The sequence below is a fragment of the Ascaphus truei genome, unplaced genomic scaffold, assembly GCF_040206685.1.
Source record: "Ascaphus truei isolate aAscTru1 unplaced genomic scaffold, aAscTru1.hap1 HAP1_SCAFFOLD_259, whole genome shotgun sequence".
NCBI lineage: Eukaryota > Metazoa > Chordata > Amphibia > Anura > Ascaphidae > Ascaphus > Ascaphus truei.
Window position 1 is genome coordinate 403,096 of NW_027455525.1, and position 69,602 is coordinate 472,697.

Sequence of the window (69,602 nt, forward strand, 5' to 3'; positions counted from 1 at the left end):
ACGATGCGCTGGGTGCTATTGTGCTGGGTGCTACGCTGCAGAGCAATGTGCTGGGTGTTGCACTGCAGAGCAATGTGCTGGGTGCTGCGCTGCAGAGCGATGTGCTGGGTGCTGCGCTGCAGAGCGATGTGCTGAGTGCTGTGCTGCAGAGCGATGCGCTGGGTGCTATACTGCAGAGCGATGTGCTGGGTGCTGCACTGATGAGCAATGCGCTGGGTGCTGCGCTGGAGAGCGATGCACTGGGTGCTGCGCTGCAGAGCGATGCGCTGGGTGCTGCAAAGTAATGTGCTGGGTGCTGTGCTGCAGAGCGATGTGCTGGGTGCTGCGCTGCAGAGCGATGCGCTGGGTGCTGCAGAGCGATGTGCTGGGTGCTGCGCTGCAGAGCGATGCGCTGGGTGCTATACTGCAGAGCGATGTGCTGGTGCTGCGCAGCAGAGCAATGCGCTTGTCGCTGGGCTGCAGAGCGATGCGCTGGGTGCTGCGCTGCAGAGCGATGTGCTGGGTGCTGCACTGCAGAGCGATGCGCTGGGTGCTGTGCTGCAGAGTGATGTGCTGGTGCTGCGCAGCAGAGCAATGCGCTTGTCGCTGGGTTGCAGAGCGATGCGCCGGGTGCTGCGCTGCAGAGCGATGCACTGGGTGCTGCGCTGCAGAGCGATGTGCTGGGTACTGCAAAGCGATGTGCTGGGTGCTGTGCTGCAGAGCGATGTGCTGGGTGCTGCGCTGCAGAGCGATGTGCTGGGTGCTGCAAAGCGATGTGCTGGGTGCTGTGCTGCAGAGCGATGTGCTGGGTGCTGCAAAGCGATGTGCGGGTGCAGAGCTGCAGAGCGATGCGCTGGGTGCTGCAGAGCGATGTGCTGGGTGCTGCGCTGCAGAGCGATGCGCTGGGTGCTATACTGCAGAGCGATGTGCTGGGGCTGCGCAGCAGAGCGATGCGCTTGTCGCTGGGCTGAAAAGCGATGAGCCGGGTACTGCGCTGCAGAGCGATGCGCTGGTTGCTGCGCTGTAGAGCGATGTGCTGGGTGCTATACTGCAGAGCGATGCACTGGGTGCTATACTGTAGAGCGATGCATTGGGTGCTGTGCTGCAGAGCGATGTGCTGGGTGCTACGCGGCAGAGCGATGTGCTGGTGCTGTGCTGCAGAGCGATATGCTGGGTGCTATGTGGCAGAGCGATGCGCTGGGTGCTATTGTGCTGGGTGCTGCGCTGCAGAGCAATGTGCTGAAAGTTGCGCTGCAGAGCAATGTGCTGGTTGCTGCACTGCAGAGCGATGTGCTGGTGCGGCGCTGCAGAGCGATGTGCTGGTTGCTGTGCTGCAGAGCGATGTGCTGGGTGCGGCGCTGCAGAGCGATGTGCTGAGTGCTGTGCTGCAGAGCGATGCGCTGGGTGCTGCGCTGCAGAGCGATGTGCTGGGTGCTGCAAAGCGATGTGTTGGGTGCTATGCTGCAGAGCGATGTGCTGGGTGCTGCGCTGCAGAGCGATGCGCTGAGTGCTGCAAAGCGATGTGCTGGGTGCTGCGCTGCAGAGCTATGCGCTGGTTGCTGCAGAGCGATGTGCTGGGTGCTGCGCTGCAGAGCGATGTGCTGGGTGCTATACTGCAGAGCGATGTGCTGGTGCTGCGCAGCAGAGTGATGCGCTTGTCGCTGGGCTGCAGAGCGATGCGCTGGGTGCTCTGCTGCAGAGCGATGCGCTGGGTGCTGCGCTGCAGAGCGATGTGCTGGGTGCTGTGCTGCAGAGCAATGTGCTGTGCTGCATAGTGATTTGATGTGCTGCAGAGCGATACAGAGCGATGCGCTGGTGCTGCGCAGCAGAGCGATGCGCTTGTCGCTGGGTTGCAGAGCGATGCACCGGGTACTGCGCTGCAGAGCGATGCGCTGGTTGCTGTGCTGCAGAGCGATGCGCTGGGTGCTGTGCTGCAGAGCGATGCGCTGGGTGCTATACTGCAGAGCGATGTGCTGGGTGCTGCACTGCAGAGCGATGTGCTAGATGCTGTGGTGAAGAGCGATGTGCTGGGTGCTGCGCACAGAGCGATGCGCTGGGTGCTGCAGAGCGATGCGATGGGTGCTGCACTGCAGAGCAATGTGCTGGGTGCTGCGCTGCAGAGCGATGTGCTAGATGCTGCGCTGCAGAGCGAGGCGCTGGGTGCTGCACTGCAGAGCGATGGGCTGGGTGCTGTGCAGCAGAGCGATGTGCTGGGTGCTGCGCTGCAGAGTTATGTGCTGGGTGCTGTGCTGCAGAGCGATATGCTGAGTGCTATGCGGCATAGCGATGCGCTGGGTGCTATTGTGCTGGGTGCTGCGCTGCAGAGCAATGTGCTGGGTGCTGCGCTGCAGAGCAATGTGCTGGGTGTTGTGCTGCAGAGCAATGTGCTGGGTGCTGCGCTGCAGAGCGATGTGCTGGGTGCTGCGCTGCAGAGCGGTGTGCTGGGTGATGTGCTGCAGAGCAATGTGCTTAGTGCTGTGCTGCAGAGCGATGTGCTGGGTGCTGTGATGCAGAGCGATGCGCTGGGTGCTATACTGCAGAGCGATGTGCTGGGTGATGCGCTGCAGAGCGATTCGATGGGTGCTATTGTGCTGGGTGCTGCGCTGCAGAGTAATGTGCTGGGTGTTGTGCTGCAGAGCAATGTGCTTAGTGCTGTGCTGCAGAGCGATGTGCTGGGTGATGCGCTGCAGAGCGATTCGATGGGTGCAGCGCTGCAGAGCGATGCGCTGGGTGCTGCAAAGTGATGTGATGGGTGCTGTGCTGCAGAGCGATGCGCTGGGTGCTGCAAAGCGATGTGCTGGGTGCTGCGCTGCAGAGTGATGCGCTGGTTGCTGCAGAGCGATGTGCTGGGTGCTGCGCTGCAGAGCGATGCGCCGGGTGTTAAACTGCAGAGCGATGTGCTGGTGCTGCGCAGCAGAGCGATGCGCTTGTCGCTGGGCTGCAGAGCGATGCGCTGGGTGCTGCGCTGCAGAGCGATGTGTTGTGCTGCATAGTGATTTGCTATGCTGCAGAGCGATGCAGAGCGATGCGCTGGTGCTGCGCAGCAGAGCGATGAGCTTGTCGCTGGGCTGCAGAGCGATGCGCTGGTTGCTGCGCTGCAGAGCGATGCACTGGGTGCTGTGCTGCAGAGCTATGCGCTGGGTGCTATACTGCAGAGCGATGTGCTGGGTGCTGCTCTGCAGAGTGATGTGCTAGATGCTGTGGTGCAGAGCGATGTGCTGGGTACTGTGCACAGAGCGATGCGCTGGGTGCTGCAGAGCGATGCGCTGGGTGCTGCAGAGCGATGCACTGGGTGCTGCACTGCAGAGCGATGTGCTGGGTGCTGCGCTGCAGAGCAATGTGCTGGGTGCTGCGCTGCAGAGCGATGCACTGGGTGCTACAAAGCGATGTGCTGGGTGCCATGCTGCAGAGCGATGTGCTGGGTGCTGTGCTGCAGAGCGATGTGCTGGGTGCTACGCTGCAAAGCGATGTGCTTGGTGCTGTGCTGCAGAGCGATGTGCTGGGTGCTGCGCTGCAGAGCGATGCGCTGGGTGCTGCGCTGCAGAGTTATGTGCTGGGTGCTGTGCTGCAGAGCGATATGCTGGGTGCTATGCGGCAGAACGATGCGCTGGGTGCTATTGTGCTGGGTGCTGCGCTGCAGAGCAATGTGCTGGGTGTTGCACTGCAGAGCAATGTGCTGGGTGCTGCGCTGCAGAGCGATGTGCTGGATGCTGCGCTGCAGAGCGATGTTTTGAGTGCTGTGCTGCAGAGCGATGCGCTGGGTGCTATACTGCAGAGCGATGTGCTGGGTGCTGCACTGATGAGCGATGCGCTGGGTGCTGCACTGCAGAGCGATGCACTGGGTGCTGCGCTGCAGAGCGATGCGCTGGGTGCTGCAAAGCGATGTACTGGGTGCTGTGCTGCAGAGCGATGTGCTGGGTGCTGCGCTGCAGAGCGATGTGCTGGGTGCTGCAGAGCGATGTGCTGGGTGCTGCGCTGCAGAGCGATGCGCTGGGTGCTATACTGCAGAGCGATGTGCTGGGTGCTGCACTGATGAGCGATGCGCTGGGTGCTGCGCTGCAGAGCGATGCACTGGGTGCTGCGCTGCAGAGCGATGCGCTGGGTGCTGCAAAGCGATGTACTGGGTGCTGTGCTGCAGAGCGATGTGCTGGGTGCTGCGCTGCAGAGCGATGTGCTGGGTGCTGCAGAGCGATGTGCTGGGTGCTGCGCTGCAGAGCGATGCGCTGGGTGCTATACTGCAGAGCGATGTGCTGGTGCTGCGATGCAGAGCAATGCGCTTGTCGCTGGGCTGCAGAGCGATGCGCTGGGTGCTGCGCTGCAGAGCGATGTGCTGGGTGCTGCGCTGCAGAGCGATGCGCTGGGTGCTGTGCTGCAGAGTGATGTGCTGGTGCTGCGCAGCAGAGCAATGCGCTTGTCGCTGGGTTGCAGAGCGATGCGCCGGGTGCTGCGCTGCAGAGCGATGCACTGGGTGCTGCGCTGCAGAGCGATGTGCTGGGTGCTGCAAAGCGATGTGCTGGGTGCTGTGCTGCAGAGCGATGTGCTGGGTGCTGCGCTGCAGAGCGATGTGCTGGGTGCTGCAAAGCGATGTGCTGGGTGCTGTGCTGCAGAGCGATGCGCTGGGTGCTGCGCTGCAGAGCGATGTGCTGGGTGCTGCAAAGCGATGTGCTGGGGCTGCGCAGCAGAGCGATGCGCTTGTCGCTGGGCTGAAAAGCGATGAGCCGGGTACTGCGCTGCAGAGCGATGCGCTGGTTGCTGCGCTGTAGAGCGATGTGCTGGGTGCTATACTGCAGAGCGATGCACTGGGTGCTATACTGCAGAGCGATGCATTGGGTGCTGTGCTGCAGAGCGATGTGCTGGGTGCTACGCTGCAGAGCGATGTGCTGGTGCTGTGCTGCAGAGCGATATGCTGGGTGCTATGTGGCAGAGCGATGCGCTGGGTGCTATTGTGCTGGGTGCTGCGCTGCAGAGCAATGTGCTGAAAGTTGCGCTGCAGAGCAATGTGCTGGGTGCTGCGCTGCAGAGCGATGTGCTGCTGCGGCGCTGCAGAGCGATGTGCTGAGTGCTGTGCTGCAGAGCGATGTGCTGGGTGCGGCGCTGCAGAGCGATGTGCTGAGTGCTGTGCTGCAGAGCGATGCGCTGGGTGCTGCGCTGCAGAGCGATGTGCTGGGTGCTGCAAAGCGATGTGCTGGGTGCTATGCTGCAGAGCGATGTGCTGGGTGCTGCGCTGCAGAGCGATGCGCTGAGTGCTGCAAAGCGATGTGCTGGGTGCTGCGCTGCAGAGCTATGCACTGGTTGCTGCAGAGCGATGTGCTGGGTGCTGCGCTGCAGAGCGATGTGCTGGGTGCTATACTGCAGAGCGATGTGCTGGTGCTGCGCAGCAGAGCGATGCGCTTGTCGCTGGGCTGCAGAGCGATGCGCTGGGTGCTCCGCTGCAGAGCGATGCGCTGGATGCTGCGCTGCAGAGTTATGTGCTGGGTGCTGTGCTGCAGAGCGATATGCTGGGTGCTATGCGGCAGAACGATGCGCTGGGTGCTATTGTGCTGGGTGCTGCGCTGCAGAGCAATGTGCTGGGTGTTGCACTGCAGAGCAATGTGCTGGGTGCTGCGCTGCAGAGCGATGTGCTGGGTGCTACGCTGCAAAGCGATGTGCTTGGTGCTGTGCTGCAGAGCGATGTGCTGGGTGCTGCGCTGCAGAGCGATGCGCTGGGTGCTGCGCTGCAGAGTTATGTGCTGGGTGCTGTGCTGCAGAGCGATATGCTGGGTGCTATGCGGCAGAACGATGCGCTGGGTGCTATTGTGCTGGGTGCTACGCTGCAGAGCAATGTGCTGGGTGTTGCACTGCAGAGCAATGTGCTGGGTGCTGCGCTGCAGAGCGATGTGCTGGGTGCTGCGCTGCAGAGCGATGTGCTGAGTGCTGTGCTGCAGAGCGATGCGCTGGGTGCTATACTGCAGAGCGATGTGCTGGGTGCTGCACTGATGAGCAATGCGCTGGGTGCTGCGCTGGAGAGCGATGCACTGGGTGCTGCGCTGCAGAGCGATGCGCTGGGTGCTGCAAAGTAATGTGCTGGGTGCTGTGCTGCAGAGCGATGTGCTGGGTGCTGCGCTGCAGAGCGATGCGCTGGGTGCTGCAGAGCGATGTGCTGGGTGCTGCGCTGCAGAGCGATGCGCTGGGTGCTATACTGCAGAGCGATGTGCTGGTGCTGCGCAGCAGAGCAATGCGCTTGTCGCTGGGCTGCAGAGCGATGCGCTGGGTGCTGCGCTGCAGAGCGATGTGCTGGGTGCTGCGCTGCAGAGCGATGCGCTGGGTGCTGTGCTGCAGAGTGATGTGCTGGTGCTGCGCAGCAGAGCAATGCGCTTGTCGCTGGGTTGCAGAGCGATGCGCCGGGTGCTGCGCTGCAGAGCGATGCACTGGGTGCTGCGCTGCAGAGCGATGTGCTGGGTACTGCAAAGCGATGTGCTGGGTGCTGTGCTGCAGAGCGATGTGCTGGGTGCTGCGCTGCAGAGCGATGTGCTGGGTGCTGCAAAGCGATGTGCTGGGTGCTGTGCTGCAGAGCGATGTGCTGGGTGCTGCAAAGCGATGTGCGGGTGCAGAGCTGCAGAGCGATGCGCTGGGTGCTGCAGAGCGATGTGCTGGGTGCTGCGCTGCAGAGCGATGCGCTGGGTGCTATACTGCAGAGCGATGTGCTGGGGCTGCGCAGCAGAGCGATGCGCTTGTCTCTGGGCTGAAAAGCGATGAGCCGGGTACTGCGCTGCAGAGCGATGCGCTGGTTGCTGCGCTGTAGAGCGATGTGCTGGGTGCTATACTGCAGAGCGATGCACTGGGTGCTATACTGCAGAGCGATGCATTGGGTGCTGTGCTGCAGAGCGATGTGCTGGGTGCTACGCGGCAGAGCGATGTGCTGGTGCTGTGCTGCAGAGCGATATGCTGGGTGCTATGTGGCAGAGCGATGCGCTGGGTGCTATTGTGCTGGGTGCTGCGCTGCAGAGCAATGTGCTGAAAGTTGCGCTGCAGAGCAATGTGCTGGGTGCTGCGCTGCAGAGCGATGTGCTGGTGCGGCGCTGCAGAGCGATGTGCTGAGTGCTGTGCTGCAGAGCGATGTGCTGGGTGCGGCGCTGCAGAGCGATGTGCTGAGTGCTGTGCTGCAGAGCGATGTGCTGGGTGCGGCGCTGCAGAGCGATGCGCTGGGTGCTGCGCTGCAGAGCGATGTGCTGGGTGCTGCAAAGCGATGTGCTGGGTGCTATGCTGCAGAGCGATGTGCTGGGTGCTGCGCTGCAGAGCGATGCGCTGAGTGCTGCAAAGCGATGTGCTGGGTGCTGCGCTGCAGAGCTATGCGCTGGTTGCTGCAGAGCGATGTGCTGGGTGCTGCGCTGCAGAGCGATGTGCTGGGTGCTATACTGCAGAGCGATGTGCTGGTGCTGCGCAGCAGAGTGATGCGCTTGTCGCTGGGCTGCAGAGTGATGCGCTGGGTGCTCCGCTGCAGAGCGATGCGCTGGGTGCTGCGCTGCAGAGCGATGTGCTGGGTGCTGTGCTGCAGAGCAATGTGCTGTGCTGCATAGTGATTTGATGTGCTGCAGAGCGATACAGAGCGATGCGCTGGTGCTGCGCAGCAGAGCGATGCGCTTGTCGCTGGGTTGCAGAGCGATGCACCGGGTACTGCGCTGCAGAGCGATGCGCTGGTTGCTGTGCTGCAGAGCGATGCGCTGGGTGCTGTGCTGCAGAGCGATGCGCTGGGTGCTATACTGCAGAGCGATGTGCTGGGTGCTGCACTGCAGAGCGATGTGCTAGATGCTGTGGTGAAGAGCGATGTGCTGGGTGCTGCGCACAGAGCGATGCGCTGGGTGCTGCAGAGCGATGCGATGGGTGCTGCACTGCAGAGCAATGTGCTGGGTGCTGCGCTGCAGAGCGATGTGCTAGATGCTGCGCTGCAGAGCGAGGCGCTGGGTGCTGCACTGCAGAGCGATGGGCTGGGTGCTGTGCAGCAGAGCGATGTGCTGGGTGCTGCGCTGCAGAGTTATGTGCTGGGTGCTGTGCTGCAGAGCGATATGCTGAGTGCTATGCGGCATAGCGATGCGCTGGGTGCTATTGTGCTGGGTGCTGCGCTGCAGAGCAATGTGCTGGGTGCTGCGCTGCAGAGCAATGTGCTGGGTGTTGTGCTGCAGAGCAATGTGCTGGGTGCTGCACTGCAGAGCGATGTGCTGGGTGCTGCGCTGCAGAGCGGTGTGCTGGGTGATGTGCTGCAGAGCAATGTGCTTAGTGCTGTGCTGCAGAGCGATGTGCTGGGTGCTGTGATGCAGAGCGATGCGCTGGGTGCTATACTGCAGAGCGATGTGCTGGGTGATGCGCTGCAGAGCGATTCGATGGGTGCTATTGTGCTGGGTGCTGCGCTGCAGAGTAATGTGCTGGGTGTTGTGCTGCAGAGCAATGTGCTTAGTGCAGTGCTGCAGAGCGATGTGCTGGGTGATGCGCTGCAGAGCGATTCGATGGGTGCAGCGCTGCAGAGCGATGCGCTGGGTGCTGCAAAGTGATGTGATGGGTGCTGTGCTGCAGAGCGATGCGCTGGGTGCTGCAAAGCGATGTGCTGGGTGCTGCGCTGCAGAGTGATGCGCTGGTTGCTGCAGAGCGATGTGCTGGGTGCTGCGCTGCAGAGCGATGCGCCGGGTGTTAAACTGCAGAGCGATGTGCTGGTGCTGCGCAGCAGAGCGATGCGCTTGTCGCTGGGCTGCAGAGCGATGCGCTGGGTGCTGCGCTGCAGAGCGATGTGTTGTGCTGCATAGTGATTTGCTATGCTGCAGAGCGATGCAGAGCGATGCGCTGGTGCTGCGCAGCAGAGCGATGAGCTTGTCGCTGGGCTGCAGAGCGATGCGCTGGTTGCTGCGCTGCAGAGCGATGCACTGGGTGCTGTGCTGCAGAGCTATGCGCTGGGTGCTATACTGAAAAGCGATGTGCTGGGTGCTGCTCTGCAGAGTGATGTGCTAGATGCTGTGGTGCAGAGCGATGTGCTGGGTACTGTGCACAGAGCGATGCGCTGGGTGCTGCAGAGCGATGCGCTGGGTGCTGCAGAGCGATGCGCTGGGTGCTGCACTGCAGAGCGATGTGCTGGGTGCTGCGCTGCAGAGCAATGTGCTGGGTGCTGCGCTGCAGAGCGATGCACTGGGTGCTACAAAGCGATGTGCTGGGTGCTGCGCTGCAGAGCGATGCGCGGGGTGCTGAAGAGGGATGTGCTGGGTGCTGCGCTGCAGAGCGAGGCGCTGGGTGCTATACTGCAGAGCGATGCACTGGGTGCTGTGCTGCAGTGCGATGTGATGGGTGCTATACTGCAGAGCGATGCGCTTGTCGCTGCGCTGCAGAGCAATGCGCTGGGTGCTGCGCTGCAGAGCGATGCGCTGGGTGCTGCGCTGCAGAGCAATGCGCTGGGTGTAATACTGCTGAGCGATGTGCTGTGCTGCAGAGCGATGCGCTGGGTGCTGCGCTGCAGAGCAATGCGCTGGGTGCTATAATGCAGAGCAATATGCTGTGCTGCAGAGCGATGCGCTGGGTTCTGCGCTGCAGAGCGATGCACTGGGTGCTGTTCTGCAGAGCGATGCACTGGGTGCTGTGCTGCAGAGCGATGCGCTGGGTGCTATGCTGCAGAGCGATGTGCTGTGCTGCAGAGCGATACGCTGGGTGCTGCGCTGCAGAGCAATGCGCTGGGTGCTATACTGCAGAGCGATGTGCTGTGCTGCAGAGCGATGCGCTGGGTGCTGCGCTGAAGAGCAATGTGCTTGTTGCTGCGCTGCAGAGCGATGTTCTAGGAGCTGTGCTGCAGAGGGATTTGCTGGGCGCTGCAGAGCGATGTGCTCGGTGCTGCTCTGCAGAGCGATGTGCTGCACTGCAGAGCGATGCGCTGGGTGCTGCGCTGCAGAGCAATGCGCTGGGTGCTATACTGCAGAGCGATGTGCTGTGCTGCAGAGCGATGCGCTGAGTGCTGCGCTGCAGAGCGATGCACTGGGTGCTGCGCTGCAGAGCAATGCGCTGGGTGCTATACTGCACAGCGATGTGCTGTGCTGCAGAGTGATGCGCTGGGTGCTGCGCTGCAGAGCAATGCGCTGGGTGCTATAATGCAGAGCAATATGCTGTGCTGCAGAGCGATGCGCTGGGTGCTGCGCTGAAGAGCAATGTTCTTGATGCTGTGCTGCAGAGCGATGTGCTAGATGCTGTGCTGCACAGGGATGCGCTGGGCGCTGCAGAGCGATGTGCTAGATGCTGTGCTGCAGAGCAATGTGCTGTGCTTCAGAGCGATGCGCTGGGTGCTGCGTTGCAGAGCTATATGCTTGTTGCTGCGTTGCAGAGTGATGTGCTAGGTGCAGTGCTGCAGAGCGATGCGCTGGGTGCTATACTGCAGAGCGATGTGCTGTGTGCTGCGCTGCAGAGCGAGGCGCTGGGTGCTATACTGCAGAGCGATGCACTGGGTGCTATACTGCAGAGCGATGCACTGGGTGCTGTGCTGCAGAGCGATGTGCTGGGTGTTGTGCTGCAGTGCGATGTGATGGGTGCTATACTGCAGAGCGATGCGCTTGTCGCTGCGCTGCAGAGCAATGCGCTGGGTGCTGCGCTGCAGAGCAATGCGCTGGGTGTAATACTGCTGAGCGATGTGCTGTGCTGCAGAGCGATGCGCTGGGTGCTGCGCTGCAGAGCAATGCGCTGGGTGCTATAATGCAGAGCAATATGCTGTGCTGCAGAGCGATGCGCTGGGTTCTGCGCTGCAGAGCGATGCACTGGGTGCTGTGCTGCAGAGCGATGCACTGGGTGCTGTGCTGCAGAGCGATGCGCTGGGTGCTATGCTGCAGAGCGATGTGCTGTGCTGCAGAGCGATACGCTGGGTGCTGCGCTGCAGAGCAATGCACTGGGTGCTATACTGCAGAGCGATGTGCTGTGCTGCAGAGCGATGCGCTGGGTGCTGCGCTGAAGAGCAATGTGCTTGTTGCTGCGCTGCAGAGCGATGTTCTAGGAGCTGTGCTGCAGAGGGATTTGCTGGGCGCTGCAGAGCGATGTGCTCGGTGCTGCTCTGCAGAGCGATGTGCTGCACTGCAGAGCGATGCGCTGGGTGCTGCGCTGCAGAGCAATGCGCTGGGTGCTATACTGCAGAGCGATGTGCTGTGCTGCAGAGCGATGCGCTGAGTGCTGCGCTGCAGAGCGATGCACTGGGTGCTGCGCTGCAGAGCAATGCGCTGGGTGCTATACTGCACAGCGATGTGCTGTGCTGCAGAGTGATGCGCTGGGTGCTGCGCTGCAGAGCAATGCGCTGGGTGCTATAATGCAGAGCAATATGCTGTGCTGCAGAGCGATGCGCTGGGTGATGCGCTGAAGAGCAATGTTCTTGATGCTGTGCTGCAGAGCGATGTGCTAGATGCTGTGCTGCACAGGGATGCGCTGGGCGCTGCAGAGCGATGTGCTAGATGCTGTGCTGCAGAGCAATGTGCTGTGCTTCAGAGCGATGCGCTGGGTGCTGCGTTGCAGAGCTATATGCTTGTTGCTGCGCTGCAGAGTGATGTGCTAGGTGCAGTGCTGCAGAGCGATGCGCTGGGTGCTATACTGCAGAGCGATGTGCTGTGTGCTGCGCTGCAGAGCGCTGGGTGCTGCGCTGCAGAGCGATGCGCTGGGTGCTGCGCTGCAGAGCGATGCACTGGGTGCTGTGCTGCAGAGCGATGCGCTGGGTGCTGCAAAGCGATGTACTGGGTGCTGTGCTGCAGAGCGATGTTCTGGGTGCTGCGCTGCAGAGCGATGCGCTGGGTGCTGCAAAGCGATGTGCTGGGTGCTGCGCTGCAGAGCGATGCGCTGGGTGCTGCAGAGCGATGTGCTGAGTGCTGCGCTGCAGAGCGATGCACTGGGTGCTATACTGCAGAGCGATGTGCTGGTGCTGCACAGCAGAGCGATGCGCTTGTCGCTGGGCTGCAGAGCGATGTGCTGGGTACTGCGCTGCAGAGCGATGCACTGGTTGCTGCGCTGCAGAGCGATGCGCTGGGTGCTGTGCTGCAGAGCGATGCGCTGGGTGCCATGCTGCAGAGCGATGTGCTGGGTGCTATACTGCAGAGCGATGCGCTGGGTGCTGTGCTGCAGAGCGATGTGCTGGGTGCTATGCTGCAGAGCGATGTGCTTGGTGCTGTGCTGCAGAGCGATGTGCTGGGTGCTGCGCACAGAGCGATGCGCTGGGTGCTATACTGCAGAGCGATGTGCTGGGGCTGCGCAGCAGAGCGATTCGCTTGTCGCTGGGCTGAAAAGCGATGAGCCGGGTACTGCGCTGCAGAGCGATGCTCTGTTTGCTGCGCTGTAGAGCGATGTGCTGGGTGCTATACTGCAGAGCGATGCACTGGGTGCTATACTGCAGAGCGATGCATTGTGTGCTGTGCTGCAGAGCGATGTGCTGGGTGCTACGCTCCAGAGCGATGTGCTGGTGCTGTGCTGCAGAGCGATATGCTGGGTGCTATGCGGCAGAGCGATGCGCTGGGTGCTAATGTGCTGGGTGCTGCGCTGCAGAGCATTGTGCTGGGTGTTGCGCTGCAGAGCAATGTGCTGGGTGCTGCGCTGCAGAGCGATGTGCTGGTGCGGCGCTGCAGAGCGATGTGCTGAGTGCTGTGCTGCAGAGCGATGTGCTGGGTGCTACGCTGCAGAGCGATGTGCTGGTGCTGTGCTGCAGAGCGATATGCTGGGTGCTATGCGGCAGAGCGATGCGCTGGGTGCTATTGTGCTGGGTGCTGCGCTGCAGAGCAATGTGCTGGGTGTTGCGCTGCAGAGCAATGTGCTGGGTTCTGCGCTGCAGAGCGATGTGCTGGTGCGGCGCTGCAGAGCGATGTGCTGAGTGCTGTGCTGCAGAGCGATGTGCTGGGTGCGGCGCTGCAGAGCGATGTGCTGAGTGCTGTGCTGCAGAGCGATGCGCTGGGTGCTGCGCTGCAGAGTGATGTGCTGGGTGCTGCAAAGCGATGTGCTGGGTGCTATGCTGCAGAGCGATGTGCTGGGTGCTGCGCTGCAGAGCGATGCGCTGAGTGCTGCAAAGCGATGTGCTGGGTGCTGCGCTGCAGAGCTATGCGCTGGTTGCTGCAGAGCGATGTGCTGGGTGCTGTGCTGCAGAGCGATGTGCTGGGTGCTATACTGCAGAGCGATGTGCTGGTGCTGCGCAGCAGAGCGATGCGCTTGTCGCTGGGCTGCAGAGCGATGCGCTGGGTGCTCCGCTGCAGAGCGATGCGCTGGGTGCTGCGCTGCAGAGCGATGCACTGGGTGCTGTGCTGCAGAGCAATGTGCTGTGCTGCATAGTGATTTGATGTGCTGCAGAGCGATACAGAGCGATGCGCTGGTGCTGCGCAGCAGAGCGATGCGCTTGTCGCTGGGTTGAAGAGCGATGAGCCGGGTACTGCGCTGCAGAGCGATGCGCTGGTTGCTGCGCTGCAGAGCGATGCGCTGGGTGCTGTGCTGCAGAGCGATGCGCTGGGTGCTGAAGAACGATGTGCTGGGTGCTGCGCTGCAGAGCGATGTGCTGGGTGCTGCGCTGCAGAGCGATGTGCTGCGCTGCAGAGCGATGTGCTGGGGGCTGCGCTGCAGAGCGATGCGCTGAGTGCTGTGCTGCAGAGCAATGCGCTGGGTGCTGCGCTGCAGAGCAATGCGCTGGGTGCTGTGCTGCAGAGCGATGCGCTGGGTGCTATACTGCAGAGCGATGTGCTGGGTGCTGCGCTGCAGAGCGATGTGCTAGATGCTGTGCTGCAGAGCGATGCGCTGGTTCTGCATAGCAATGTGCTGGGTGCTGTGCTGCAGAGCGATGCGCTGGGTGCTGCAGAGCGATGTGCTGGGTGCTGCGCTGCAGACCGATGTGCTGGGTGCTGCGCTGCAGAGTGATGTCCTTGCGCTGCAGAGCGATGTGCTGGGTGCTGCGCTGCAGAGCGATTCGCTAAGTGCTGTGCCGCAGAGCAATGCGCTGGGTGCTGCGCTGCAGAGCAATGCGCTGGGTGCTGTGCTGCAGAGCGATGCGCTGGGTGCTATACTGCAGAGAGATGTGCTGGGTGCTGCGCTGCAGAGCGATGTGCTAGATGCTGTGCTGCAGAGCGATGTGCTGGGTGCTGTGCTGCAGAGCGATGCGCTGGGTGCTATACTGCAGAGCGATGTGCTGGGTGCTGTGCTGCAGAGCGATGTGCTGGGTGCTGCGCTACAGAGCGATGTGCTGGGTGCTGTGCTGCAGAGCGATGTGCTGGGTGCTGCGCTGCAGAGCGATGCGCTGGGTGCTGCGCTGCAGAGCGATGTGCTGCAGAGCGATATGCTTAGCGCATGCGCTGCAGAGTGATGCGCTGGGTGCTGTGCTGCAGAGCGATATGCTGGGTGCTGTGCTGCAGAGCGATGTGCTTGGTGCTGTGCTGCAGAGCGATGTGCTGGGTGCTGCGCACAGAGCGATGCGCTGGGTGCTATACTGCAGAGCGATGTGCTGGGGCTGCGCAGCAGAGCGATTCGCTTGTCGCTGGGCTGAAAAGCGATGAGCCGGGTACTGCGCTGCAGAGCGATGCTCTGTTTGCTGCGCTGTAGAGCGATGTGCTGGGTGCTATACTGCAGAGCGATGCATTGGGTGCTATACTGCAGAGCGATGCATTGTGTGCTGTGCTGCAGAGCGATGTGCTGGGTGCTACGCTCCAGAGCGATGTGCTGGTGCTGTGCTGCAGAGCGATATGCTGGGTGCTATGCGGCAGAGCGATGCGCTGGGTGCTAATGTGCTGGGTGCTGCGCTGCAGAGCATTGTGCTGGGTGTTGCGCTGCAGAGCAATGTGCTGGGTGCTGCGCTGCAGAGCGATGTGCTGGTGCGGCGCTGCAGAGCGATGTGCTGAGTGCTGTGCTGCAGAGCGATGTGCTGGGTGCTACGCTGCAGAGCGATGTGCTGGTGCTGTGCTGCAGAGCGATATGCTGGGTGCTATGCGGCAGAGCGATGCGCTGGGTGCTATTGTGCTGGGTGCTGCGCTGCAGAGCAATGTGCTGGGTGTTGCGCTGCAGAGCAATGTGCTGGGTTCTGCGCTGCAGAGCGATGTGCTGGTGCGGCGCTGCAGAGCGATGTGCTGAGTGCTGTGCTGCAGAGCGATGTGCTGGGTGCGGCGCTGCAGAGCGATGTGCTGAGTGCTGTGCTGCAGAGCGATGCGCTGGGTGCTGCGCTGCAGAGTGATGTGCTGGGTGCTGCAAAGCGATGTGCTGGGTGCTATGCTGCAGAGCGATGTGCTGGGTGCTGCGCTGCAGAGCGATGCGCTGAGTGCTGCAAAGCGATGTGCTGGGTGCTGCGCTGCAGAGCTATGCGCTGGTTGCTGCAGAGCGATGTGCTGGGTGCTGTGCTGCAGAGCGATGTGCTGGGTGCTATACTGCAGAGCGATGTGCTGGTGCTGCGCAGCAGAGCGATGCGCTTGTCGCTGGGCTGCAGAGCGATGCGCTGGGTGCTCCGCTGCAGAGCGATGCGCTGGGTGCTGCGCTGCAGAGCGATGCACTGGGTGCTGTGCTGCAGAGCAATGTGCTGTGCTGCATAGTGATTTGATGTGCTGCAGAGCGATACAGAGCGATGCGCTGGTGCTGCGCAGCAGAGCGATGCGCTTGTCGCTGGGTTGAAGAGCGATGAGCCGGGTACTGCGCTGCAGAGCGATGCGCTGGTTGCTGCGCTGCAGAGCGATGCGCTGGGTGCTGTGCTGCAGAGCGATGCGCTGGGTGCTGAAGAACGATGTGCTGGGTGCTGCGCTGCAGAGCGATGTGCTGGGTGCTGCGCTGCAGAGCGATGTGCTGCGCTGCAGAGCGATGTGCTGGGGGCTGCGCTGCAGAGCGATGCGCTGAGTGCTGTGCTGCAGAGCAATGCGCTGGGTGCTGCGCTGCAGAGCAATGCGCTGGGTGCTGTGCTGCAGAGCGATGCGCTGGGTGCTATACTGCAGAGCGATGTGCTGGGTGCTGCGCTGCAGAGCGATGTGCTAGATGCTGTGCTGCAGAGCGATGCGCTGGTTCTGCATAGCAATGTGCTGGGTGCTGTGCTGCAGAGCGATGCGCTGGGTGCTGCAGAGCGATGTGCTGGGTGCTGCGCTGCAGACCGATGTGCTGGGTGCTGCGCTGCAGAGTGATGTCCTTGCGCTGCAGAGCGATGTGCTGGGTGCTGCGCTGCAGAGCGATTCGCTAAGTGCTGTGCCGCAGAGCAATGCGCTGGGTGCTGCGCTGCAGAGCAATGCGCTGGGTGCTGTGCTGCAGAGCGATGCGCTGGGTGCTATACTGCAGAGAGATGTGCTGGGTGCTGCGCTGCAGAGCGATGTGCTAGATGCTGTGCTGCAGAGCGATGTGCTGGGTGCTGTGCTGCAGAGCGATGCGCTGGGTGCTATACTGCAGAGCGATGTGCTGGGTGCTGTGCTGCAGAGCGATGTGCTGGGTGCTGCGCTACAGAGCGATGTGCTGGGTGCTGTGCTGCAGAGCGATGTGCTGGGTGCTGCGCTGCAGAGCGATGCGCTGGGTGCTGCGCTGCAGAGCGATGTGCTGCAGAGCGATATGCTTAGCGCATGCGCTGCAGAGTGATGCGCTGGGTGCTGTGCTGCAGAGCGATATGCTGGGTGCTGTGCTGCAGAGCGATGTGCTGGGTGCTGCGCTGCAGAGCGATGCGCCTGGTGCTGAGCTGCAGAGCGATGCGCTGGGTGCTGTGCTGCAGAGCAATGTGCTGGGTGCTGCGCTGCAGAGCGATGTGCTGGGTGCTGTGCTGCAGAGCGACGTGCTAGGTGCTGTGCTGCAGAGCGATGTGCTGCGCTGCAGAGCGATGTGCTGGATACTGTGCTGCAGAGCGATGTGCTGGGTGCTGTGCTGCAGAGTGATGTGCTGCACTGCAGAGCAATGCACTGGGTGCTGTGCTGTAGAGCAATGCGCTGGATGCTGTGCTGCAGAGCGATGCGCTGGGTGCTGTGCTGCAGAGCGATGCGCTGGGTGCTGTGCTGCAGAGCGATGAGCTGGGTGCTGCGCTGCAGAGTGATGCGCTGTGCTACAGAGCGATGCGCTGGGTGCTGTGCTGCAGAGCGATGTGCTGCGCTGCAGAGCGATGCGCTGGGTGCTGCGCTGTACAACGATGCGCTGGGTGCTGTGCTGCAGAGCGATGTGTTGCGTGCTGTTCTGCAGAGCAATGCGCTGGGTGCTGCGCTGCAGAGATATGTGCTGTGCTGCAGAGCGATGCGCTGGGTGCTGTGCTGCAGAGCGATGCGCTTGTCGCTGTGCTGAAGAGCGATGCGCTGGTGCTGCGCAGCAGAGCGATGAGCTTGTCGCTGGGCTGCAGAGCGATGCGCTGGTTGCTGCGCTGCAGAGCAATGCACTGGGTGCTGTGCTGCAGAGCTATGCGCTGGGTGCTATACTGCAGAGCGATGTGCTGGGTGCTGCTCTGCAGAGTGATGTGCTAGATGCTGTGGTGCAGAGCGATGTGCTGGGTACTGTGCACAGAGCGATGCGCTGGGTGCTGCAGAGCGATGCGCTGGGTGCTGCAGATCGATGCGCTGGGTGCTGCACTGCAGAGCGATGTGCTGGGTGCTGCGCTGCAGAGCAATGTGCTGGGTGCTGCGCTGCAGAGCGATGCACTGGGTGCTACAAAGCGATGTGCTGGGTGCTGCGCTGCAGAGCGATGCGCGGGGTGCTGAAGAGGGATGTGCTGGGTGCTGCGCTGCAGAGCGAGGCGCTGGGTGCTATACTGCAGAGCGATGCACTGGGTGCTGTGCTGCAGAGCGATGTGCTGGGTGTTGTGCTGCAGTGCGATGTGATGGGTGCTATACTGCAGAGCGATGCGCTTGTCGCTGCGCTGCAGAGCAATGCGCTGGGTGCTGCGCTGCAGAGCGATGCGCTGGGTGCTGCGCTGCAGAGCAATGCGGTGGGTGTAATACTGCTGAGCGATGTGCTGTGCTGCAGAGCGATGCGCTGGGTGCTGCGCTGCAGAGCAATGCGCTGGGTGCTATAATGCAGAGCAATATGCTGTGCTGCAGAGCGATGCGCTGGGTTCTGCGCTGCAGAGCGATGCACTGGGTGCTGTGCTGCAGAGCGATGCACTGGGTGCTGTGCTGCAGAGCGATGCGCTGGGTGCTATGCTGCAGAGCGATGTGCTGTGCTGCAGAGCGATACGCTGGGTGCTGCGCTGCAGAGCAATGCGCTGGGTGCTATACTGCAGAGTGATGTGCTGTGCTGCAGAGCGATGCGCTGTGCTGCAGAGCGATGTGCTGGGTGCTGCGCTGAAGAGCAATGTGCTTGTTGCTGCGCTGCAGAGCGATGTTCTAGGAGCTGTGCTGCAGAGGGATTTGCTGGGCGCTGCAGAGCGATGTGCTCGGTGCTGCTCTGCAGAGCAATGTGCTGCACTGCAGAGCGATGCGCTGGGTGCTGCGCTGCAGAGCAATGCGCTGGGTGCTATACTGCAGAGCGATGTGCTGTGCTGCAGAGCGATGCGCTGAGTGCTGCGCTGCAGAGCGATGCACTGGGTGCTGCGCTGCAGAGCAATGCGCTGGGTGCTATACTGCACAGCGATGTGCTGTGCTGCAGAGTGATGCGCTGGGTGCTGCGCTGCAGAGCAATGCGCTGGGTGCTATAATGCAGAGCAATATGCTGTGCTGCAGAGCGATGCGCTGGGTGCTGCGCTGAAGAGCAATGTTCTTGATGCTGTGCTGCAGAGCGATGTGCTAGATGCTGTGCTGCACAGGGATGCGCTGGGCGCTGCAGAGCGATGTGCTAGATGCTGTGCTGCAGAGCAATGTGCTGTGCTTCAGAGCGATGCGCTGGGTGCTGCGTTGCAGAGCTATATGCTTGTTGCTGCGCTGCAGAGTGATGTGCTAGGTGCAGTGCTGCAGAGCGATGCGCTGGGTGCTATACTGCAGAGCGATGTGCTGTGTGCTGCGCTGCAGAGCGCTGGGTGCTGCGCTGCAGAGCGATGCGCCGGGTGCTGCGCTGCAGAGCGATGCACTGGGTGCTGTGCTGCAGAGCGATGCGCTGGGTGCTGCAAAGCGATGTACTGGGTGCTGTGCTGCAGAGCGATGTTCTGGGTGCTGCGCTGCAGAGCGATGCGCTGGGTGCTGCAAAGCGATGTGCTGGGTGCTGCGCTGCAGAGCGATGCGCTGGGTGCTGCAGAGCGATGTGCTGAGTGCTGCGCTGCAGAGCGATGCACTGGGTGCTATACTGCAGAGCGATGTGCTGGTGCTGCACAGCAGAGCGATGCGCTTGTCGCTGGGCTGCAGAGCGATGTGCTGGGTACTGCGCTGCAGAGCGATGCGCTGGTTGCTGCGCTGCAGAGCGATGCGCTGGGTGCTGTGCTGCAGAGCGATGCGCTGGGTGCTATACTGCAGAGCGATGCGCTGGGTGCTATACTGCAGAGTGATGTGCTGGGTGCTGCGCTGCAGAGCGATGTGCTGGGTGCTGTGCTGCAGAGCGATGTGCTAGATGCTGTGGTGCAGAGCGATGTGCTGGGTGCTGCGCACAGAGCGATGCGCTGGGTGCTGCAGTGCGATGTGCTGGGTGCTGCACTGCAAAGCTATGTGCTGGGTGCTGCGCTGCAGAGCGATGCTCTGGGTGCTGCAAAACGATGTGCTGGGTGCTGTGCTGCAGAGCGATGTGCTGGGTGCTATACTGCAGAGCGATGCGCTGGGTGCCATGCTGCAGAGCGATGTGCTGGGTGCTATACTGCAGAGCGATGCGCTGGGTGCTGTGCTGCAGAGCGATGTGCTGGGTGCTATGCTGCAGAGCGATGTGCTTGGTGCTGTGCTGCAGAGCGATGTGCTGGGTGCTGCGCTGCAGAGCGATGCGCTGGGTGCTGCGCTGCAGAGTTATGTGCTGGGTGCTGTGCTGCAGAGCGATATGCTGGGTGCTATGCGGCAGAACGATGCGCTGGGTGCTATTGTGCTGGGTGCTGCGCTGCAGAGCAATGTGCTGGGTGTTGCACTGCAGAGCAATGTGCTGGGTGCTGCGCTGCAGAGCGTTGTGCTGGGTGCTGTGCTGCAGAGCGATGCGCTGGGTGCTATACTGCAGAGCGATGCGCTGGGTGCTGCAAAGCGATGTGCTGGGTGCTGTGCTGCAGATCGATGTGCTGGGTGCTGCGCTGCAGAGCAATGCGCTGGGTGCTGCAGAGCGATGTGCTGGGTGCTGCGCTGCAGAGCGATGCGCTGGGTGCTATACTGCAGAGCGATGTGCTGGGGCTGCGCAGCAGAGCGATTCGCTTGTCGCTGGGCTGAAAAGCGATGAGCCGGGTACTGCGCTGCAGAGCGATGCTCTGTTTGCTGCGCTGTAGAGCGATGTGCTGGGTGCTATACTGCAGAGCGATGCACTGGGTGCTATACTGCAGAGCGATGCATTGTGTGCTGTGCTGCAGAGCGATGTGCTGTGTGCTACGCTCCAGAGCGATGTGCTGGTGCTGTGCTGCAGAGCGATATGCTGGGTGCTATGCGGCAGAGCGATGCGCTGGGTGCTATTGTGCTGGGTGCTGCGCTGCAGAGCATTGTGCTGGGTGTTGCGCTGCAGAGCAATGTGCTGGGTGCTGCGCTGCAGAGCGATGTGCTGGTGCGGCACTGCAGAGCGATGTGCTGAGTGCTGTGCTGCAGAGCGATGTGCTGGGTGCTACGCTGCAGAGCGATGTGCTGGTGCTGTGCTGCAGAGCGATATGCTGGGTGCTATGCGGCAGAGCGATGCGCTGGGTGCTATTGTGCTGGGTGCTGCGCTGCAGAGCAATGTGCTGGGTGTTGCGCTGCAGAGCAATGTGCTGGGTTCTGCGCTGCAGAGCGATGTGCTGGTGCGGCGCTGCAGAGCGATGTGCTGAGTGCTGTGCTGCAGAGCGATGTGCTGGGTGCGGCGCTGCAGAGCGATGTGCTGAGTGCTGTGCTGCAGAGCGATGCGCTGGGTGCTGCGCTGCAGAGTGATGTGCTGGGTGCTGCAAAGCGATGTGCTGGGTGCTATGCTGCAGAGCGATGTGCTGGGTGCTGCGCTGCAGAGCGATGCGCTGAGTGCTGCAAAGCGATGTGCTGGGTGCTGCGCTGCAGAGCTATGCGCTGGTTGCTGCAGAGCGATGTGCTGGGTGCTGCGCTGCAGAGCGATGTGCTGGGTGCTATACTGCAGAGCGATGTGCTGGTGCTGCGCAGCAGAGCGATGCGCTTGTCGCTGGGCTGCAGAGCGATGCGCTGGGTGCTCCGCTGCAGAGCGATGCGCTGGGTGCTGCGCTGCAGAGCGATGCACTGGGTGCTGTGCTGCAGAGCAATGTGCTGTGCTGCATAGTGATTTGATGTGCTGCAGAGCGATACAGAGCGATGCGCTGGTGCTGCGCAGCAGAGCGATGCGCTTGTCGCTGGGTTGCAGAGCGATGAGCCGGGTACTGCGCTGCAGAGCGATGCACTGGTTGCTGCGCTGCAGAGCGATGCGCTGGGTGCTGTGCTGCAGAGCGATGCGCTGGGTGCTGCACTGCAGAGCGATGTGCTAGATGCTGTGGTGAAGAGCGATGTGCTGGGTACTGCGCACAGAGCGATGCGCTGGGTGCTGCAGAGCGATGCGATGGGTGCTGTGCTGCAGAGCAATGTGCTGGGTGCAGCGCTGTAGAGCGATGTGCTAGATGCTGCGCTGCAGAGCGAGGCGCTGGGTGCTGCACTGCAGAACGATGGGCTGGGTGCTGTGCAGCAGAGCGATGTGCTGGGTTCTGCGCCGCAGAGTTATGTGCTGGGTGCTGTGCTGCAGAGCGATATGCTGAGTGCTATGCGGCAGAGCGATGCGCTGGGTGCTATTGTGCTGGGTGCTGCGCTGTAGAGCAATGTGCTGGGTGCTGCGCTGCAGAGCAATGTGCTGGGTGTTGTGCTGCAGAGCAATGTGCTGGGTGCTGCGCTGCAGAGCGATGTGCTGGGTGCTGCGCTGCAGAGCGATGTGCTGAGTGCTGTGCTGCAGAGTGGTGCGCTGGGTGCTATACTGAAGAGCGATGTGCTGGGTGCTGCGCTGCAGAGCGATGCGCTGGGTGCTGCAGAGCGATGTGCTGGGTGCTGTGCTGCAGAGCGATGTGCTGGGTGCTGCGCTGCAGAGCGATACGCTGGGTGCTGCAAAGCGATGTGCTGGGTGCTGCGCTGCAGAGCGATGAGCTGGTTGCTGCAGAGCGATGTGCTGGGTGCTGCGCTGCAGAGCAATGGGCTGGTTGCTGCAGAGCGATGTGCTGGGTGCTGCGCTGCAGAGCGATGCGCTGGGTGCTATACTGCAGAGCGATGCGCTGGGTGCTGTGCTGCAGAGCGATGCGCTGGGTGCTATACTGCAGAGCGATGTGCTAGATGCTGTGGTGCAGAGCGATGTGCTGGGTGCTGTGCACTGAGCAATGCGCTGGGTGCTATACTGCACAGCGTTGTCCTGGGTGCTGCGCTGCAGAGCGATGTGCTAGATACTGTGGTGCAGAGCGATGTGCTGGGTGCTGTGCACAGAGCGATGCGCTGGGTGCTATACTGCAGAGGGATGTGCTGGGTGTTGCGCTGCAGAGCGATGTGCTAGATGCTGTGGTGCAGAGCGATGTGCTCGGTGCTGCGCACAGAGCAATGCGCTGGGTGCTATACTGCAGAGCGATGTGGTTGTTGCTGCACTGCAGAGCGATGTGCTGGGTGCTGCGCTGCAGAGCGATGCGCTGGGTGCTGCAAAACGATGTGCTGGGTGCTGTGCTGCAGAGCGATGCGCTGGGTGCTATACTGCAGAGCGATGCACTGGGTGCTATACTGCAGAGCGATGCGCTGGGTGCTGTGCTGCAGAGCGATGTGCTGGATGCTACGCTGCAGAGCGATGTGCTTGGTGCTGTGTTGCAGTGCGATGTGCTGGCTGCTGCGCTGCAGAGCGATGCGCTGGGTGCTGCGCTGCAGAGTTATGTGCTGGGTGATGTGCTGCAGAGCTATATGCTGGGTACTATGCGGCAGAGCGATGCACTGGGTGCTATTGTGCTGGGTGCTCTGCTGCAGAGTAATGTGCTGGGTGTTGCGCTGCAGAGCAATGTGCTGGGTGCTGCGCTGCAGAGCGATGTGCTGGGTGCTGTGATGCAGAGCGATGCGCTGGGTGCTATACTGCAGAGCGATGTGCTGGGTGATGCGCTGCAGAGCGATTCGATGGGTGCTGCGCTGCAGAGCGATGCGCTGGGTGCTGCGCTGCAGAGCGATGCGCTGGGTGCTGCAAAGTGATGTGCTGGGTGTTGTGCTGCAGAGCGATGTGCTGGGTGTTGTGCTGCAGAGCGATGTGCTGGGTGCTGCAAAGCGATGTGCTGGGTGCTGCGCTGCAGAGTGATGCGCTGGTTGCTGCAGAGCGATGTGCTGGGTGCTGCGCTGCAGAGCGATGCGCTGGGTGCTAAACTGCAGAGCGATGTGCTGGTGCTGCGCAGCAGAGCGATGCGCTTGTCGCTGGGCTGCAGAGCAATGCGCTGGGTGCTGCGCTGCAGAGCGATGTGTTGTGCTGCATAGTGATTTGCTGTGCTGCAGAGCGATGCAGAGCGATGCGCTGGTGCTGCGCAGCAGAGCGATGCGCTTGTCGCTGGGCTGCAGATCGATGTGCCGGGTACTGCGCTGCAGAGCGATGCGCTGGTTGCTGCGCTGCAGAGCGATGCACTGGGTGCTGTGCTGCAGAGCGATGTGCTGGGTGCTGTGATGCAGAGCGATGCTCTGGGTGCTATACTGCAGAGCGATGTGCTGGGTGCTGCTCTGCAGAGTGATGTGCTAGATGCTGTGGTGCAGAGCGATGTGCTGGGCACTGTGCACAGAGCGATGCTCTGGGTGCTGCAGAGCGATGCGCTGGGTGCTGCACTGCAGAGCGATGTGCTGGGTGCTGCGCTGCAGAGCGATGTGCTGGGTGCTGCGCTGCAGAGCGATGCACTGGGTGCTACAAAGCGATGTGCTGGGTGCTGCGCTGCAGAGCGATGCGCGGGGTGCTGAAGAGCGATGTGCTGGGTGCTGCGCTGCAGAGCGAGGCGCTGGGTGCTATACTGCAGAGCGATGCACTGGGTGCTGTGCTGCAGAGCGATGTGCTGGGTGCTGTGCTGCAGTGCGATGTGATGGGTGCTATACTGCAGAGCGATGCGCTTGTCGCTGCGCTGCAGAGCGATGCACTGGGTGCTGCGCTGCAGAGCGATGCGCTGGGTGCTGGGCTGCAGAGCAATGCGCTGGGTGTAATACTGCTGAGCGATGTGCTGTGCTGCAGAGCGATGCGCTGGGTGCTGCGCTGCAGAGCAATGCGCTGGGTGCTGCGCTGCAGAGCGATGCGCTGGGTGCTGCGCTGCAGAGCAATGCGCTGGGTGTAATACTGCTGAGCGATGTGCTGTGCTGCAGAGCGATGCGCTGGGTGCTGCGCTGCAGAGCAATGCGCTGGGTGCTATAATGCAGAGCAATATGCTGTGCTGCAGAGCGATGCGCTGGGTTCTGCGCTGCAGAGCGATGCACTGGGTGCTGTGCTGCAGAGCGATGCACTGGGTGCTGTGCTGCAGAGCGATGCGCTGGGTGCTATCCTGCAGAGCGATGTGCTGTGCTGCAGAGCGATACGCTGGGTGCTGCGCTGCAGAGCAATGCGCTGGGTGCTATACTGCAGAGCGATGTGCTGTGCTGCAGAGCGATGCGCTGGGTGCTGCGCTGAAGAGAAATGTGCTTGTTGCTGCGCTGCAGAGCGATGTTCTAGGAGCTTTGCTGCAGAGGGATTTGCTGGGCGCTGCAGAGCGATGTGCTGGGTGCTGCGCTGCAGAGCGATGTGCTGCACTGCAGAGCGATGCGCTGGGTGCTGCGCTGCAGAGCAATGCGCTGGGTGCTATACTGCAGAGCGATGTGCTGTGCTGCAGAGCGATGCGCTGAGTGCTGCGCTGCAGAGCGATGCACTGGGTGCTGCGCTGCAGAGCAATGCGCTGGGTGCTATACTGCACAGCGATGTGCTGTGCTGCAGAGTGATGCGCTGGGTGCTGCGCTGCAGAGCAATGCGCTGGGTGCTATAATGCAGAGCAATATGCTGTGCTGCAGAGCGATGCGCTGGGTGCTGCGCTGAAGAGCAATGTTCTTGGTGCTGTGCTGCAGAGCGATGTGCTAGATGCTGTGCTGCACAGGGATGCGCTGGGCGCTGCAGAGCGATGTGCTAGATGCTGTGCTGCAGAGCAATGTGCTGTGCTTCAGAGCGATGCGCTGGGTGCTGCGCTGCAGAGCTATATGCTTGTTGCTGCGCTGCAGAGTGATGTTCTAGGTGCAGTGCTGCAGAGGAATGTGCTGGGTGCTGCAGAGCGATGTGCTGGGTGCAGTGCTGCAGAGCGATGTGCTGCACTGCAGAGCGATGCGCTTGGTGCTGCGCTGCAGAGCAATGCGCTGGGTGCTATACTGCAGAGCGATGTGCTGTGCTGCAGAGCAATACGCTGGGTGCTGCGCTGCAGAGCTATGCGCTGGGTGCTATACAGCAGAGCGATGTGCTGTGCTGCAGAGCGATGCGCTGGGTGCTGCGCTGAAGAGCAATGTGCTTGTTGCTGTGCTGCAGAGGGATTTGCTGGGCGCTGCAGAGCGATGTGCTGGGTGCTGCGCTGCAGAACGATGTGCTGCACTGCAGAGCGATGCGCTGGGTGCTGCGCTGCAGAGCAATGCGCTTGGTGCTGTGCTGCAGAGCAATGTTCTTGGTGCTGTGCTGCAGAGCGATGTGCTAGATGCTGTGCTGCACAGGGATGTGCTGGGTGCTGCAGAGCAATGTGCTGGGTGCTGCGCTGCAGAGCGATGCGCTGGGTGCTGCAGAGCGATGCGCTGGGTGATGTGCTGCAGAGCGATGTGCTGGGTGCTGCGCTGCAGAGCGATGTGCTGGGTGCTATACTGCAGAGGGATGTGCTGGGTGTTGCGCTGCAGAGCGATGTGCTAGATGCTGTGGTGCAGAGCGATGTGCTCGGTGCTGCGCACAGAGCAATGCGCTGGGTGCTATACTGCAGAGCGATGTGGTGGGTGCTGCACTGCAGAGCGATGTGCTGGGTGCTGCGCTGCAGAGCGATGCGCTGGGTGCTGCAAAACGATGTGCTGGGTGCTGTGCTGCAGAGCGATGCGCTGGGTGCTATACTGCAGAGCGATGCACTGGGTGCTATACTGCAAAGCGATGCGCTGGGTGCTGTGCTGCAGAGCGATGTGCTGGATGCTACGCTGCAGAGCGATGTGCTTGGTGCTGTGTTGCAGTGCGATGTGCTGGGTGCTGCGCTGCAGAGCGATGCGCTGGGTGCTGCGCTGCAGAGTTATGTGCTGGGTGATGTGCTGCAGAGCGATATGCTGGGTGCTATGCGGCAGAGCGATGCACTGGGTGCTATTGTGCTGGGTGCTGTGCTGCAGAGTAATGTGCTGGGTGTTGCGCTGCAGAGCAATGTGCTGGGTGCTGCGCTGCAGAGCGATGTGCTGGGTGCTGTGATGCAGAGCAATGCGCTGGGTGCTGCGCTGCAGAGCAATGCGCTGGGTGTAATACTGCTGAGCGATGTGCTGTGCTGCAGAGCGATGCGCTGGGTGCTGCGCTGCAGAGCAATGCGCTGGGTGCTATAATGCAGAGCAATATGCTGTGCTGCAGAGCGATGCGCTGGGTTCTGCGCTGCAGAGCGATGCACTGGGTGCTGTGCTGCAGAGCGATGCACTGGGTGCTGCGCTGCAGAGCAATGCGCTGGGTGCTATACTGCACAGCGATGTGCTGTGCTGCAGAGTGATGCGCTGGGTGCTGCGCTGCAGAGCAATGCGCTGGGTGCTATACTGCAGAGCGATGTGCTGTGCTGCAGAGCGATGCGCTGAGTGCTGCGCTGCAGAGCGATGCACTGGGTGCTGCGCTGCAGAGCAATGCGCTGGGTGCTATACTGCACAGCGATGTGCTGTGCTGCAGAGTGATGCGCTGGGTGCTGCGCTGCAGAGCAATGCGCTGGGTGCTATAATGCAGAGCAATATGCTGTGCTGCAGAGCGATGCGCTGGGTGCTGCGCTGAAGAGCAATGTTCTTGGTGCTGTGCTGCAGAGCGATGTGCTAGATGCTGTGCTGCACAGGGATGCGCTGGGCGCTGCAGAGCGATGTGCTAGATGCTGTGCTGCAGAGCAATGTGCTGTGCTTCAGAGCGATGCGCTGGGTGCTGCGCTGCAGAGCTATATGCTTGTTGCTGCGCTGCAGAGTGATGTTCTAGGTGCAGTGCTGCAGAGGAATGTGCTGGGTGCTGCAGAGCGATGTGCTGGGTGCAGCGCTGCAGAGCGATGTGCTGCACTGCAGAGCGATGCGCTTGGTGCTGCGCTGCAGAGCAATGCGCTGGGTGCTATACTGCAGAGCGATGTGCTGTGCTGCAGAGCGATACGCTGGGTGCTGCGCTGCAGAGCTATGCGCTGGGTGCTATACAGCAGAGCGATGTGCTGTGCTGCAGAGCGATGCGCTGGGTGCTGCGCTGAAGAGCAATGTGCTTGTTGCTGTGCTGCAGAGGGATTTGCTGGGCGCTGCAGAGCGATGTGCTGGGTGCTGCGCTGCAGAACGATGTGCTGCACTGCAGAGCGATGCGCTGGGTGCTGCGCTGCAGAGCAATGCGCTTGGTGCTGTGCTGCAGAGCAATGTTCTTGGTGCTGTGCTGCAGAGCGATGTGCTAGATGCTGTGCTGCACAGGGATGTGCTGGGTGCTGCAGAGCAATGTGCTGGGTGCTGCGCTGCAGAGCGATGCGCTGGGTGCTGCAGAGCGATGCGCTGGGTGATGTGCTGCAGAGCGATGTGCTGGGTGCTGCGCTGCAGAGCGATGTGCTGGGTGCTATACTGCAGAGGGATGTGCTGGGTGTTGCGCTGCAGAGCGATGTGCTAGATGCTGTGGTGCAGAGCGATGCGCTGGGTGCTGCAAAACGATGTGCTGGGTGCTGTGCTGCAGAGCGATGCGCTGGGTGCTATACTGCAAAGCGATGCGCTGGGTGCTGTGCTGCAGAGCGATGTGCTGGATGCTACGCTGCAGAGCGATGTGCTTGGTGCTGTGTTGCAGTGCGATGTGCTGGGTGCTGCGCTGCAGAGCGATGCGCTGGGTGCTGCGCTGCAGAGTTATGTGCTGGGTGATGTGCTGCAGAGCGATATGCTGGGTGCTATGCGGCAGAGCGATGCACTGGGTGCTATTGTGCTGGGTGCTGTGCTGCAGAGTAATGTGCTGGGTGTTGCGCTGCAGAGCAATGTGCTGGGTGCTGCGCTGCAGAGCGATGTGCTGGGTGCTGTGATGCAGAGCAATGCGCTGGGTGCTATACTGCAGAGCGATGTGCTGGGTGATGCGCTGCAGAGCGATTCGATGGGTGCTGCGCTGCAGAGCGATGCGCTGGGTGCTGCGCTGCAGAGCGATGCGCTGGGTGCTGTGCTGCAGAGCAATGCGCTGGGTGCTATAATGCAGAGCAATATGCTGTGCTGCAGAGCGATGCGCTGGGTTCTGCGCTGCAGAGCGATGCACTGGGTGCTGTGCTGCAGAGCGATGCACTGGGTGCTGTGCTGCAGAGCGATGTGCTGTGCTGCAGAGCGATGCGCTGGGTGCTGCGCTGAAGAGCAATGTGCTTGTTGCTGCGCTGCAGAGCGATGTTCTAGGAGCTGTGCTGCAGAGGGATTTGCTGGGCGCTGCAGAGCGATGTGCTGGGTGCTGCGCTGCAGAGCGATGTGCTGCACTGCAGAGTGATGCGCTGGGTGCTGCGCTGCAGAGCAATGCGCTGGGTGCTATACTGCACAGCGATGTGCTGTGCTGCAGAGTGATGCGCTGGGTGCTGCGCTGCAGAGCAATGCGCTGGGTGCTATAATGCAGAGCAATATGCTGTGTTGCAGAGCGATGCGCTGGGTGCTGCGCTGAAGAGCAATGTTCTTGGTGCTGTGCTGCAGAGCGATGTGCTAGATGCTGTGCTGCACAGGGATGCGCTGGGCGCTGCAGAGCGATGTGCTAGATGCTGTGCTGCAGAGCAATGTGCTGTGCTTCAGAGCGATGCGCTGGGTGCTGCGCTGCAGAGCTATATGCTTGTTGCTGCGCTGCAGAGTGATGTGCTAGGTGCAGTGCTGCAGAGGAATGTGCTGGGTGCTGCAGAGCGATGTGCTGGGTGCAGCGCTGCAGAGCGATGTGCTGCACTGCAGAGCGAAGCGCTTGGTGCTGCGCTGCAGAGCAATGCGCTGGGTGCTATACTGCAGAGCAATATGCTGTGCTGCAGAGCGATACGCTGGGTGCTGCGCTGCAGAGCAATGCGCTGGGTGCTATACAGCAGAGCGATGTGCTGTGCTGCAGAGCGATGCGCTGGGTGCTGCGCTGAAGAGCAATGTGCTTGTTGCTGTGCTGCAGAGGGATTTGCTGGGCGCTGCAGAGCGATGTGCTGGGTGCTGCGCTGCAGAACGATGTGCTGCACTGCAGAGCGATGCGCTGGGTGCTGCGCTGCAGAGCAATGTGCTTGGTGCTGTGCTGTAGAGCAATGTTCTTGGTGCTGTGCTGCAGAGCGATGTGCTAGATGCTGTGCTGCACAGGGATGTGCTGGGTGCTGCAGAGCAATGCGCTGGGTGCTGCGCTGCAGAGCGATGCGCTGGGTGCTGCAGAGCGATGCGCTGGGTGATGTGCTGCAGAGCGATGTGCTGGGTGCTGCGCTGCAGAGCGATGTGCTGGGTGCTATACTGCAGAGGGATGTGCTGGGTGTTGCGCTGCAGAGCGATGTGCTAGATGCTGTGGTGCAGAGCGATGTGCTCGGTGCTGCGCACAGAGCAATGCGCTGGGTGCTATACTGCAGAGCGATGTGGTGGGTGCTGCGCTGCAGAGCGATGCGCTGGGTGCTGCGCTGCAGAGCAATGCGCTGGGTGTAATACTGCTGAGCGATGTGCTGTGCTGCAGAGCGATGCGCTGGGTGCTGCGCTGCAGAGCAATGCGCTGGGTGCTATAATGCAGAGCAATATGCTGTGCTGCAGAGCGATGCGCTGGGTTCTGCGCTGCAGAGCGATGCACTGGGTGCTGTGCTGCAGAGCGATGCACTGGGTGCTGTGCTGCAGAGCGATGCGCTGGGTGCTATCCTGCAGAGCGATGTGCTGTGCTGCAGAGCGATACGCTGGGTGCTGCGCTGCAGAGCAATGCGCTGGGTGCTATACTGCAGAGCGATGTGCTGTGCTGCAGAGCGATGCGCTGGGTGCTGCGCTGAAGAGAAATGTGCTTGTTGCTGCGCTGCAGAGCGATGTTCTAGGAGCTTTGCTGCAGAGGGATTTGCTGGGCGCTGCAGAGCGATGTGCTGGGTGCTGCGCTGCAGAGCGATGTGCTGCACTGCAGAGCGATGCGCTGGGTGCTGCGCTGCAGAGCAATGCGCTGGGTGCTATACTGCAGAGCGATGTGCTGTGCTGCAGAGCGATGCGCTGAGTGCTGCGCTGCAGAGCGATGCACTGGGTGCTGCGCTGCAGAGCAATGCGCTGGGTGCTATACTGCACAGCGATGTGCTGTGCTGCAGAGTGATGCGCTGGGTGCTGCGCTGCAGAGCAATGCGCTGGGTGCTATAATGCAGAGCAATATGCTGTGCTGCAGAGCGATGCGCTGGGTGCTGCGCTGAAGAGCAATGTTCTTGGTGCTGTGCTGCAGAGCGATGTGCTAGATGCTGTGCTGCAGAGCAATGTGCTGTGCTTCAGAGCGATGCGCTGGGTGCTGCGCTGCAGAGCTATATGCTTGTTGCTGCGCTGCAGAGTGATGTTCTAGGTGCAGTGCTGCAGAGGAATGTGCTGGGTGCTGCAGAGCGATGTGCTGGGTGCAGCGCTGCAGAGCGATGTGCTGCACTGCAGAGCGATGCGCTTGGTGCTGCGCTGCAGAGCAATGCGCTGGGTGCTATACTGCAGAGCGATGTGCTGTGCTGCAGAGCGATACGCTGGGTGCTGCGCTGCAGAGCTATGCGCTGGGTGCTATACAGCAGAGCGATGTGCTGTGCTGCAGAGCGATGCGCTGGGTGCTGCGCTGAAGAGCAATGTGCTTGTTGCTGTGCTGCAGAGGGATTTGCTGGGCGCTGCAGAGCGATGTGCTGGGTGCTGCGCTGCAGAACGATGTGCTGCACTGCAGAGCTATGCGCTGGGTGCTATACAGCAGAGCGATGTGCTGTGCTGCAGAGCGATGCGCTGGGTGCTGCGCTGAAGAGCAATGTGCTTGTTGCTGTGCTGCAGAGGGATTTGCTGGGCACTGCAGAGCGATGCGCTGGGTGCTGCGCTGCAGAGCAATGCGCTTGGTGCTGTGCTGCAGAGCAATGTTCTTGGTGCTGTGCTGCAGAGCGATGTGCTAGATGCTGTGCTGCACAGGGATGTGCTGGGTGCTGCAGAGCAATGTGCTGGGTGCTGCGCTGCAGAGCGATGCGCTGGGTGATGTGCTGCAGAGCGATGTGCTGGGTGCTGCGCTGCAGAGCGATGTGCTGGGTGCTATACTGCAGAGGGATGTGCTGGGTGTTGCGCTGCAGAGCGATGTGCTAGATGCTGTGGTGCAGAGCGATGTGCTCGGTGCTGCGCACAGAGCAATGCGCTGGGTGCTATACTGCAGAGCGATGTGGTGGGTGCTGCACTGCAGAGCGATGTGCTGGGTGCTGCAAAACGATGTGCTGGGTGCTGTGCTGCAGAGCGATGCGCTGGGTGCTATACTGCAGAGCGATGCACTGGGTGCTATACTGCAAAGCGATGCGCTGGGTGCTGTGCTGCAGAGCGATGTGCTGGATGCTACGCTGCAGAGCGATGTGCTTGGTGCTGTGTTGCAGTGCGATGTGCTGGGTGCTGCGCTGCAGAGCGATGCGCTGGGTGCTGTGTTGCAGTGCGATGTGCTGGGTGCTGCGCTGCAGAGTGATGCGCTGGGTGCTGTGCTGCAGAGTTATGTGCTGGGTGATGTGCTGCAGAGCGATATGCTGGGTGCTATGCGGCAGAGCGATGCACTGGGTGCTATTGTGCTGGGTGCTGTGCTGCAGAGTAATGTGCTGGGTGCTATACTGCAGAGCGATGTGCTGGGTGATGCGCTGCAGAGCGATTCGATGGGTGCTGCGCTGCAGAGCGATGCGCTGGGTGCTGCGCTGCAGAGCGATGCGCTGGGTGCTGCGCTGCAGAGCGATGCGCTGGGTGCTGCGCTGCAGAGCAATGCGGTGGGTGTAATACTGCTGAGCGATGTGCTGTGCTGCAGAGCGATGCGCTGGGTGCTGCGCTGCAGAGCAATGCGCTGGGTGCTATAATGCAGAGCAATATGCTGTGCTGCAGAGCGATGCGCTGGGTTCTGCGCTGCAGAGCGATGCACTGGGTGCTGTGCTGCAGAGCGATGCACTGGGTGCTGTGCTGCAGAGCGATGCGCTGAGTGCTATCCTGCAGAGCGATGTGCTGTGCTGCAGAGCGATGCGCTGGGTGCTGCGCTGAAGAGCAATGTGCTTGTTGCTGCGCTGCAGAGCGATGTTCTAGGAACTGTGCTGCAGAGGGATTTGCTGGGCGCTGCAGAGCGATGTGCTGGGTGCTGCGCTGCAGAGCGATGTGCTGCACTGCAGAGCGATGCGCTGGGTGCTGCGCTGCAGAGCAATGCGCTGGGTGCTATACTGCAGAGCGATGTGCTGTGCTGCAGAGCGATGCGCTGAGTGCTGCGCTGCAGAGCGATGCACTGGGTGCTGCGCTGCAGAGCAATGCGCTGGGTGCTATACTGCACAGCGATGTGCTGTGCTGCAGAGTGATGCGCTGGGTGCTGCGCTGCAGAGCAATGCGCTGAGTGCTATAATGCAGAGCAATATGCTGTGCTGCAGAGCGATGCGCTGGGTGCTGCGCTGAAGAGCAATGTTCTTGGTGCTGTGCTGCAGAGCGATGTGCTAGATGCTGTGCTGCACAGGGATGCGCTGGGCGCTGCAGAGCGATGTGCTAGATGCTGTGCTGCAGAGCAATGTGCTGTGCTTCAGAGCGATGCGCTGGGTGCTGCGCTGCAGAGCTATATGCTTGTTGCTGCGCTGCAGAGTGATGTGCTAGGTGCAGTGCTGCAGAGGAATGTGCTGGGTGCTGCAGAGCGATGTGCTGGGTGCAGCACTGCAGAGCGATGTGCTGCACTGCAGAGCGATGCGCTTGGTGCTGCGCTGCAGAGCAATGCGCTGGGTGCTATACTGCAGAGCGATATGCTGTGCTGCAGAGCGATACGCTGGGTGCTGCGCTGCAGAGCAATGCGCTGGGTGCTATACAGCAGAGCGATGTGCTGTGCTGCAGAGCGATGCGCTGGGTGCTGCGCTGAAGAGCAATGTGCTTGTTGCTGTGCTGCAGAGGGATTTGCTGGGCGCTGCAGAGCGATGTGCTGGGTGCTGCGCTGCAGAACGATGTGCTGCACTGCAGAGCGATGCGCTGGGTGCTGCGCTGCAGAGCAATGCGCTTGGTGCTGTGCTGCAGAGCAATGTTCTTGGTGCTGTGCTGCAGAGCGATGTGCTAGATGCTGTGCTGCACAGGGATGTGCTGGGTGCTGCAGAGCAATGTGCTGGGTGCTGCGCTGCAGAGCGATGCGCTGGGTGCTGCAGAGCGATGCGCTGGGTGATGTGCTGCAGAGCGATGTGCTGGGTGCTGCGCTGCAGAGCGATGTGCTGGGTGCTATACTGCAGAGGGATGTGCTGGGTGTTGCGCTGCAGAGCGATGTGCTAGATGCTGTGGTGCAGAACGATGTGCTCGGTGCTGCGCACAGAGCAATGCGCTGGGTGCTATACTGCAGAGCGATGTGGTGGGTGCTGCACTGCAGAGCGATGTGCTGGGTGCTGCGCTGCAGAGCGATGCGCTGGGTGCTGCAAAACGATGTGCTGGGTGCTGTGCTGCAGAGCGATGCGCTGGGTGCTATACTGCAGAGCGATGCACTGGGTGCTATACTGCAGAGCGATGCGCTGGGTGCTGCACTGCAGAGCGATGCGCTGGGTGCTGCGCTGCAGAGCAATGCGCTGGGTGCTATACTGCAGAGCGATGTGCTGTGCTGCAGAGCGATGCGCTGAGTGCTGCGCTGCAGAGCGATGCACTGGGTGCTGCGCTGCAGAGCAATGCGCTGGGTGCTATACTGCACAGCGATGTGCTGTGCTGCAGAGTGATGCGCTGGGTGCTGCGCTGCAGAGCAATGCGCTGGGTGCTATAATGCAGAGCAATATGCTGTGCTGCAGAGCGATGCGCTGGGTGCTGCGCTGAAGAGCAATGTTCTTGGTGCTGTGCTGCAGAGCGATGTGCTAGATGCTGTGCTGCAGAGCAATGTGCTGTGCTTCAGAGCGATGCGCTGGGTGCTGCGCTGCAGAGCTATATGCTTGTTGCTGCGCTGCAGAGTGATGTTCTAGGTGCAGTGCTGCAGAGGAATGTGCTGGGTGCTGCAGAGCGATGTGCTGGGTGCAGCGCTGCAGAGCGATGTGCTGCACTGCAGAGCGATGCGCTTGGTGCTGCGCTGCAGAGCAATGCGCTGGGTGCTATACTGCAGAGCGATGTGCTGTGCTGCAGAGCGATACGCTGGGTGCTGCGCTGCAGAGCTATGCGCTGGGTGCTATACAGCAGAGCGATGTGCTGTGCTGCAGAGCGATGCGCTGGGTGCTGCGCTGAAGAGCAATGTGCTTGTTGCTGCGCTGCAGAGCGATGTTCTAGGAACTGTGCTGCAGAGGGATTTGCTGGGCGCTGCAGAGCGATGTGCTGGGTGCTGCGCTGCAGAGCGATGTGCTGCACTGCAGAGCGATGCGCTGGGTGCTGCGCTGCAGAGCAATGCGCTGGGTGCTATACTGCAGAGCGATGTGCTGTGCTGCAGAGCGATGCGCTGAGTGCTGCGCTGCAGAGCGATGCACTGGGTGCTGCGCTGCAGAGCAATGCGCTGGGTGCTATACTGCACAGCGATGTGCTGTGCTGCAGAGTGATGCGCTGGGTGCTGCGCTGCAGAGCAATGCGCTGAGTGCTATAATGCAGAGCAATATGCTGTGCTGCAGAGCGATGCGCTGGGTGCTGCGCTGAAGAGCAATGTTCTTGGTGCTGTGCTGCAGAGCGATGTGCTAGATGCTGTGCTGCACAGGGATGCGCTGGGCGCTGCAGAGCGATGTGCTAGATGCTGTGCTGCAGAGCAATGTGCTGTGCTTCAGAGCGATGCGCTGGGTGCTGCGCTGCAGAGCTATATGCTTGTTGCTGCGCTGCAGAGTGATGTGCTAGGTGCAGTGCTGCAGAGGAATGTGCTGGGTGCTGCAGAGCGATGTGCTGGGTGCAGCACTGCAGAGCGATGTGCTGCACTGCAGAGCGATGCGCTTGGTGCTGCGCTGCAGAGCAATGCGCTGGGTGCTATACTGCAGAGCGATATGCTGTGCTGCAGAGCGATACGCTGGGTGCTGCGCTGCAGAGCAATGCGCTGGGTGCTATACAGCAGAGCGATGTGCTGTGCTGCAGAGCGATGCGCTGGGTGCTGCGCTGAAGAGCAATGTGCTTGTTGCTGTGCTGCAGAGGGATTTGCTGGGCGCTGCAGAGCGATGTGCTGGGTGCTGCGCTGCAGAACGATGTGCTGCACTGCAGAGCGATGCGCTGGGTGCTGCGCTGCAGAGCAATGCGCTTGGTGCTGTGCTGCAGAGCAATGTTCTTGGTGCTGTGCTGCAGAGCGATGTGCTAGATGCTGTGCTGCACAGGGATGTGCTGGGTGCTGCAGAGCAATGTGCTGGGTGCTGCGCTGCAGAGCGATGCGCTGGGTGCTGCAGAGCGATGCGCTGGGTGATGTGCTGCAGAGCGATGTGCTGGGTGCTGCGCTGCAGAGCGATGTGCTGGGTGCTATACTGCAGAGGGATGTGCTGGGTGTTGCGCTGCAGAGCGATGTGCTAGATGCTGTGGTGCAGAACGATGTGCTCGGTGCTGCGCACAGAGCAATGCGCTGGGTGCTATACTGCAGAGCGATGTGGTGGGTGCTGCACTGCAGAGCGATGTGCTGGGTGCTGCGCTGCAGAGCGATGCGCTGGGTGCTGCAAAACGATGTGCTGGGTGCTGTGCTGCAGAGCGATGCGCTGGGTGCTATACTGCAGAGCGATGCACTGGGTGCTATACTGCAGAGCGATGCGCTGGGTGCTGCACTGCAGAGCGATGCGCTGGGTGCTGCGCTGCAGAGCAATGCGCTGGGTGCTATACTGCAGAGCGATGTGCTGTGCTGCAGAGCGATGCGCTGAGTGCTGCGCTGCAGAGCGATGCACTGGGTGCTGCGCTGCAGAGCAATGCGCTGGGTGCTATACTGCACAGCGATGTGCTGTGCTGCAGAGTGATGCGCTGGGTGCTGCGCTGCAGAGCAATGCGCTGGGTGCTATAATGCAGAGCAATATGCTGTGCTGCAGAGCGATGCGCTGGGTGCTGCGCTGAAGAGCAATGTTCTTGGTGCTGTGCTGCAGAGCGATGTGCTAGATGCTGTGCTGCAGAGCAATGTGCTGTGCTTCAGAGCGATGCGCTGGGTGCTGCGCTGCAGAGCTATATGCTTGTTGCTGCGCTGCAGAGTGATGTTCTAGGTGCAGTGCTGCAGAGGAATGTGCTGGGTGCTGCAGAGCGATGTGCTGGGTGCAGCGCTGCAGAGCGATGTGCTGCACTGCAGAGCGATGCGCTTGGTGCTGCGCTGCAGAGCAATGCGCTGGGTGCTATACTGCAGAGCGATGTGCTGTGCTGCAGAGCGATACGCTGGGTGCTGCGCTGCAGAGCTATGCGCTGGGTGCTATACAGCAGAGCGATGTGCTGTGCTGCAGAGCGATGCGCTGGGTGCTGCGCTGAAGAGCAATGTGCTTGTTGCTGTGCTGCAGAGGGATTTGCTGGGCACTGCAGAGCGATGCGCTGGGTGCTGCGCTGCAGAGCAATGCGCTTGGTGCTGTGCTGCAGAGCAATGTTCTTGGTGCTGTGCTGCAGAGCGATGTGCTAGATGCTGTGCTGCACAGGGATGTGCTGGGTGCTGCAGAGCAATGTGCTGGGTGCTGCGCTGCAGAGCGATGCGCTGGGTGATGTGCTGCAGAGCGATGTGCTGGGTGCTGCGCTGCAGAGCGATGTGCTGGGTGCTATACTGCAGAGGGATGTGCTGGGTGTTGCGCTGCAGAGCGATGTGCTAGATGCTGTGGTGCAGAGCGATGTGCTCGGTGCTGCGCACAGAGCAATGCGCTGGGTGCTATACTGCAGAGCGATGTGGTGGGTGCTGCACTGCAGAGCGATGTGCTGGGTGCTGCAAAACGATGTGCTGGGTGCTGTGCTGCAGAGCGATGCGCTGGGTGCTATACTGCAGAGCGATGCACTGGGTGCTATACTGCAAAGCGATGCGCTGGGTGCTGTGCTGCAGAGCGATGTGCTGGATGCTACGCTGCAGAGCGATGTGCTTGGTGCTGTGTTGCAGTGCGATGTGCTGGGTGCTGCGCTGCAGAGCGATGCGCTGGGTGCTGTGTTGCAGTGCGATGTGCTGGGTGCTGCGCTGCAGAGCGATGCGCTGGGTGCTGTGCTGCAGAGTTATGTGCTGGGTGATGTGCTGCAGAGCGATATGCTGGGTGCTATGCGGCAGAGCGATGCACTGGGTGCTATTGTGCTGGGTGCTGTGCTGCAGAGTAATGTGCTGGGTGCTATACTGCAGAGCGATGTGCTGGGTGATGCGCTGCAGAGCGATTCGATGGGTGCTGCGCTGCAGAGCGATGCGCTGGGTGCTGCGCTGCAGAGCGATGCGCTGGGTGCTGCGCTGCAGAGCAATGCGGTGGGTGTAATACTGCTGAGCGATGTGCTGTGCTGCAGAGCGATGCGCTGGGTGCTGCGCTGCAGAGCAATGCGCTGGGTGCTATAATGCAGAGCAATATGCTGTGCTGCAGAGCGATGCGCTGGGTTCTGCGCTGCAGAGCGATGCACTGGGTGCTGTGCTGCAGAGCGATGCACTGGGTGCTGTGCTGCAGAGCGATGCGCTGAGTGCTATCCTGCAGAGCGATGTGCTGTGCTGCAGAGCGATGCGCTGGGTGCTGCGCTGAAGAGCAATGTGCTTGTTGCTGCGCTGCAGAGCGATGTTCTAGGAACTGTGCTGCAGAGGGATTTGCTGGGCGCTGCAGAGCGATGTGCTGGGTGCTGCGCTGCAGAGCGATGTGCTGCACTGCAGAGCGATGCGCTGGGTGCTGCGCTGCAGAGCAATGCGCTGGGTGCTATACTGCAGAGCGATGTGCTGTGCTGCAGAGCGATGCGCTGAGTGCTGCGCTGCAGAGCGATGCACTGGGTGCTGCGCTGCAGAGCAATGCGCTGGGTGCTATACTGCACAGCGATGTGCTGTGCTGCAGAGTGATGCGCTGGGTGCTGCGCTGCAGAGCAATGCGCTGAGTGCTATAATGCAGAGCAATATGCTGTGCTGCAGAGCGATGCGCTGGGTGCTGCGCTGAAGAGCAATGTTCTTGGTGCTGTGCTGCAGAGCGATGTGCTAGATGCTGTGCTGCACAGGGATGCGCTGGGCGCTGCAGAGCGATGTGCTAGATGCTGTGCTGCAGAGCAATGTGCTGTGCTTCAGAGCGATGCGCTGGGTGCTGCGCTGCAGAGCTATATGCTTGTTGCTGCGCTGCAGAGTGATGTGCTAGGTGCAGTGCTGCAGAGGAATGTGCTGGGTGCTGCAGAGCGATGTGCTGGGTGCAGCACTGCAGAGCGATGTGCTGCACTGCAGAGCGATGCGCTTGGTGCTGCGCTGCAGAGCAATGCGCTGGGTGCTATACTGCAGAGCGATATGCTGTGCTGCAGAGCGATACGCTGGGTGCTGCGCTGCAGAGCAATGCGCTGGGTGCTATACAGCAGAGCGATGTGCTGTGCTGCAGAGCGATGCGCTGGGTGCTGCGCTGAAGAGCAATGTGCTTGTTGCTGTGCTGCAGAGGGATTTGCTGGGCGCTGCAGAGCGATGTGCTGGGTGCTGCGCTGCAGAACGATGTGCTGCACTGCAGAGCGATGCGCTGGGTGCTGCGCTGCAGAGCAATGCGCTTGGTGCTGTGCTGCAGAGCAATGTTCTTGGTGCTGTGCTGCAGAGCGATGTGCTAGATGCTGTGCTGCACAGGGATGTGCTGGGTGCTGCAGAGCAATGTGCTGGGTGCTGCGCTGCAGAGCGATGCGCTGGGTGCTGCAGAGCGATGCGCTGGGTGATGTGCTACAGAGCGATGTGCTGGGTGCTGCGCTGCAGAGCGATGTGCTGGGTGCTATACTGCAGAGGGATGTGCTGGGTGTTGCGCTGCAGAGCGATGTGCTAGATGCTGTGGTGCAGAACGATGTGCTCGGTGCTGCGCACAGAGCAATGCGCTGGGTGCTATACTGCAGAGCGATGTGGTGGGTGCTGCACTGCAGAGCGATGTGCTGGGTGCTGCGCTGCAGAGCGATGCGCTGGGTGCTGCAAAACGATGTGCTGGGTGCTGTGCTGCAGAGCGATGCGCTGGGTGCTATACTGCAGAGCGATGCACTGGGTGCTATACTGCAGAGCGATGCGCTGGGTGCTGTGCTGCAGAGCGATGTGCTGGATGCTACGCTGCAGAGCGATGTGCTTGGTGCTGTGTTGCAGTGCGATGTGCTGGGTGCTGCGCTGCAGAGCGATGCGCTGGGTGCTGCGCTGCAGAGTTATGTGCTGGGTGATGTGCTGCAGAGCGATATGCTGGGTGCTATGCGGCAGAGCGATGCACTGGGTGCTATTGTGCTGGGTGCTGTGCTGCAGAGTAATGTGCTGGGTGTTGCGCTGCAGAGCAATGTGCTGGGTGCTGCGCTGCAGAGCGATGTGCTGGGTGCTGTGATGCAGAGCGATGCGCTGGGTGCTATACTGCAGAGCGATGTGCTGGGTGATGCGCTGCAGAGCGATTCGATGGGTGCTGCGCTGCAGAGCGATGCGCTGGGTGCTGCGCTGCAGAGCGATGCGCTGGGTGCTGCAAAGTGATGTGCTGGGTGTTGTGCTGCAGAGCGATGCGCTGGGTGCTGCAAAGCGATGTGCTGGGTGCTGCGCTGCAGAGTGATGCGCTGGTTGCTGCAGAGCGATGTGCTGGGTGCTGCGCTGCAGAGCGATGCGCTAGTGCTAAACTGCAGAGCGATGTACTGGTGCTGCGCAGCAGAGCGATGCGCTTGTCGCTGGGCTGCAGAGCAATGCGCTGGGTGCTGCGCTGCAGAGCGATGTGTTGTGCTGCATAGTGATTTGCTGTGCTGCTGAGCGATGCAGAGCGATGCGCTGGTGCTGCGCAGCAGAGCGATGCGCTTGTCGCTGGGCTGAAGATCGATGTGCCGGGTACTGCGCTGCAGAGCGATGCGTTGGTTGCTGCGCTGCAGAGCGATGCTCTGGGTGCTGTGCTGCAGAGCGATGTGCTGGGTGCTGCTCTGCAGAGTGATGTGCTAAATGCTGTGGTGCAGAGCGATGTGCTGGGTACTGTGCACAGAGCGATGCGCTGGGTGCTGCAGAGTGATGCGCTGGGTGCTGCACTGCAGAGCGATGTGCTGGGTGCTGCGCTGCAGAGCGATGTGCTGGGTGCTGCGCTGCAGAGCGATGCACTGGGTGCTACAAAGCGATGTGCTGGGTTCTGCGCTGCAGAGCGATGCGCGGGGTGCTGAAGAGCGATGTGCTGGGTGCTGCGCTGCAGAGCGAGGCTCTGGGTGCTATACTGCAGAGCGATGCGCTGGGTGCTGTGCTGCAGAGCGATGTGCTGGATGCTACGCTGCAGAGCGATGTGCTTGGTGCTGTGTTGCAGTGCGATGTGCTGGGTGCTGCGCTGCAGAGCGATGCGCTGGGTGCTGCGCTGCAGAGTTATGTGCTGGGTGATGTGCTGCAGAGCGATATGCTGGGTGCTATGCGGCAGAGCGATGCACTGGGTGCTATTGTGCTGGGTGCTGTGATGCAGAGTAATGTGCTGGGTGTTGCGCTGCAGAGCAATGTGCTGGGTGCTGCGCTGCAGAGCGATGTGCTGGGTGCTGTGATGCAGAGCGATGCGCTGGGTGCTATACTGCAGAGCGATGTGCTGGGTGATGCGCTGCAGAGCGATTCGATGGGTGCTGCGCTGCAGAGCGATGCGCTGGGTGCTGCGCTGCAGAGCGATGCGCTGGGTGCTGCAAAGTGATGTGCTGGGTGTTGTGTTGCAGAGCGATGCGCTGGGTGCTGCAAAGCGATGTGCTGGGTGCTGCGCTGCAGAGTGATGCGCTGGTTGCTATACTGCAGAGCGATGTGCTGGGTGATGCGCTGCAGAGCGATTCGATGGGTACTGCGCTGCAGAGCGATGCGCTGGGTGCTGCGCTGCAGAGCGATGTGCTGGGTGCTGTGATGCAGAGCGATGCGCTGGGTGCTATACTGCAGAGCGATGTGCTGGGTGATGCGCTGCGGAGCGATTCGATGGGTGCTGCGCTGCAGAGCGATGCGCTGGGTGCTGCGCTGCAGAGCGATGCGCTGGGTGCTGCAAAGTGATGTGCTGGGTGTTGTGCTGCAGAGCGATGCGCTGGGTGCTGCAAAGCGATGTGCTGGGTGCTGCGCTGCAGAGCGATGCGCTTGTCGCTGGGCTGCAGATCGATGTGCCGGGTACTGCGCTGCAGAGCGATGAGCTGGTTGCTGCGCTGCAGAGCGATGCACTGGGTGCTGTGCTGCAGAGCTATGTGCTGGGTGCTGCTCTGCAGAGTGATGTGCTAGATGCTGTAGTGCAGAGCGATGTGCTGGGTACTGTGCACAGAGCGATGCGCTGGGTGCTGCAGAGAGATGCGCTGGGTGCTGCACTGCAGAGCGATGTGCTGGGTGCTGCGCTGCAGAGCGATGTGCTGGGTGCTGCGCTGCAAAGCGATGCACTGGGTGCTACAAAGCGATGTGCTGGGTGCTGCGCTGCAGAGCGATGCGCGGGGTGCTGAAGAGCGATGTGCTGGGTGCTGCGCTGCAGAGCGAGGCGCTGGGTGCTATACTGCAGAGTGATGCACTGGGTGCTGTGCTGCAGAGCGATGTGCTGGGTGCTGTGCTGCAGTGCGATGTGATGGGTGCTATACTGCAGAGCGATGCGCTTGTCGCTGCGCTGCAGAGCGATGCACTGGGTGCTGCGCTGCAGAGCGATGCGCTGGGTGCTGCGCTGCAGAGCAATGCGCTGGGTGTAATACTGCTGAGCGATGTGCTGTGCTGCAGAGCGATGCGCTGGGTGCTGCGCTGCAGAGCAATGCGCTGGGTGCTGCGCTGCAGAGCGATGCGCTGGGTGCTGCGCTGCAGAGCAATGCGCTGGGTGTAATTCTGCTGAGCGATGTGCTGTGCTGCAGAACGATGCGCTGGGTGCTGCGCTGCAGAGCAATGCGCTGGGTGCTATAATGCAGAGCAATATGCTGTGCTGCAGAGCGATGCGCTGGGTTCTGCGCTGCAGAGCGATGCACTGGGTGCTGTGCTGCAGAGCGATGCACTGGGTGCTGTGCTGCAGAGCGATGCGCTGGGTGCTATCCTGCAGAGCGATGTGCTGTGCTGCAGAGCGATACGCTGGGTGCTGCGCTGCAGAGCAATGCGCTGGGTGCTATACTGCAGAGCGATGTGCTGTGCTGCAGAGCGATGTGCTGGGTGCTGCGCTGAAGAGCAATGTGCTTGTTGCTGCGCTGCAGAGCGATGTTCTAGGAGCTGTGCTGCAGAGGGATTTGCTGGGCACTGCAGAGCGATGTGCTGGGTGCTGCGCTGCAGAGTGATGTGCTGCACTGCAGAGCGATGCGCTGGGTGCTGCGCTGCAGAGCAATGCGCTGGGTGCTATACTGCAGAGCGATGTGCTGTGCTGCAGAGCGATGCGCTGAGTGCTGCGCTGCAGAGCGATGCACTGGGTGCTGCGCTGCAGAGCAATGCGCTGGGTGCTATACTGCACAGCGATGTGCTGTGCTGCAGAGTGATGCGCTGGGTGTTGCGCTGCAGAGCAATGCGCTGGGTGCTATAATGCAGAGCAATATGCTGTGCTGCAGAGCGATGCGCTGGGTGCTGCGCTGAAGAGCAATGTTCTTGGTGCTGTGCTGCAGAGCGATGTGCTAGATGCTGTGCTGCACAGGGATGCGCTGGGCGCTGCAGAGCGATGTGCTAGATGCTGTGCTGCAGAGCAATGTGCTGTGCATCAGAGCGATGCGCTGGGTGCTGCGCTGCAGAGCTATATGCTTGTTGCTGCGCTGCAGAGTGATGTGCTAGGTGCAGTGCTGCAGAGGAATGTGCTGGGTGCTGCAGAGCGATGTGCTGGGTGCAGCGCTGCAGAGCGATGTGCTGCACTGCAGAGCAATGCGCTTGGTGCTGCGCTGCAGAGCAATGCGCTGGGTGCTATACTGCAGAGCGATGTGCTGTGCTGCAGAGCGATACGCTGGGTGCTGCGCTGGGTGCTATACAGCAGAGCGATGTGCTGTGCTGCAGAGCGATGCGCTGGGTGCTGCGCTGAAGAGCAATGTGCTTGTTGCTGTGCTGCAGAGGGATTTGCTGGGCGCTGCAGAGCGATGTGCTGGGTGCTGCGCTGCAGAACGATGTGCTGCACTGCAGAGCGATGCGCTGGGTGCTGCGCTGCAGAGCAATGCGCTTGGTGCTGTGCTGCAGAGCAATGTTCTTGGTGCTGTGCTGCAGAGCGATGTGCTAGATGCTGTGCTGCACAGGGATGTGCTGGGTGCTGCAGAGCAATGTGCTGGGTGCTGCGCTGCAGAGCGATGCGCTGGGTGCTGCAGAGCGATGCGCAGGGTGATGTGCTGCAGAGCGATGTGCTGGGTGCTGCGCTGCAGAGCGATGTGCTGGGTGCTGTGCTGCAGAGCGATGCGCGGGGTGCTGCACTGCAGAGCGATGTGCTGGGTGCTGCACTGCAGAGCGATCCGCTGGGTGCTGTGCTTTAGAGCGATGCGCTGGGTGCTGTGCTGCAGAGCGATTTGCTGGGGTCTGCACTGCAGAGCGATGCGCTGGGTGCTGCGCTCCAGAGCGATGTGCTTGGTACTGTGCTGCAGAGCGATGTGCTAGATGCTGCGGTGCAGAGCGATGTGCTGGGTGCTGCGCTGCAGAGCGATGCACTGGGTGCTGCAGAGCAATGTGCTGGGTGCTGCACTGCAGAGCGATGCGCTGGGTGCTGTGCTGCAGAACGATGCACTGGGTTCTGTGCTGCAGAGCGATGTGCTGGGTGCTGCAGAGCAATACGCTGGGTGCTGCGCTGCAGAGTGATGCGCTGGGTTCTGCAGAGCGATGCGCTGGTTGATGTGCTGCAGAATGATGTGCTGGGTGCTGCGCTGCAGAGTGATGTGCTGGGTGCTGCAGAGCATTGTGCTGGGTTCTGTGCTGCAGAGCGATGTGCTGGGTGCTGCGCTACAGAGCGATGTGCTGGGTGCTGTGCTGCAGAGCGATGTGCTGGGTGCTGCGCTGCAGAGCGATGCGCTGGGTGCTGTGCTGCAGAGCGATGTGCTGGGTGCTGTGCTGCAGAGCGATGCGCTGGGTGCTGCAGAGTGATGCGCTGGCTGCTGCACTGCAGAGCGATGTGCTGGGTGCTGCGCTGCAGAGCGATGTGCTGGGTGCTGCGCTGCAGAGCGATGCACTGGGTGCTACAAAGCGATGTGCTGGGTTCTGCGCTGCAGAGCGATGCGCGGGGTGCTGAAGAGCGATGTGCTGGGTGCTGCGCTGCAGAGCGAGGCTCTGGGTGCTATACTGCAGAGCGATGCGCTGGGTGCTGTGCTGCAGAGCGATGTGCTGGATGCTACGCTGCAGAGCGATGTGCTTGGTGCTGTGTTGCAGTGCGATGTGCTGGGTGCTGCGCTGCAGAGCGATGCGCTGGGTGCTGCGCTGCAGAGTTATGTGCTGGGTGATGTGCTGCAGAGCGATATGCTGGGTGCTATGCGGCAGAGCGATGCACTGGGTGCTATTGTGCTGGGTGCTGTGCTGCAGAGTAATGTGCTGGGTGTTGCGCTGCAGAGCAATGTGCTGGGTGCTGCGCTGCAGAGCAATGTGCTGGGTGCTGTGATGCAGAGCGATGCGCTGGGTGCTATACTGCAGAGCGATGTGCTGGGTGATGCGCTGCAGAGCGATTCGATGGGTGCTGCGCTGCAGAGCGATGCGCTGGGTGCTGCGCTGCAGAGCGATGCGCTGGGTGCTGCAAAGTGATGTGCTGGGTGTTGTGTTGCAGAGCGATGCGCTGGGTGCTGCAAAGCGATGTGCTGGGTGCTGCGCTGCAGAGTGATGCGCTGGTTGCTATACTGCAGAGCGATGTGCTGGGTGATGCGCTGCAGAGCGATTCGATGGGTGCTGCGCTGCAGAGCGATGCGCTGGGTGCTGCGCTGCAGAGCGATGTGCTGGGTGCTGTGATGCAGAGCGATGCGCTGGGTGCTATACTGCAGAGCGATGTGCTGGGTGATGCGCTGCGGAGCGATTCGATGGGTGCTGCGCTGCAGAGCGATGCGCTGGGTGCTGCGCTGCAGAGCGATGCGCTGGGTGCTGCAAAGTGATGTGCTGGGTGTTGTGCTGCAGAGCGATGCGCTGGGTGCTGCAAAGCGATGTGCTGGGTGCTGCGCTGCAGAGCGATGCGCTTGTCGCTGGGCTGCAGATCGATGTGCCGGGTACTGCGCTGCAGAGCGATGAGCTGGTTGCTGCGCTGCAGAGCGATGCACTGGGTGCTGTGCTGCAGAGCTATGTGCTGGGTGCTGCTCTGCAGAGTGATGTGCTAGATGCTGTGGTGCAGAGCGATGTGCTTGGTACTGTGCACAGAGCGATGCGCTGGGTGCTGCAGAGAGATGCGCTGGGTGCTGCACTGCAGAGCGATGTGCTGGGTGCTGCGCTGCAGAGCGATGTGCTGGGTGCTGCGCTGCAGAGCGATGCACTGGGTGCTACAAAGCGATGTGCTGGGTGCTGCGCTGCAGAGCGATGCGCGGGGTGCTGAAGAGCGATGTGCTGGGTGCTGCGCTGCAGAGCGATGTGCTGGGTGCTGCACTGCAGAGCGATCCGCTGGGTGCTGTGCTTTAGAGCGATGCGCTGGGTGCTGTGCTGCAGAGCGATTTGCTGGGGTCTGCACTGCAGAGCGATGCGCTGGGTGCTGCGCTCCAGAGCGATGTGCTTGGTACTGTGCTGCAGAGCGATGTGCTAGATGCTGCGGTGCAGAGCGATGTGCTGGGTGCTGCGCTGCAGAGCGATGCACTGGGTGCTGCAGAGCAATGTGCTGGGTGCTGCACTGCAGAGCGATGCGCTGGGTGCTGTGCTGCAGAACGATGCACTGGGTTCTGTGCTGCAGAGCGATGTGCTGGGTGCTGCAGAGCAATACGCTGGGTGCTGCGCTGCAGAGTGATGCGCTGGGTTCTGCAGAGCGATGCGCTGGTTGATGTGCTGCAGAATGATGTGCTGGGTGCTGCGCTGCAGAGTGATGTGCTGGGTGCTGCAGAGCATTGTGCTGGGTTCTGTGCTGCAGAGCGATGTGCTGGGTGCTGCGCTACAGAGCGATGTGCTGGGTGCTGTGCTGCAGAGCGATGTGCTGGGTGCTGCGCTGCAGAGCGATGCGCTGGGTGCTGTGCTGCAGAGCGATGTGCTGGGTGCTGTGCTGCAGAGCGATGCGCTGGGTGCTGCAGAGTGATGCGCTGGCTGCTGCACTGCAGAGCGATGTGCTGGGTGCTGCGCTGCAGAGCGATGTGCTGGGTGCTGCGCTGCAGAGCGATGCACTGGGTGCTACAAAGCGATGTGCTGGGTTCTGCGCTGCAGAGCGATGCGCGGGGTGCTGAAGAGCGATGTGCTGGGTGCTGCGCTGCAGAGCGAGGCTCTGGGTGCTATACTGCAGAGCGATGCGCTGGGTGCTGTGCTGCAGAGCGATGTGCTGGATGCTACGCTGCAGAGCGATGTGCTTGGTGCTGTGTTGCAGTGCGATGTGCTGGGTGCTGCGCTGCAGAGCGATGCGCTGGGTGCTGCGCTGCAGAGTTATGTGCTGGGTGATGTGCTGCAGAGCGATATGCTGGGTGCTATGCGGCAGAGCGATGCACTGGGTGCTATTGTGCTGGGTGCTGTGCTGCAGAGTAATGTGCTGGGTGTTGCGCTGCAGAGCAATGTGCTGGGTGCTGCGCTGCAGAGCGATGTGCTGGGTGCTGTGATGCAGAGCGATGCGCTGGGTGCTATACTGCAGAGCGATGTGCTGGGTGATGCGCTGCAGAGCGATTCGATGGGTGCTGCGCTGCAGAGCGATGCGCTGGGTGCTGCGCTGCAGAGCGATGCGCTGGGTGCTGCAAAGTGATGTGCTGGGTGTTGTGTTGCAGAGCGATGCGCTGGGTGCTGCAAAGCGATGTGCTGGGTGCTGCGCTGCAGAGTGATGCGCTGGTTGCTATACTGCAGAGCGATGTGCTGGGTGATGCGCTGCAGAGCGATTCGATGGGTGCTGCGCTGCAGAGCGATGCGCTGGGTGCTGCGCTGCAGAGCGATGTGCTGGGTGCTGTGATGCAGAGCGATGCGCTGGGTGCTATACTGCAGAGCGATGTGCTGGGTGATGCGCTGCGGAGCGATTCGATGGGTGCTGCGCTGCAGAGCGATGCGCTGGGTGCTGCGCTGCAGAGCGATGCGCTGGGTGCTGCAAAGTGATGTGCTGGGTGTTGTGCTGCAGAGCGATGCGCTGGGTGCTGCAAAGCGATGTGCTGGGTGCTGCGCTGCAGAGCGATGCGCTTGTCGCTGGGCTGCAGATCGATGTGCCGGGTACTGCGCTGCAGAGCGATGAGCTGGTTGCTGCGCTGCAGAGCGATGCACTGGGTGCTGTGCTGCAGAGCTATGTGCTGGGTGCTGCTCTGCAGAGTGATGTGCTAGATGCTGTGGTGCAGAGCGATGTGCTGGGTACTGTGCACAGAGCGATGCGCTGGGTGCTGCAGAGAGATGCGCTGGGTGCTGCACTGCAGAGCGATGTGCTGGGTGCTGCGCTGCAGAGCGATGTGCTGGGTGCTGCGCTGCAGAGCGATGCACTGGGTGCTACAAAGCGATGTGCTGGGTGCTGCGCTGCAGAGCGATGCGCGGGGTGCTGAAGAGCGATGTGCTGGGTGCTGCGCTGCAGAGCGAGGCGCTGGGTGCTATACTGCAGAGTGATGCACTGGGTGCTGTGCTGCAGAGCGATGTGCTGGGTGCTGTGCTGCAGTGCGATGTGATGGGTGCTATACTGCAGAGCGATGCGCTTGTCGCTGCGCTGCAGAGCGATGCACTGGGTGCTGCGCTGCAGAGCGATGCGCTGGGTGCTGCGCTGCAGAGCAATGCGCTGGGTGTAATACTGCTGAGCGATGTGCTGTGCTGCAGAGCGATGCGCTGGGTGCTGCGCTGCAGAGCAATGCGCTGGGTGCTGCGCTGCAGAGCGATGCGCTGGGTGCTGCGCTGCAGAGCAATGCGCTGGGTGTAATTCTGCTGAGCGATGTGCTGTGCTGCAGAACGATGCGCTGGGTGCTGCGCTGCAGAGCAATGCGCTGGGTGCTATAATGCAGAGCAATATGCTGTGCTGCAGAGCGATGCGCTGGGTTCTGCGCTGCAGAGCGATGCACTGGGTGCTGTGCTGCAGAGCGATGCACTGGGTGCTGTGCTGCAGAGCGATGCGCTGGGTGCTATCCTGCAGAGCGATGTGCTGTGCTGCAGAGCGATACGCTGGGTGCTGCGCTGCAGAGCAATGCGCTGGGTGCTATACTGCAGAGCGATGTGCTGTGCTGCAGAGCGATGTGCTGGGTGCTGCGCTGAAGAGCAATGTGCTTGTTGCTGCGCTGCAGAGCGATGTTCTAGGAGCTGTGCTGCAGAGGGATTTGCTGGGCACTGCAGAGCGATGTGCTGGGTGCTGCGCTGCAGAGTGATGTGCTGCACTGCAGAGCGATGCGCTGGGTGCTGCGCTGCAGAGCAATGCGCTGGGTGCTATACTGCAGAGCGATGTGCTGTGCTGCAGAGCGATGCGCTGAGTGCTGCGCTGCAGAGCGATGCACTGGGTGCTGCGCTGCAGAGCAATGCGCTGGGTGCTATACTGCACAGCGATGTGCTGTGCTGCAGAGTGATGCGCTGGGTGTTGCGCTGCAGAGCAATGCGCTGGGTGCTATAATGCAGAGCAATATGCTGTGCTGCAGAGCGATGCGCTGGGTGCTGCGCTGAAGAGCAATGTTCTTGGTGCTGTGCTGCAGAGCGATGTGCTAGATGCTGTGCTGCACAGGGATGCGCTGGGCGCTGCAGAGCGATGTGCTAGATGCTGTGCTGCAGAGCAATGTGCTGTGCATCAGAGTGATGTGCTAGGTGCAGTGCTGCAGAGGAATGTGCTGGGTGCTGCAGAGCGATGTGCTGGGTGCAGCGCTGCAGAGCGATGTGCTGCACTGCAGAGCAATGCGCTTGGTGCTGCGCTGCAGAGCAATGCGCTGGGTGCTATACTGCAGAGCGATGTGCTGTGCTGCAGAGCGATACGCTGGGTGCTGCGCTGGGTGCTATACAGCAGAGCGATGTGCTGTGCTGCAGAGCGATGCGCTGGGTGCTGTGCTGCAGAGCGATGCGCAGGGTGATGTGCTGCAGAGCGATGCGCTGGGTGCTGCGCTCCAGAGCGATGTGCTTGGTACTGTGCTGCAGAGCGATGTGCTAGATGCTGCGGTGCAGAGCGATGTGCTGGGTGCTGCGCTGCAGAGCGATGCACTGGGTGCTGCAGAGCAATGTGCTGGGTGCTGCACTGCAGAGCGATGCGCTGGGTGCTGTGCTGCAGAACGATGCACTGGGTTCTGTGCTGCAGAGCGATGTGCTGGGTGCTGCAGAGCAATACGCTGGGTGCTGCGCTGCAGAGTGATGCGCTGGGTTCTGCAGAGCGATGCGCTGGTTGATGTGCTGCAGAATGATGTGCTGGGTGCTGCGCTGCAGAGTGATGTGCTGGGTGCTGCAGAGCATTGTGCTGGGTTCTGTGCTGCAGAGCGATGTGCTGGGTGCTGTGCTGCAGAGCGATGCGCTGGGTGCTGCAGAGTGATGCGCTGGCTGCTGCACTGCAGAGCGATGTGCTGGGTGCTGCGCTGCAGAGCGATGTGCTGGGTGCTGCGCTGCAGAGCGATGCACTGGGTGCTACAAAGCGATGTGCTGGGTTCTGCGCTGCAGAGCGATGCGCGGGGTGCTGAAGAGCGATGTGCTGGGTGCTGCGCTGCAGAGCGAGGCTCTGGGTGCTATACTGCAGAGCGATGCGCTGGGTGCTGTGCTGCAGAGCGATGTGCTGGATGCTACGCTGCAGAGCGATGTGCTTGGTGCTGTGTTGCAGTGCGATGTGCTGGGTGCTGCGCTGCAGAGCGATGCGCTGGGTGCTGCGCTGCAGAGTTATGTGCTGGGTGATGTGCTGCAGAGCGATATGCTGGGTGCTATGCGGCAGAGCGATGCACTGGGTGCTATTGTGCTGGGTGCTGTGCTGCAGAGTAATGTGCTGGGTGCTGCGCTACAGAGCGATGTGCTGGGTGCTGTGCTGCAGAGCGATGTGCTGGGTGCTGTGCTACAGAGCGATGTGCTGGGTGCTGTGCTGCAGAGCGATGTGCTGGGTGCTGCGCTGCAGAGCGATGCGCTGGGTGCTGTGCTGCAGAGCGATGTGCTGGGTGCTGTGCTGCAGAGCGATGTGATGGGTGCTATACTGCAGATCGATGCGCTTGTCGCTGCGCTGCAGAGCGATGCGCTGGGTGCTGCGCTGCAGAGCGATGTGCTGGGTGCTGCCCTGCAGAGCTATGCACTGGGTGCTGTGCTGCAGAGCGATGCACTGGGTGCTGTGCTGCAAAGCGATGCACTGGGTGCTGTGCTGCAGAGCGATGCACTGGGTGCTGTGCTGCAGAGCGATGCGCTGGGTGCTGTGCTGCAGAGCAATGTGCTGCACTGTAGTGCGATGCGCTGGGTGCTGCGCTGCAGAGCAATGCACTGGGTGCTATACTGCAGAGTGATGTGCTGTGCTGCAGAGCGATGCGCTGGGTGCTGCGCTGCAGAGCGATGCGCTGGGTGTTGCCGAGCAATGGGCTGGGTGCTGCGCTGCAGAGTGATGTGCTGGGTGCTGCAGAACGATGTGCTGGGTGCTGCGCTGCAGAGCAATGTGCTGGGTGCTGTGCTGCAGAGCAATGCGCTGGGTGCTGCGCTGCAGAGTGATCCACTGGGTGCTGTGCTGCAGAGCAATCCGCTGGGTGCTGTGCTGCAGAGCGATACGCTGGGTGCTGTGCTGCACAGCGATATGCTAGATGCTGCGCTGCAGAGCGATGCGCTGGGTGCTGCAGAGCGATGAGCTGGGTGGTGCGCTGCAGAGCGATGCGCTGGGTGCTGCAGAGCGATGCGCTGGGTGATTTGCTGCAGAACGATGCACTTGGTTCTGTGCTGCAGAGCGATGTGCTGGGTGCTGCACTGCAGAGCGATGCGCTGGGTGCTGCGCTTCAGAACGATGCACTGGGTACTGTGCTGAAGAGCGATGTGCTGGGTGCTGCACTGCAGAGCGATGTGCTGGGTGCTATACTGCAGAGCGATGCGCTGGGTGCTGTGCTGCAGAGCGATGTGCTGGGTGCTGTGCTGCAGAGCAATGCGCTGGGTGCTATACTGCAGAGCGATGTGCTGTGCTGCAGAGCGATGCGCTGGGTGCTGTGCTGAAGAGCAATGTGCTTGTTGCTGCGCTGCAGAACGATGTGCTAGGTGCTGTGCTGCAGAGGGATGTGCTGGGCGCTGCAGAGCGATGTGCTCGGTGCTGTGCTGCAGAGCGATGTGCTGCACTGCAGAGCGATGCGCTTGGTGCTGCGCTGCAGAGCAATGCGCTGGGTGCTATACTGCAGAGCGATGTGCTGTGCTGCAGAGCGATGCGCTGGGTGCTGCGCTGCAGAGCGATGCACTGGGTGCTGGGCTGCAGAGCGATGTGCTGGGTGCTGTGCTGCAGAGCGATGTGATGGGTGCTATACTGCAGATCGATGCGCTTGTCGCTGCGCTGCAGAGCGATGTGCTGGGTGCTGCGCTGCAGAGCGATGTGCTGGGTGCTGCGCTGCAGAGCTATGCACTGGGTGCTGTGCTGCAGAGCGATGCACTGGGTGCTGTGCTGCAGAGCGATGCACTGGGTGCTGTGCTGCAGAGCAATGCACTGGGTGCTTTGCTGCAGAGCACTGCACTGGGTGCTGTGCTGCAGAGCGATGCGCTGGGTGCTGTGCTGCAGAGCAATGTGCTGCACTGTAGAGCGATGCGCTGGGTGCTGCGCTGCAGAAAAATGCACTGGGTGCTATACTGCAGAGCGATGTGCTGTGCTGCAGAGCGATTCGCTGGGTGCTGCGCTGCAGAGCGATGCGCTGGGTGTTGCCGAGCAATGGGCTGGGTGCTGCGCTGCAGAGCGATGTGCTGGGTGCTGCAGAACGATGTGCTGTGTGCTGCGCTGCAGAGCAATGTGCTGGGTGCTGTGCTGCAGAGCGATGCGCTGGGTGCTGCGCTGCAGAGTGATGTGCTGGGTGCTGCACTGCAGAGTGATCCACTGGGTGCTGTGCTGCAGAGCAATCCGCTGGGTGCTGTGCTGCAGAGCGAGGCGCTGGGTGCTGCAGAGCAATGTGCTGGGTGGTGCGCTGCAGAGCGATGCGCTGGGTGCTGCAGAGCGATGCGCTGGGTGATGTGCTGCAGAACGATGCACTTGGTTCTGTGCTGCAGAGTGATGTGCTGGGTGCTGCGCTGCAGAACGATGCACTGGGTTCTGTGCTGAAGAGCGATGTGCTGGGTGCTGCACTGCAGAGCGATGCGCTGGGTGCTGCGCTGCAGAACGATGCACTGGGTTCTGTGCTGAAGAGCGATGTGCTGGGTGCTGCACTGCAGAGCGATGTGCTGGGTGCTATACTGCAGAGCGATGCGCTGGGTGCTGTGCTGCAGAGCGATGTGCTGGGTGCTGCGCTGCAGAGCAATGCGCTGGGTGCTATACTGCAGAGCGATGTGCTGTGCTGCAGAGCGATGCGCTGGGTGCTGTGCTGAAGAGCAATGTGCTTGTTGCTGCGCTGCAGAACGATGTGCTAGGTGCTGTGCTGCAGAGGGATGTGCTGGGCGCTGCAGAGCGATGTGCTCGGTGCTGTGCTGCAGAACAATGTGCTGCACTGCAGAGCGATGCGCTTGGTGCTGCGCTGCAGAGCAATGCGCTGGGTGCTATACTGCAGAGCGATGTGCTGTGCTGCAGAGCGATGCGCTGGGTGCTGCGCTGCAGAGCGATGCACTGGGTGCTGTGCTGCAGAGCGATGCACTGGGTGCTCTGTTGCAGAGCGATGCGCTGGGTGCTGTGCTGCACAGGGATGTGCTGGGCGCTGCAGAGTGATGTGCTAGATGCTGTGCTGCAGAGCGATGTGCTGGGTGCTGCGCTGCAGAGCGATGCGCTGGGTGCTGCGCTGCAGAGCGATGTGCTGGGTGATGAGCTGCACAGCGATGCGCTGGGTGCTGCAGAGCAATGTGCTGGGTGCTGCACTGCAGAGCAATGCACTGGGTGCTGCAGAGCGATGCGCTGGGTTCTGTGCTGCAGAGTGATGAGCTGGGTGCTGCGCTGCAGAGCGATGTGCTGGGTGCTGAGCTGCACAGCGATGCTCTGGGTGCTGCAGAGCAATGTGCTGGGTGCTGTGCTGCAGAGTGATGAGCTGGGTGCTGCGCTGCAGAGCGATGTGCTGGGTGCTGCGCTGCAGAGCAATGCGCTGGGTGCTGCAGAGCGATGCGCTGGGTTCTGTGCTGCAGAGCAATGTGCTGGGTGCTGAGCTGCACAGCGATGCGCTGGGTGCTGCAGAGCGATCTGCTGGATGCTGTGCTGCAGAGCGATGTGCTGGGTGCTGAGCTGCACAGCGATGCGCTGGGTGCTGCAGAGCAATGTGCTGGATGCTGTGCTGCAGAGTGATGAGCTGGGTGCTGCGCTGCAGAGCGATGTGCTGGGTGCTGCGCTGCAGAGCAATGCGCTGGGTGCTGCAGTGCGATGCGCTGGGTTCTGTGCTGCAGAGCGATGTGCTGGGTGCTGAGCTCCACAGTGATGCGCTGGGTGCTGCAGAGCAATGTGCTGGGTGCTGCGCTGCAGAGCAATGGGTTCTGTGCTGCAGAGCGATGTGCTGGGTGCTGCGCTGCAGAGCGATGTGCTGGGTGCTGCACTGCAGAGCGATCCGCTGGGTGCTGTACTGCAGAGCGATGCGCTGGGTACTGCGCTGCAGAGCGAGGTGCTGGGTGCTGCACTGCAGAGCGATCCGCTGGGTGCTGTGCTGCAGAGCGATGCGCTGGGTGCTGTGCTGCAGAGCGATTTGCTGGGGTCTGCGCTGCAGAGCGATGCGCTGGGTGCTGCGCTGAAGAGCAATGTGCTTGTTGCTGCGCTGCAGAATGATGTGCTAGGTGCTGTGCTGCAGAGGGATGTGCTGGGCGCTGCAGAGCGATGTGCTGCAGAGCAATGCGCTGGGTGCTGCGCTGCAGAGCGATGTGCTGCACTGCAGAGCGATGCGCTGGGTGCTGCGCTGCAGAGCAATGCGCTAGGTGCTATACTGCAGAGCGATGTGCTATGCTGCAGAGCGATGGGCTTGTTGCTGTGCTGTAGAGCGATGTGCTGGGTGCTGCACTGCAGAGCGATGTGCTGGGTGCTGCACGGCAGAGCGATGCGCTGGGTGCTGCACGGCAGAGCGTTATGCTGGGTGCTATACTGCAGAGCGATGTGCTGGGTGCTGTGCTGCAGAGCGATGTGCTGGGTGCTGCACTGCAGAGCGATGCGCTGGATTCTGTGCTGCAGTGCGATGTGATGGGTGCTGCACAGCAGAGCGTTATGCTGGGTGCTATACTGCAGAGCGATGTGCTGGGTGCTGCACTGCAGAGCGATGTGCTGGGTGCTGCACGGCAGAGCGATGTGATGGGTGCTGCATTGCAGAGCGTTATGCTGGGTGCTATACTGCAGAGCGATGTGCTGGGTGCTGTGCTGCAGAGCGATGTGCTGGGTGCTGCACTGCAGAGCGATGCGCTGGATTCTGTGCTGCAGTGCGATGTGATGGGTGCTGCACAGCAGAGCGTTATGCTGGGTGCTATACTGCAGAGCGATGTGCTGGGTGCTGCGCTGCAGAGTGATGCGCTGGGTGCTGTGCTGCAGAGCGATGTGCTTGGTGCTGCGCTGCAGAGCGATGTGCTGGGTGCTGCGCTGCAGAGTGATATGCTGGGTGCTATACTGCAGAGCGATGTGCTGGGTGCTGCACTGCAGAGTGATGCGCTGGGTGTGGTGCTGCAGAGCAATGTGCTTGGTGCTGCGCTGCAGAGCGATGCGCTGGGTGCTGCGCTGCAGAGCAATGCGCTAGGTGCTATACTGCAGAGCGATGTGCTGTGCTGCAGAGCGATGGGCTTGTTGCTGTGCTGTAGAGCGATGTGCTGGGTGCTGCACTGCAGAGCGATGTGCTGGGTGCTGCACGACAGAGCGATGCGCTGGGTGCTGCATGGCAGAGAGATGCGCTGGGTGCTCTGCTGCAGAGCGATGTGCTGGGTGATGCACTGCAGAGCGATATGCTTTGTGCTGCACTGCAGAGCTATGTGCTGGGTGCTGCAGAGCAATGTGCTGGGTGCTGCGCTGCAGAGCGATGCGCTGGGTGCTGCGCTGCAGAGCAATGTGCTGGGTGCTGCACTGCAGAGCGATCCGCTGGGTGCTATACTGCAGAGCGATGTGCTTGGTGCTGTGCTGCAGAGCGATGTGCTGGGTTCTGCGCTGCAGAGCAAAGTGCTGGGTTCTGTGCTGCCGAGCGATGTGCTGGGTGCTGCGCTGCAGAGCGATGTGCTAGGTGCTGCAGAGCAAAGTGCTGGGTGCTGCGCTGCAGAGCGATGCGCTGGGTGCTGCGCTGCAGAGCAATGTGCTGGGTGCTGCACTGCAGAGCGATCCGCTGGGTGCTATACTGCAGAGCGATGTGCTTGGTGCTGTGCTGCAGAGCGATGTGCTGGGTGCTGCGCTGCAGAGCAAAGTGCTGGGTTCTGTGCTGCCGAGCGATGTGCTGGGTGCTGCGCTGCAGAGCGATGTGCTAGGTGCTGCAGAGCAAAGTGCTGGGTGCTGCGCTGCAGAGCGATGCGCTGGGTGCTGTGCTGCAGAGCAATGTGCTTGGTGCTGTGCTGCAGAGCGATGTGCTGGGTGCTGCAGAGCGATGTGGTGGGTGCTGCCCTGCAGAGCGATGTGCTGGGTGCTGTGCTGCAGAGCAATGCGCTGGGTGCTGCGCTGCAGAGCAATGTGCTGGGTGCTGCACTGCAGAGCGATCCGCTGGGTGCTATACTGCAGAGCGATGTGCTAGATACTGCACTGCAGAGCGATGTGCTGGGTGCTGTGCTGCAGAGCGATGTGCTGGGTGCTGTGCTGCAGAGCGATGCGCTGGGTGCTGCGCTGCAGAGCAATGTGCTGGGTGCTGCACTGCAGAGCGATCCGCTGGGTGCTATACTGCACAGCGATGTGCTAGATGCTGCACTGCAGAGCAATGTGCTGTGTGCTGCGCTGCAGAGCGATGTGATAGATGCTGCACTGCAGAGCGATGTGCTGGGTGCTGCGCTGCAGAGCGATGCGCTGGGTGCTGCAGAGCGATGTGCTGGGTTCTGTGCTGCAGAGCGATGTGCTGGGTGCTGCGCTGCAGAGCGATGTGCTGGGTGCTGTGCTGCAGAGCGATGCGCTGGGTGCTGTGCTGCAGAGCGATTTGCTGGGGTCTGCACTGCAGAGCGATGCGCTGAGTGCTGTGCTGCAGAGCAATATGCTTGGTGCTATACTGCAGAGCTATGTGCTTGGTGCTGTTCTGCAGAGCGATGTGCTAGATGCTGCGCTGCAGAGCAATGTGCTGGGTACTGCGCTGCAGAGCGATGTGCTGGGTGCTGTGCTGCAGAGCGATGTGCTGGGTGCTGTGCTGCAGAGCAATATGCTTGGTGCTATACTGCAGAGCTATGTGCTTGGTGCTGTTCTGCAGAGCGATGTGCTAGATGCTGCGCTGCAGAGCAATGTGCTGGGTACTGCGCTGCAGAGCGATGTGCTGGGTGCTGTGCTGCAGAGCGATGTGCTGGGTGCTGTGCTGCAGAGCGATTTGCTGAGTTCTGTGCTGCAGAGCGATGCGCTGGTGCTGTGCTGCAGAGCAATATGCTTGGTGCTATACTGCAGAGCTATGTGCTTGGTGCTGCGCTGCAGAGCGATGCGCTGGGTGCTGCAGAGCAATTTGCTGGGTGCTGCGCTGCAGAGCGATACGCTGGGTGCTGTGCTGCAGAGCGATGTGCTGGGTGCTGTGCTGCAGAGCGATGTGCTGGGTGCTGTGCTGCAGAGCGATGTGCTGGGTGCTGTGCTGCAGAGCGATGTGCTGGGTGCTGTACTGCAGAGCGATGTGCTGGGTGCTGCGCTGAAGAGCGATGTGCTGGGTGCTGCGCTGAAAAGCGATGTGCTGGGTGCTGCACTGCAGAGCGATGTGCTGGGTGCTGAACGGCAGAGCGATGTGCTGGGTGCTGCACTGCAGAGCGATTTGCTGGGTGCTGCACTGCAGAGTGATGCGCTGGGTGCTGTGCTGAAGAGCGATGCGATGGGTGCTGCACTGCAGAGCGTTATGCTGGGTGCTGTGCTGCAGAGCGATGGGCTTGTCGCTGTGCTGCAGAGCGATGTGATGGGTGCTGCACTGCAGAGCGTTATGCTGGGTGCTATACTGCAGAGCGATGTGCTGGGTGCTGCGCTGAAGAGCGATGTGCTGGGTGCTGTGCTGCAGAGCGATGGGCTTGTTGCTGTGCTGTAGAGCGATGTGCTGGGTGCTGCACTGCAGAGCGATGTGCTGGGTGCTGAACGGCAGAGCGATGCGCTGAGTGCTGCACAGCAGAGCGATGCGCTGGGTGCTCTGTTGCAGAGCGATGTGCTGGGTGCTGCAATGCAGAGCGATTTGCTGGGTGCTGCACTGCAGAGTGATGCGCTGGGTGCTGTGCTGAAGAGCGATGCGATGGGTGCTGCATTGCAGAGCGTTATGCTGGGTGCTGTGCTGCAGAGCCATGGGCTTGTCGCTGTGCTGCAGAGCGATGTGATGGGTGCTGCACTGCAGAGCGTTATGCTGGGTGCTATACTGCAGAGCGATGTGCTGGGTGCTGTGTTGCAGAGCGATGTGCTGGGTGCTGCACTGCAGAGCGATGCGCTGGTTGCTGTGCTGCAGAGCGATGTGATGGGTGCTGCACAGCAGAGCGTTATGCTGGGTGCTATACTGCAGAGCGATGTGCTGGGTGCTGCACTGCAGAGTGATGCGCTGGGTGCTGTGCTGCAGAGCGATGTGCTTGGTGCTGCGCTGCAGAGCAATGTACTGAGTGCTGCGCTGCAGAATGATATGCTGGGTGCTATACTGCAGAGCGATGTGCTGGGTGCTGCGCTGCAGAGCGATGCGCTGGGTGTGGTGCTGCAGAGCAATGTGCTTGGTGCTGCGCTGCAGAGCGATGCGCTGGGTGCTGCGCTGCAGTTCGATGAGCTGGGTGCTGTGCTGCAGAGCGATGCGCTGAGTGCTGCACTGCAGAGCGATATGCTGGGTGCTATACTGCAGAGCGATGTGATGGGTGCTGCGCTGCAGAGCGATGCGCTGGGTGCTGTGCTGCAGAGCGATGAACTTGTCGTAGCGCTGCAGAGCGAGGTGCTGGGTTCTGTGCTACAGAGCGATGCGATGGGTGCTGCACTGCAGAGCGTTATGCTGGGTGCTATACTGCAGAGCGATGTGCTGGGTGCTGCGCTGCAGAGCGATGCGCTGGGTGCTGCGCTGCAGTTCGATGAGCTGGGTGCTGTGCTGCAGAGCGATGCGCTGAGTGCTGCACTGCAGAGCGATATGCTGGGTGCTATACTGCAGAGCGATGTGATGGGTGCTGCGCTGCAGAGCGATGCGCTGGGTGCTGTGCTGCAGAGCGATGAACTTGTCGCAGCGCTGCAGAGCGATGTGCTGGGTTCTGTGCTACAGAGCGATGCGATGGGTGCTGCACTGCAGAGCGTTATGCTGGGTGCTATACTGCAGAGCGATGTGCTGGGTGCTGCGCTGCAGAGCGATGCGCTGGGTGCTGTGCTGCAGAGCGATGAGCTTGTCGCTGCGCTGCTGAGCGATGTGCTGGGTGCTGCACTGCAGAGCGATGCGCTGGGTTCTGTGCTGCAGAGCGATGCGATGGGTGCTGCACTGCAGAGCGTTATGCTGGGTGCTATACTGCAGAGCGATGTGCTGGGTGCTGCACTGCAGAGCGATGCGCTGGGTGTGGTGCTGCAGAGCAATGTGCTTGGTGCTGCGCTGCAGAGCGATGTGCTGGGTGCTGCGCTGCAGTTCGATGAGCTGGGTGCTGTGCTGCAGAGCGATGCGCTGAGTGCTGCACTGCAGAGCGATATGCTGGGTGCTATACTGCAGAGCGATGTGATGGGTGCTGCGCTGCAGAGCGATGCGCTGGGTGCTGTGCTGCAGAGCGATGAACTTGTCGCAGCGCTGCAGAGCGAGGTGCTGGGTGCTGCACTGCAGAGCGATGTGCTGGGTTCTGTGCTACAGAGCGATGCGATGGGTGCTGCACTGCAGAGCGTTATGCTGGGTGCTATACTGCAGAGCGATGTGCTGGGTGCTGCGCTGCAGAGCGATGCGCTGGGTGCTGTGCTGCAGAGCGATGAGCTTGTCGCTGCGCTGCTGAGCGATGTGCTGGGTGCTGCACTGCAGAGCGATGCGCTGGGTTCTGTGCTGCAGAGCGATGCGATGGGTGCTGCACTGCAGAGCGTTATGCTGGGTGCTATACTGCAGAGCGATGTGCTGGGTGCTGCACTGCAGAGCGATGTGCTGGGTGCTGCGCTGCAGAATGATGTGTTGGGTGCTGTGCTGCAGAGCGATGTGCTAGATGCTGTGTTGCAGAGTGATGCGGTGGGCGCTGCAGAGCGATGTGCTGGGTGCTGCGCTGCAGAGCGATGCGCTGGGTGCTGTGCTGCAGAGCGATGCGCTGGGAGCTATGCTGCAAAGCGATGTGCTGGGTGCTGCACTGCAGAGCGATATGCTGGGTGCTGTGCTGCAGAGCGATGTGCTGGGTGCTGTGCTGCAGAGCGATGCGCTGGGTGCTGTGCTGCAAAGCGATGTGCTGGGTGCTGCTCTGCAGAGCGATGTGCTGTGTGCTGCGCTGCAGAGCGATGTGCTGGGTGCTGCACTGCAAAGCGATATGCTGGGTGCTGTGCTGCAGAGCGATGTGCTAGGTGCTGTGCTGCAGAGCGATGCGCTGGGTGCTGTGCTGCAGAGCGATGTGCTGGGTGCTGCGCTGCAGAGCGATGTGCTGGGTGCTGCGCTGCAGAGCTTTGCACTGGGTGCTGTGCTGCAGAGCGATGCGCTGGGTGCTGCGCTGCAGAGCGATGCGCTGGGTGCTGTAGTGCAGAGCAATGTGCTTGGTGCTGCGTTGCAGAGCGATGTGCTAGATGCTGTGCTGCAGAGTGATGCGCTGGGTGCTGCAGAGCAATGTGCTGGGTGCTGCGCTGCAGAGCGATGCGCTGGGTGCTGCACTGCAGAGCGATGTGCTAGATGCTGCGCTGCAGAGCAATGTGCTTGGTGCTGCGCTGCAGAGCGATGTGCTGGGTGCTGTGCTGCAGAGCGATGCGCTGGTGCTGTGCTGCAGAGCGATGCGCTGGGTGCTGTGCTGCAGAGCAATGTGCTTGGTGCTGTGCTGCAGAGCGATGTGCTGGGTGCTGTACTGCAGAGCGATGTGCTGGGAGCTGCGCTGCAGAGCGATGTGCTAGATGCTGCGCTGCAGAGCGATGTGCTGGGTGCTGTGCTGCCGAGCGATGTGCTAGGTGCTGTGCTGCAGAGCGATGCGCTGGTGCTGTGCTGCAGAGCGATGCGCTGGGTGCTGTGCTGCAGAGCAATGTGCTTGGTGCTGTGCTGCAGAGCGATGTGCTGGGTGCTGTACTGCAGAGCGATGTGCTGGGAGCTGCGCTGCAGAGCGATGTGCTAGATGCTGCGCTGCAGAGCGATGTGCTGGGTGCTGTGCTGCCGAGCGATGTGCTAGGTGCTGCGCTGCAGAGCGATGTGCTAGATGCTGCGCTGCAGAGCGATCTGCTGGATGCTGCAGAGCAATGTGCTGGGTGCTGCGCTGCAGAGCGATGCGCTGGGTGCTGTGCTGCAGAGCAATGTGCTTGGTGGTGTGCTGCAGAGCGATGCGCTTGGTGCTGTGCTGTAGAGCGATGTGCTGGGTGCTGCAGAGCGATGTGCTGGGTGCTGGGTCCATGGTTCTGGGCATATACTGGGGGGACGGGGACGACTCCCATTAACCCCTGACTATACCGGGGATACGTGTATCACAATGCCTTACTGGTCTGTATTGAAGCAGGGCATTCTGGCAACCAAGTGGCTTGACCTTTATTAGTGAGCCTGGTTACCCCCTCTCGGAACCACAGACTTAGAAATCGCCAGCTCATATACAGTGTATAAAATATATTTATATATATACCCTTACCCACCATTTTAATAAAAAATATCACAAAATTCTTCTAAGTTCTTCGGGAAGAAAGAAAGACGCGCACGTTCATTTACAGAGCTAGACCTTCCTATAAGAAGTTAGCTAAAAAGTAGCTTTGAAAAACGCTTAGGTTAAGTTTCAGAGTTGCTTCTAATGTACCGAAGCTGGAATTAGACATAATTTCACTCTCACAACATTATGGCTGGTTCGAGACAGTCCGAACCACAAATACCGGGTCCATGGTTCTGGCCGTATACTGGGGGGACGGGGACGACTCCCATTAACCCCTGACTATACCGGGGATACGCTTATCACAATGCCTTTCTGGTCTGTGCTGAAGTAGGGCATTCTGGCAGCCAAGTGGCTTGACCTTTATTAGTGAGCCTGGTTACCCCCTCTCGGAACCACAGACTTAGAAATCGCCAGCTCATATACAGTGCATAAAATATATTTATATATATACCCTTATACACCATTTTAATAAAAAATATCACAAAATTCTTCTAAGTCCCTCGGGAAGAGTGAAAGACGCGCACGTTCATTTTCAGAGCTCCTAGACCTTCCTATAAGAAGTTAGCCAAAAAGTAGCTTCGAAAAACGCTTAGGTTAAGTTTCAGAGTTGCTTCTAATGTACCAAAGCTGGACTTAGACATAATTTCACTCTCACAACATTATGGCTGGTTGGAGACAGTCCGAACCACAAATACCGGGTCCATGGTTCTGGGCATATACTTGGGGGGATGGGGACGACTCCCATTAACCCCTGACTATACCGGGGATACGCGTATCACAATGCCTTACTGGTCTGTGCTGAAGCAGGGCATTCTGGCAGCCAAGTGGCTTGACCTTTATTAGTGAGCCTGGTTACCCCCTCTCGGAACCACAGACTTAGAAATCGCCAGCTCATATACAGTGCATAAAATATATTTATATATATACCCTTATACACCATTTTAATAAAAAATATCACAAAATTCTTCTAAGTCCCTCGGGAAGAGTGAAAGACGCGCGCGTTCATTTTCAGAGCTCCTAGACCTTCCTATAAGAAGTTAGCCAAAAGGTAGCTTCGAAAAACGCTTAGGTTAAGTTTCAGAGTTGCTTCTAATGTACCAAAGCTGGACTTAGACATAATTTCACTCTCACAACATTATGGCTGGTTGGAGACAGTCCGAACCACAAGTACCGGGTCCATGGTTCTGGCCGTATACTGGGGGGACGGGGACGACTCCCATTAACCCCTGACTATACCGGGGATACGCTTATCACAATGCCTTTCTGGTCTGTGCTGAAGCAGGGCATTCTGGCAGCCAAGTGGCTTGACCTTTATTAGTGAGCCTGGTTACCCCCTCTCGGAACCACAGACTTAGAAATCGCCAGCTCATATATACAGTGCATAAAATATATTTATATATATACCCTTATACACCATTTTAATAAAAAATATCACAAAATTCTTCTAAGTCCCTCGGGAAGAGTGAAAGACGCGCACGTTCATTTTCAGAGCTCCTAGACCTTCCTATAAGAAGTTAGCCAAAAAGTAGCTTCGAAAAACGCTTAGGTTAAGTTTCAGAGTTGCTTCTAATGTACCAAAGCTGGACTTAGACATAATTTCACTCTCACAACATTATGGCTGGTTGGAGACAGTCCGAACCACAAATACCGGGTCCATGGTTCTGGGCATATACTTGGGGGGATGGGGACGACTCCCATTAACCCCTGACTATACCGGGGATACGCGTATCACAATGCCTTACTGGTCTGTGCTGAAGCAGGGCATTCTGGCAGCCAAGTGGCTTGACCTTTATTAGTGAGCCTGGTTACCCCCTCTCGGAACCACAGACTTAGAAATCGCCAGCTCATATACAGTGCATAAAATATATTTATATATATACCCTTATACACCATTTTAATAAAAAATATCACAAAATTCTTCTAAGTCCCTCGGGAAGAGTGAAAGACGCGCACGTTCATTTTCAGAGCTCCTAGACCTTCCTATAAGAAGTTAGCCAAAAAGTAGCTTCGAAAAACGCTTAGGTTAAGTTTCAGAGTTGCTTCTAATGTACCAAAGCTGGACTTAGACATAATTTCACTCTCACAACATTATGGCTGGTTGGAGACAGTCCGAACCACAAATACCGGGTCCATGGTTCTGGGCATATACTTGGGGGGATGGGGACGACTCCCATTAACCCCTGACTATACCGGGGATACGCGTATCACAATGCCTTACTGGTCTGTGCTGAAGCAGGGCATTCTGGCAGCCAAGTGGCTTGACCTTTATTAGTGAGCCTGGTTACCCCCTCTCGGAACCACAGACTTAGAAATCGCCAGCTCATATACAGTGCATAAAATATATTTATATATATACCCTTATACACCATTTTAATAAAAAATATCACAAAATTCTTCTAAGTCCCTCGGGAAGAGTGAAAGACGCGCGCGTTCATTTTCAGAGCTCCTAGACCTTCCTATAAGAAGTTAGCCAAAAGGTAGCTTCGAAAAACGCTTAGGTTAAGTTTCAGAGTTGCTTCTAATGTACCAAAGCTGGACTTAGACATAATTTCACTCTCACAACATTATGGCTGGTTGGAGACAGTCCGAACCACAAGTACCGGGTCCATGGTTCTGGCCGTATACTGGGGGGACGGGGACGACTCCCATTAACCCCTGACTATACCGGGGATACGCTTATCACAATGCCTTTCTGGTCTGTGCTGAAGCAGGGCATTCTGGCAGCCAAGTGGCTTGACCTTTATTAGTGAGCCTGGTTACCCCCTCTCGGAACCACAGACTTAGAAATCGCCAGCTCATATATACAGTGCATAAAATATATTTATATATATACCCTTATACACCATTTTAATAAAAAATATCACAAAATTCTTCTAAGTCCCTCGGGAAGAGTGAAAGACGCGCACGTTCATTTTCAGAGCTCCTAGACCTTCCTATAAGAAGTTAGCCAAAAAGTAGCTTCGAAAAACGCTTAGGTTAAGTTTCAGAGTTGCTTCTAATGTACCAAAGCTGGACTTAGACATAATTTCACTCTCACAACATTATGGCTGGTTGGAGACAGTCCGAACCACAAATACCGGGTCCATGGTTCTGGGCATATACTTGGGGGGATGGGGACGACTCCCATTAACCCCTGACTATACCGGGGATACGCGTATCACAATGCCTTACTGGTCTGTGCTGAAGCAGGGCATTCTGGCAGCCAAGTGGCTTGACCTTTATTAGTGAGCCTGGTTACCCCCTCTCGGAACCACAGACTTAGAAATCGCCAGCTCATATACAGTGCATAAAATATATTTATATATATACCCTTATACACCATTTTAATAAAAAATATCACAAAATTCTTCTAAGTCCCTCGGGAAGAGTGAAAGACGCGCGCGTTCATTTTCAGAGCTCCTAGACCTTCCTATAAGAAGTTAGCCAAAAGGTAGCTTCGAAAAACGCTTAGGTTAAGTTTCAGAGTTGCTTCTAATGTACCAAAGCTGGACTTAGACATAATTTCACTCTCACAACATTATGGCTGGTTGGAGACAGTCCGAACCACAAGTACCGGGTCCATGGTTCTGGCCGTATACTGGGGGGACGGGGACGACTCCCATTAACCCCTGACTATACCGGGGATACGCTTATCACAATGCCTTTCTGGTCTGTGCTGAAGCAGGGCATTCTGGCAGCCAAGTGGCTTGACCTTTATTAGTGAGCCTGGTTACCCCCTCTCGGAACCACAGACTTAGAAATCGCCAGCTCATATATACAGTGCATAAAATATATTTATATATATACCCTTATACACCATTTTAATAAAAAATATCACAAAATTCTTCTAAGTCCCTCGGGAAGAGTGAAAGACGCGCACGTTCATTTTCAGAGCTCCTAGACCTTCCTATAAGAAGTTAGCCAAAAGGTAGCTTCGAAAAACGCTTAGGTTAAGTTTCAGAGTTGCTTCTAATGTACCAAAGCTGGACTTAGACATAATTTCACTCTCACAACATTATGGCTGGTTGGAGACAGTCCGAACCACAAGTACCGGGTCCATGGTTCTGGCCGTATACTGGGGGGACGGGGACGACTCCCATTAACCCCTGACTATACCGGGGATACGCTTATCACAATGCCTTTCTGGTCTGTGCTGAAGCAGGGCATTCTGGCAGCCAAGTGGCTTGACCTTTATTAGTGAGCCTGGTTACCCCCTCTCGGAACCACAGACTTAGAAATCGCCAGCTCATATATACAGTGCATAAAATATATTTATATATATACCCTTATACACCATTTTAATAAAAAATATCACAAAATTCTTCTAAGTCCCTCGGGAAGAGTGAAAGACGCGCACGTTCATTTTCAGAGCTCCTAGACCTTCCTATAAGAAGTTAGCCAAAAAGTAGCTTCGAAAAACGCTTAGGTTAAGTTTCAGAGTTGCTTCTAATGTACCAAAGCTGGACTTAGACATAATTTCACTCTCACAACATTATGGCTGGTTGGAGACAGTCCGAACCACAAATACCGGGTCCATGGTTCTGGGCATATACTTGGGGGGATGGGGACGACTCCCATTAACCCCTGACTATACCGGGGATACGCGTATCACAATGCCTTACTGGTCTGTGCTGAAGCAGGGCATTCTGGCAGCCAAGTGGCTTGACCTTTATTAGTGAGCCTGGTTACCCCCTCTCGGAACCACAGACTTAGAAATCGCCAGCTCATATACAGTGCATAAAATATATTTATATATATACCCTTATACACCATTTTAATAAAAAATATCACAAAATTCTTCTAAGTCCCTCGGGAAGAGTGAAAGACGCGCGCGTTCATTTTCAGAGCTCCTAGACCTTCCTATAAGAAGTTAGCCAAAAGGTAGCTTCGAAAAACGCTTAGGTTAAGTTTCAGAGTTGCTTCTAATGTACCAAAGCTGGACTTAGACATAATTTCACTCTCACAACATTATGGCTGGTTGGAGACAGTCCGAACCACAAGTACCGGGTCCATGGTTCTGGCCGTATACTGGGGGGACGGGGACGACTCCCATTAACCCCTGACTATACCGGGGATACGCTTATCACAATGCCTTTCTGGTCTGTGCTGAAGCAGGGCATTCTGGCAGCCAAGTGGCTTGACCTTTATTAGTGAGCCTGGTTACCCCCTCTCGGAACCACAGACTTAGAAATCGCCAGCTCATATATACAGTGCATAAAATATATTTATATATATACCCTTATACACCATTTTAATAAAAAATATCACAAAATTCTTCTAAGTCCCTCGGGAAGAGTGAAAGACGCGCACGTTCATTTTCAGAGCTCCTAGACCTTCCTATAAGAAGTTAGCCAAAAGGTAGCTTCGAAAAACGCTTAGGTTAAGTTTCAGAGTTGCTTCTAATGTACCAAAGCTGGACTTAGACATAATTTCACTCTCACAACATTATGGCTGGTTGGAGACAGTCCGAACCACAAGTACCGGGTCCATGGTTCTGGCCGTATACTGGGGGGACGGGGACGACTCCCATTAACCCCTGACTATACCGGGGATACGCTTATCACAATGCCTTTCTGGTCTGTGCTGAAGCAGGGCATTCTGGCAGCCAAGTGGCTTGACCTTTATTAGTGAGCCTGGTTACCCCCTCTCGGAACCACAGACTTAGAAATCGCCAGCTCATATACAGTGCATAAAATATATTTATATATATACCCTTATACACCATTTTAATAAAAAATATCACAAAATTCTTCTAAGTCCCTCGGGAAGAGTGAAAGACGCGCACGTTCATTTTCAGAGTTCCTAGACCTTCCTATAAGAAGTTAGCCAAAAAGTAGCTTCGAAAAACGCTTAGGTTAAGTTTCAGAGTTGCTTCTAATGTACCAAAGCTGGACTTAGACATAATTTCACTCTCACAACATTATGGCTGGTTGGAGACAGTCCGAACCACAAGTACCGGGTCCATGGTTCTGGCCGTATACTGGGGGGACGGGGACGACTCCCATTAACCCCTGACTATACCGGGGATACGCTTATCACAATGCCTTTCTGGTCTGTGCTGAAGCAGGGCATTCTGGCAGCCAAGTGGCTTGACCTTTATTAGTGAGCCTGGTTACCCCCTCTCGGAACCACAGACTTAGAAATCGCCAGCTCATATACAGTGCATAAAATATATTTATATATATACCCTTATACACCATTTTAATAAAAAATATCACAAAATTCTTCTAAGTCCCTCGGGAAGAGTGAAAGACGCGCACGTTCATTTTCAGAGCTCCTAGACCTTCCTATAAGAAGTTAGCCAAAAGGTAGCTTCGAAAAACGCTTAGGTTAAGTTTCAGAGTTGCTTCTAATGTACCAAAGCTGGACTTAGACATAATTTCACTCTCACAACATTATGGCTGGTTGGAGACAGTCCGAACCACAAGTACCGGGTCCATGGTTCTGGCCGTATACTGGTGGGACGGGGACGACTCCCATTAACCCCTGACTATACCGGTGATACGCTTATCACAATGCCTTTCTGGTCTGTGCTGAAGCAGGGCATTCTGGCAGCCAAGTGGCTTGACCTTTATTAGTGAGCCTGGTTACCCCCTCTCGGAACCACAGACTTAGAAATCGCCAGCTCATACAGTATACAGTGCATAAAATATATTTATATATATACCCTTATACACCATTTTAATAAAAAATATCACAAAATTCTTCTAAGTCCCTCGGGAAGAGTGAAAGACGCGCACGTTCATTTTCAGAGCTCCTAGACCTTCCTATAAGAAGTTAGCCAAAAGGTAGCTTCGAAAAACGCTTAGGTTAAGTTTCAGAGTTGCTTCTAATGTACCAAAGCTGGACTTAGACATAATTTCACTCTCACAACATTATGGCTGGTTGGAGACAGTCCGAACCACAAGTACCGGGTCCATGGTTCTGGCCGTATACTGGGGGGACGGGGACGACTCCCATTAACCCCTGACTATACCGGGGATACGCTTATCACAATGCCTTTCTGGTCTGTGCTGAAGCAGGGCATTCTGGCAGCCAAGTGGCTTGACCTTTATTAGTGAGCCTGGTTACCCCCTCTCGGAACCACAGACTTAGAAATCGCCAGCTCATATACAGTGCATAAAATATATTTATATATATACCCTTATACACCATTTTAATAAAAAATATCACAAAATTCTTCTAAGTCCCTCGGGAAGAGTGAAAGACGCGCACGTTCATTTTCAGAGTTCCTAGACCTTCCTATAAGAAGTTAGCCAAAAAGTAGCTTCGAAAAACGCTTAGGTTAAGTTTCAGAGTTGCTTCTAATGTACCAAAGCTGGACTTAGACATAATTTCACTCTCACAACATTATGGCTGGTTGGAGACAGTCCGAACCACAAGTACCGGGTCCATGGTTCTGGCCGTATACTGGGGGGACGGGGACGACTCCCATTAACCCCTGACTATACCGGGGATACGCTTATCACAATGCCTTTCTGGTCTGTGCTGAAGCAGGGCATTCTGGCAGCCAAGTGGCTTGACCTTTATTAGTGAGCCTGGTTACCCCCTCTCGGAACCACAGACTTAGAAATCGCCAGCTCATATATACAGTGCATAAAATATATTTATATATATACCCTTATACACCATTTTAATAAAAAATATCACAAAATTCTTCTAAGTCCCTCGGGAAGAGTGAAAGACGCGCACGTTCATTTTCAGAGCTCCTAGACCTTCCTACAGTATAAGAAGTTAGCCAAAAGGTAGCTTCGAAAAACGCTTAGGTTAAGTTTCAGAGTTGCTTCTAATGTACCAAAGCTGGACTTAGACATAATTTCACTCTCACAACATTATGGCTGGTTGGAGACAGTCCGAACCACAAGTACCGGGTCCATGGTTCTGGCCGTATACTGGGGGGACGGGGACGACTCCCATTAACCCCTGACTATACCGGGGATACGCTTATCACAATGCCTTTCTGGTCTGTGCTGAAGCAGGGCATTCTGGCAGCCAAGTGGCTTGACCTTTATTAGTGAGCCTGGTTACCCCCTCTCGGAACCACAGACTTAGAAATCGCCAGCTCATATACAGTGCATAAAATATATTTATATATATACCCTTATACACCATTTTAATAAAAAATATCACAAAATTCTTCTAAGTCCCTCGGGAAGAGTGAAAGACGCGCACGTTCATTTTCAGAGCTCCTAGACCTTCCTATAAGAAGTTAGCCAAAAGGTAGCTTCGAAAAACGCTTAGGTTAAGTTTCAGAGTTGCTTCTAATGTACCAAAGCTGGACTTAGACATAATTTCACTCTCACAACATTATGGCTGGTTGGAGACAGTCCGAACCACAAGTACCGGGTCCATGGTTCTGGCCGTATACTGGGGGGACGGGGACGACTCCCATTAACCCCTGACTATACCGGGGATACGCTTATCACAATGCCTTTCTGGTCTGTGCTGAAGCAGGGCATTCTGGCAGCCAAGTGGCT